Raw genomic sequence first — 72,089 nt, forward strand, 5'->3', positions numbered from 1 at the left:
AAGATTTACTTAATAATCACAGATGTACGTAAAATAAAGGGACCCAGGATGCAGTAATATTTAGTTAATAATTTGTTTTGAAAAACATGCAGTTAGGAATATTTTTGTATTTTGTCTGATGTGTTTAGCAGACAAACATCTGAGTTATATTTCTTGTCTTTTTCCCAGATCTTTTCTTAAAAGAAAAATATGACACCAGAAGCCAAGAGATAGTTTTTACTAACAACAGTTTTGATGAGTTCTTATTAAGGTCATATTGTGTATTGTGGCAAATTTTCCACCTAGTGTAAATTTAGTAACCAGCTACGAGGATATGCAGGATATTAAGTTTGCAGAAATTTATATTGGCTACATTTATTTGTAATAGACAAGTTTTATAGTCATATGCAATTATTCCATTATCTTTTGGACATAGCAAATATGGTTTTTAGCTAAAAATGTCCTTGGAAACATAAATGCCTGCCAATAACATGAAATATTGAATTCAGGCAATGTGAATTAATTAATTAGAAAAAGGTCAAAGGAAATGCAATGGATGTGGAAGCTAATTCTGAAAAACAGCCCTATTACTAGGGCAGGGACTCTGATCCATTTCCCACCTGTGCTTCTCTCTAAGAGGTGTATGAAAAACCCATCTTGCAAAATAGACCAAAATATTAGAGACAGTTGTTCCTATTCCTGACTCTTCAATGGAAGGAAGGTACAGATGTTTACAGGGGTGCCCCACATGACTTGTTCTCACCACAACAAAAGCAATGAATTGGAAACTAGATTTGTTCAGTATAGGTTTCCTCTTTTTTGGCATGCTTTTTAGATTTTTTTTCATTTTGTAAAATCTCAGTTAATTTTTCTTTACTGATATATTCGTGTATACGAGACATGTTTGTACATGATATAAATAGATGCACAAATCCTTAGATACCTGGTTTTTTTTTTTTTTAATAGGTTTAGGTTTGGGTATTGTGTTTCTGGTCTTTTAACTCAAAATTAAGGTTTGAGCTTTAATAGGACTAAATTATTCACCATGCCTTGGCCTGTGCCTTTATTTTAAATACTGCAATTTTACTACTTCATTCTTGTATTTATTATTTTGCTTTTCTTGCTTAACTGTAATTGAAAACATTTATAGGCACTCATCTACAGTTCATTTTATCAAGTTGGATGAATAGGACCGTTCTCTCTTCATCAGATTTCTATCCTTTATTTGACTTCATTGACAAATACCCTGGCGACTATAACCAACGAACTGTTCAGATTCAGTCTTTTCTGCAAGAACTTCAAAGAACTGTGACATTGGTTATGATGTGATTTTGGGGGGTTTCCAGTACCTAAGCATGATTTAGATTTTTAAAATCACTTCTCTCTACATATTTCAAACATATGTTTGCTTTCTACACTTTTTTATTTAGGGTTTAATTCTTTAAAGACTATATTCATATAATCACTATAGTAGATCTCTTCTATTGCAAGTATTGCTCTGATTTTTAAATTACTATAAAATGTAAATCAGCCGAATATGTTGTCTGTTACAGTTTCCCCATGCTTTCAGCGCATGGCTGTGAGATTTTTACATGTGCATAAGTATTTCGCCAATACACATATTGCTGACTTCTTTAGCTATTTATATTACGTTTAAATTAGTAATATCTAATGCAGTGCACACTTTTTTTTGTCTTTTTTACAATGGAATAGTTGGTTGTCTGAAGCATTGGATGCATTTTATATGATAAAAATGGCAAGAAAGATAAGAAAGTGTCAGCAGTGTGCTGGTTCTAAATTAAGAAGATAGAACAAAGAGAAAGACATTAATGTTACGCAAGAAACACATGTAACATCCAAAGAAGCAATGCTGTCCTCACTTATGTTTCTCTTCTCAACCCAGCAATGGAGAGCAGGGCTTGCGAAGCCATGGAGAGCCCGCCTGCCCCTTCCTGCCAGTGGGAGAAAAGTAACCAATGGCAAGAAGAGCCAGGCATGGCCCTGTGGGGCGAAGGCTAATGTCACCTCAGGACCAAGGTGGAAACTTACAGCTGAATCCAGGGTTGCTAAGTAGGGAAGTCAGTTTACACATTTCAGTTTTTATCTGATATTTTTGAGGTACTGCATATTTGTGAAAGTTTAAGTAGAAAGGTTTTGTTTCTATTGCAAGTTCTAAAAGTATTATCTAATACTCTAGCCCAACTAAAATATTACATCATGGGCGTTACAGCCTTCGTCTTTTTCTTTGGTCACCTTAATACCCAGTCCTATGCTGTATCACAAATAGCCTATGTAAGTGACATATAGGAATATTATTTTCCATATGATCTGTTGTATGGTGTATATGCTATGTGTTCATTTCGTGTGCAAGCTGAGTGCAATAGACTTACCCAGAGAAGGTGTTTGTATATTAGACCCCTACCTATTTGAAATTACATGCTTGCCCAACACACTGTGAAATAGTTACCAAAATTTGTACAAATGAAGCACTGTCATTCTTTCTGAGAAGACAAAACGGCTTTCTTTACATGAACATATGAACAAGAGAGATCCTAGGTCTATACGTAGCTAAGGCATCTAAGAGTTTGCTGTTGATAATCTTGCTGACCAAAAGCTGTTGGAGAGTAATACAGATTACACACCATCAAAAATACAGTGCTCATAAAGAAACGGCTTGTAAAGTCAATGAACCTGTGTCCAGAATTTTAGTAGGCTCTCTGTTGGAAGGAGAAAGAATTTCAAGTTAACAGTATCTAACTTTATCATAGTTGATAAGTTAGTAAATTTTAAAAAATGATTTTGTATGTATGACAAAAATCTTTGTAAAATGCGCAAGTGCAATAATTTAAAGAGGTCTTAACTTTGCATTTATAAATTATAAATATTGTACATGTGTGTAATTTTTTCATGTATTCATTTGCAGTCTTTGTATTTAAAAAAACATTTACTGTTACGTTTGTATAATAGAACAGTAATCATTTATTATAATCTAGGCAAGTTGTAAATAAATTCATAATTCAAACAGCCAGTATATATGCATATATGAGTGTTATATTGCAAAATCTTTGTTTTACTTACATGGTTAGAACAACAAGAATTCTTTTGTTGATATGTAATTATACACATAACATATATATATGTATGATACATGAAATATATTTAGAAATGTTCATAATTTTAATGGATATCCTTTGGTGTGAATAATTGAATACAGTTTTTTAAATATCATCTTTCACGTATATCATTTGCTCATTTTTGGGGACGATGACAGACATTTCACAAAAGATCATTTGAAAACACTCCAGGCCTTGTTTGCCTAGAAAGCACCAAGTGTACATTGAATTAATGTGTTTTGTTTGCTTCATTCATTTTCTAGCAGATAGCACAAGACAACATCAAATATTAAATGTTGTATGATGACTTGCTAACTCGAAGTCCATTCTGTAATTTTAAAGGTTCAGATACTGTGTAGGGAGTCCCTGGTGCTGCAGTGATGGCTTCAGATTATGGAGCCAGCAGCACGGAGTGCTGACCCGCAGGCTTCCCAGGGAACTTCCCTGGCCCTCAGAGTCTTTCTAGCAACAATGCAAATGCACACTCACTGAAAACACACCCTTGTGAAAAGAGAAGTGCTGGGCAAAACACAGTGGTGCATGTGTGTTTATGTGTATGTGTTTGGATTCTTTCTGCTATGGGAAGGAACGCATTCAGGGCTGAAACTTCACATACTGTGTACACAGTGATAAGTATACTCATGGTTTTATCTTTAAAACTCTGGATAGGCCAGACGCAATGCCTTATGCCTGTAATGCCAGCACCTTGGGAGGCCGAGGTGGGCTGATCACAAGGTCAAGAGATTGAGACCATCCTGGCCAACATGGTGAAACCCGATCTCTGCTAAAAATACAAAAATTAGCTGGGCGTGGTGGTGCATGCCTGTAGTCCCATCTATTTGGGAGGCTGAGGCAGGAGAATCGCTTGAACCCAGGAGGCAGATGTTGCAGTGAGCTGAGACGGTGCCACTGCACTCCAGCCTGGTGAGAGTGAGATTCTGTCTCAAAAAAAAAAAAAAAAAAAAAACACTTGGTAAAGAAAAATATGTTTTTATTTTGACTATCTCTGCTTGCCATCAGATGAGCAGACAAATGATAAATATGTAAGATCAAAAAGTTAAATTTTATCCCTGGATCCTCCCTAACCTTAAACATATTAGAGGTAAATATGAGAGGTTTTTGTTTGTTTTTTTAAGAGAGCTTAAATATATGAATGTCCACAGCCTTGTGAATTAGAAGGAAAAGGAAATCTCCAGTATCAAACTCTTACTAACGGAATGCCCTCTGTATGCATAGCACTATACATATGGTAGACAAGATTTTTGTAAATATTCATTCCCTGCAAAACAATAAAATGCTGTGCTGAAAAATAAATTTCCTGAGCTAATACATACGTAACATTAGTAATGCAAGCTGCAGATTGGCCCTCTGTAAAGCTGATCCGAATCTGAATCCTCATCATAACTATGCATACCTTTGATTTTTCCATCAACTGTAATGCAACAGTGTGGAGGAGAGTAACATTTCTCCATCACACGTATTTCCTAATGCAAGAAGAATCCCCAGAAGCAACACTTATCACACAAAAGCCCACGATTGATGCCATTCTCATAAGAGAAACTAAGCTTGATGAGACAAACCAAACAGAAGCATGCCCCTACATGTCTGCAGCTTTCTCCTCTCCCATGTCCTTCACCCACTATCAAAGACGCCTTCCACGGCAGAGCTAGATGTTTCCTCGGCAGTGAAGAGCAACAGATTGTGACTAGAAAATCAGGAATTTATTTGAAATAACAACTTCCAAATTCTTAGCTGGCAATTGTATATATTCAGATAGTGTCTAGCTTTTTTTGTGATGTCTATGTCACTAATTAGAACTCTTGCTCAAAAGGATGACCTTGGAGCATGGTAAGTAGTCATTAAAAAGAAAATAGATTCAAACATTTTAACATGCAGAATGACTAAGGTACACAAACATACTCGTATGTATATTCATATATATTAAGAAAACATTTACCTGCTTTGCTTTGCATTATCTAAAAAAAGCCAAATATCAGACCACCATGTTTCCTAAGTCCCCTGCATAACTGGATTATGCCTGTGAAATCAGGAATGTTAGGGGTTGGACTTAGAAGTCGTGGGCACAGCCTCCCATCAGCCAATGCAAAATTCCTTACTTACCATTTCTAATTGATGCTCATTCAACAAGCCATTCCTCAATTGGATAACATTCTACCATGATTGAACCCAGACCACTGGTTGACAGCTGTAGTTGCCAGGAAGTTCTGTCCAAAGTTGGGCTGAAATGTGTTGCTTTATGATTTCTACTCCAACACACTAGTTCTGAGCTTGCAGCCACACAGAGAAGTCTACTTCCTTTGCACCTGACAATCTTCCAGTTAATTGAAGAAGGCTATCATGCCTCCTCCTGCTCAACCTCATCGTTTTTAATTGCTTTAAAATGCAAGTTGGCTAAGGCACCTGTGATATTCTTGACATGCTCCCCTGAGAAAACTGGCAGAAGCCTTCTACTGGGTCCTTCCTTACTACAAAATAACACATTGCTAAAGTGCCTCAGCTGGGACTCGGGTGACCTCCTACCTCCCATGGCCTGTGGCTCAATCCTGGAAAAGTCACACCATTCCTTGAGCATCCCATGTCCTTTAGAGTATGTCACGTACAATTCTCATGGGAGATAGGCGACCTCTTGCCTCCCATGGCCTGTGGCTCAATCCTGGGGAATTCACATTTCTTGAGCTGTGAGGTATACCCCACCCAGGTAGTAATAGAGGTTAACATCTATTAAGCACTTACTATTTGCAGACCCTCTTGAGTTCTACTCATCCCAGCTCAATCTCACAACAGTTCTATGAATTATATATATTAATGTCCCTCTTTTAAAAATCAAAAAAATGAAAGGCTGAGAGGTTCAGTAGCTGGTAAATGAGGATTTAGGGGTATGTACCCCAGCCCACTGAGGCTCTGAGAGTTCATGTGTCAACTCCCTGCTATCCTGAAATGTGTCTTGCTTCAGTGCCTGTTTGTAAAGGTTGCATCTTTACTAAAGTAAGGCACGTAAAACATTGGTTATCAAGCATGGAGTTCCTCATGAGCAATGCTCCTCTTCACTCCTTGCCTGGATGACTGCCAGCACAGGAAGTCAAAGAGAAAGAAACAAACAGCATTCCACTTTTCCTTCTCAAAATACGATTTGCAAATTCACAGTAGATGAAGTTTTGGGAGAAGTTTTCATGAGTATTTACAAGCTAACAATCTGGCTTAAGATATTTTTACGAGCCCCCAGCACTGAGGGTTGCCTGAATTGAGGCAACCTTTCTTTGAGAAAGAAGGCAATTCACAACAGGCTGTCTTAAAGAAGAGGCCCAGCCCTGCTCTCACCCAAAGTGTGAACTGTGGGGACAGAAGAGCAAGGCAGAAAACCCCCAGCACAGGTGCACAGACTCTATCCCAGAGGGCCCTTGTCCCTGTATTTGTTCTACAGCCATTGGTGTGCTGTATTCAGGAGATGCATCTCATGTGCAAAGACACACATAGGTTCAAAATAAAGGGATGGAGAAAGATTTACCAAGAAAATGGAGAATAAAAAAAGCAGGGGTTGCAATCCTAGTCTCTAGTAAAACAGACTTTACACCAATAAAGATCAAAAGAGACAAAGAAGGGCATTACATAATGGTAAAGGGATCAATGCAACAAGAAGAGCTAACTATTCTAAATATATATGCACCCGTTGTAGGAGCACGCAGATATATAAAACAAGTTCGTAATGATTTACAAAGAGAATTAGACTCCCACACAATAATAGTGAGAGACTTTTCACACTCCACTGTCAATATTAGACAGATCAACAAGACAGAAAATTAAGAAGGATATCCAGGACTTGAACTCAGATCTGGACCAAGTGGACCTAGTAGACATCTACAGAACTCTCCACCTCAAATGCACAGAATATACATTCTTCTCAGCACCACATTGCACCTACTCTAAAATTGACCATATAATTGGAAGTAAATCACTCCTCAGCAAATGCAAAAGAATGGAAATCATAACAGTCTCTCAGATCACAGTGCAATCAAACTAGAACTCAGGATTAAGTAACTCACATAAAACTGCACTACATGGAAACTGAAAAACCTGCTCCTGAATGAAATAATGAAGGCAGAAATAAAGATGTTCTTCGAAACCAATGAGAATGAAGACATAATGTGTCGGAATCTCTGGGACACATTTAAAACAGTGTCTAGAGGGAAATTTATAGCAATAAATGTCCACATAAGAAGTGAGGAAACATATAAAATGGACACCCAAACCTCACAATTAAAACAACTAGAGGAGCAAGATCAAACAAATTCAAAAGCTAGCAGAATACAAATAAGATCAGAGTAGAACTGAAGGAGATAGAAACACAATAACTCTTCAAAAAATCAATAAGTCCAGGAGCTGGTTTCTTGAAAAGACCAACAAAATAGACCACTAACCAGACTAATAAAAAAGAAAAGAGAGAAGAATTGAATAGATGCAATAAAAAATGATAAAGGGGATATCACCATCGTTTCCACAGAAAACACAAACTCCATCAGATATTACTACAAACATCTCTATGCACATAAACAAGTAAATCTAGAAGAAATGGATAAATTCCTGGACACTTACACCCTCCCAAGACTAACTCAGGAAGACGTTGAATCCCTGAATACACCAAAAACAAGGTCTGAAGTTGAGACAGCAATTAATAGCCTACCAACCAAAAAAAGTCCAGGTCCACATATGTGTACAGCCAAATTCTACCACAGATACAAAGAGGAGCTGGTACCATTCCTTCTGAAACTATTTCAAACAATATAAAAAAAGGGAATAACCCCTAACTAATTTTATGAGAGCAACATCATCCTGATACCAAAACCTGGCAGAGACGCAACTGAAAAAGAAAATTTCTGGCCAATATCCATGATGAACATTGAGGGAAAATCATTAAAAAAAATACTGGCAAACCAAATCCAACAGCACATCAAAATGCTGATTCATCATGATCAAGTCAGCTTCAACCCAGGGAAGTAAGGATGGTTCAACATATGCAAATCTATAAACGTAATCCATCACATAAACAGAACCAAAGACAAAAACCACATGATTATCTCAATAGATGCAGAGGCGCCTTCAACAAAATTCAACAGCCCTTTATGCTAAAAACTCTCAGTAAACTAGATATCGATGGGATGTATCTAAAAATAATAAAAGCTATTTATGACAAACCAACAGCCAATATCATACTGAATGGGCAAAAACTGGAAGCATTCCCTTTGAAAACTGGCACAAGACGAGGGTGCCCTCTCTCGCGACTCTTATTCAACATAGTATTAGAAGTTCTGGCCAGAACAATCAGGCAAGAACAATAAATAAAGTGTATTCAATTAGGAAAAGAAGAAGTCAAATTGTCTCTATTTGCAGATGACATGATTGTATGTTTAGAAGACCCCATCATCTCAGCCCAAAATCTCCTTAAGCTGATAAGCAACTTAAGCAAAGTCTCAAGATACAAAATCAATGTGCAAAAATCACAAGCATTCCTACACACTAATAACAGACAGAGAGCCAAATCATGGGTGAACTCCCATTCACCATTGCTACAAAGAGAGTAAAATACCTAGGAATACAAATAACAAGGGATGTGAAGGACCTCTTCAAGGAGGACTACAAACCACTGCTCAAGGAAATAAGAGAGCACACAAACAGATAGAAAAACATTTCATGCTCATGGTAAGGAAGAATCAACATCGTGAAAATGGGCATACTGCCCAAAGTAATTTATAGATTCCATGCTATCCCCATCAAGCTACCGTTGACCTTCTTCACAGAACTGGAAGAAAACAGTTTAAACTTCATATGGAACTAGAAAAGAGCATGTGTAGCAAAGACAATCCCAAGAAAAAAAAAAAAAAAAAAAAAGCTGGAGGCATCACACTACCCGACTTCAATCTTTACTACAAGGCTACAATAACCACAACAGCATGGTACCAAAACAGAGATATAGACCAGTGGAACAGAACAGAGGCTTTGGAAGCAATGCCACACATCTACAACCATCTGATCTTTGACAAACCTGACAAAAAAAAGCAAAGGGGAAAGGATTTCTTATTTAATAAATGGTTTTGGGAAAACTGGCTAGCCATATGCAGAAAGATGAAACTGGACCCCTTCCTTACACCTTATACAAAAATTAACTCCAGATGGATTAAAGATTTAAACATAAGATCTAACATCATAAAAATCCCTAGAAGAAAACCCAGGCAAAACCATTCAGGACATAGGCATAGACAAGGCTTCATAACTAAAACATCAAAAGCAATGACAACAAAAGCCAAAATAGACAAATGGGATCTAATTAAACTTAAGAGCTTCTGCACAGCAAAGGAAACTATCATTAGATTGAACTTCCAACCAACAGAATAGGAAAAAATTTTGCAATCTACCCATCTGATAAAGGGCTAATATCCAGAATCTACAAAGAACTTCAACGAATTTACATGAAAAAAACAACCCCATCAAAAAGTGGGCAAAGGATATGAACAGACACTTTTCAAAAGAAGACATTTATGCAGCCAACCAATATATGAAAGAAAGCTCATCATCACTGGTCATCAGAGAAATGTAAATCAAATCCACATCAGGATACCATCTCACACCAGTCAGAATGGTGATCATTAAAAAATCTGGTGACAACAGATGCTGAAGAGGATGTGGAGAAATAGGAACACTTTTACACTGTTGGTGGAAGTGTAAATTAGTTCAACCATTGTGGAAGAATGTGGAGATTCCTCAAAGATCTAGAAATAGAAATACCATTTGACCCAGCAATCCCATTACTGGGTATATACCCAAAGGATTATAAATCATCCTATTATAAAGACACATGCACATGTATGTTCATTGTGGCACTGTTTCCAATAGCAAAGACTTGGAACCAACCCAAATGCCTATAAACGATATACTGGCTAAAGAAAACGTGGCACATATACACCATGGAATACTATGCAGCCATAAAAAAGGATGAGTTCATGTCCTTTGCAGGGACATGGATGAAGCTGGAATCCATTATTCTCAGCAAACTGACATAAGAACAGAAAACCAAACGCCACATATTCTTACTCATAAGTGGGTGTTAAACAGTGAGAATACATGGACACAGGGAGGGGAACATCACACACTGGGTCTGTTGGAGGGGGGGGGGGGCCAGGGGAGGGATAGCAGCAGGTGGGGGAATTGGGGAGGGATAACTTTAGGAGAAATACCTAATGTAGATGACAGGGGGATGGATGCAGCAATCCACCATCGCATGTGTATACCTATGTAACAATCCTTCACAATCTTCAAGTGTACCCAAGAACTTAAAGTATAATAATAATAATAAATGAATAAAAATAAATAAATAAAGTAGTTAATTTTTACACTTGGATTTGAGACCAGTGACTTATTTATTTGCTATGCTGGTGTAGCCAATTCTGCCTCCCATTCTTTCCTCTAGTAGCTAGAGATTTATTTAACTTGGAGCTGGTGACTATTGACTATGCAAGGGGACTGACACAGAATTTACTATAGAGTTAATATGTAAGTATATGCGTCACAGTATTGAGTCACAGTGAGGTGCTATTATTCATGTATGATCAGTGGCTACCTTTTCATCAGTAAATGAATTGCTAATTTTTTTTCTAAGACTTGCTTTTCCTTCAGAAGAAAAGTACTACACCTACCCAATGATTCAATGGCCTATTAACCTTGCATTAGTTCATTTTCATGCTGCTAATAAAAACAAACTCAAGACTGGATAATTTATACAGGAAAAAGGTTTAATGCGTTTACAGCTCCACATGCCTGGGGAGGCCTCACAGTCATGGCAGAAGGCAAGGAGGCGCAAGCCACGTCTTGCATGGATGGCAGCAGGTAAAGAGAGAGCTTGTGCAGTGAACTCCCATTTTTAAAACCATCAGACCTTGTGAGACTCATTCACTATCACAAGAACAGCACAAGAAAGATCCACCGTCATAATTCAATCACCTCCCATGGGGTTCCTTCCATGGCATGTGGGAATTGTGGGAGTTACAACGCAAGATGAGAATTGGAAGGGGATGCAACCAAACCATATCAACCTTCATGGGCCATTTGGATCTAACCAGGTATATTAGCTTTCTCTTACTCTCTCTCTATATATATGTATTGCCTGTGGTCTCAGGAAAGAGAAAGAGAGAGTGGGATTTATTTTAAGGAATTGGCTCACACAATAACAGAGGGTGATGAGTCTCACGATCTGCCCTCTGTGAACTGAAGCCCCAGTAAAGCTGCTGGGAGAAGTTCTAATCTGAGTCCACAGGCCCAACAGCCAGAGAGCCAACGGTGTGATTCTCAGTCCAGGAGCCAGAAAAGAGTGATATCTGAGCTCCAGCAAAGAGCAGATTTTTCTCCCTCTCTTCCTTTTGTTCTATTCAGTCCTCCAACAGACTGGAGGGGCCCAGCACATGGATGGCAACCTGCTTTACTCATTCTATCTGTCAGGGTCTGAGCCTTTGAGACCCCTTTGAAAAAAGATTCATGTGCACAGAGAGGGGACCATCACACACTGGAGTCTGTTGCGTGTGGGATAACATTGGGAGAAATGCCTGATGTAGGTGACTGGGGATGGAGACGGCAAACCACCATGGTGTGTGTGTACCTATGCAACAATCCTGCAAGATCTGCACGTGTACCCCAGAACTTAAAGTACAATGAAAAGAAAAAGATTAATGTGCCGAACTATTATCATCAATATGATGATATTTGGAGGAGGAGCATTAGGGAGGTAATTAAGCATGAGAGTAGAGCTGGTAAGAGCAGGCCAGAGAGCTAGCTCACTCTATTTCTGTGATGTTCCTCACAGGGAGAGTCAGATGACTGCAATCCAGAAGTGGACCCTCACTGACACTGGACCATGATGGCATCCTGACCTCTGGCTTCCAGCCCACGGAGCCGTGAGAAGTGTATTTCTATAATTGATGAGCCACACTGTTTATGGTATTTTTGTTACAGCAGTCCAAGCTGATAAAGACATTACTCATTCAAATATTAATCTCATCCAGAAACACCATCACAGGCACACCCAGAATAGTATTTAACCAAATATCTGGACGCCCTGTATTCTAGTCAAGTTGATGTATGAAAGTCACTATCGCACGAGGGATGCTGCTCTCTTCTACTGGGATACTTACTGTTATTCATAAAATAATTTCCAATTCACAAAGTTTTCCTTGGACACATGGTCTTTAATAACAATGCCTGTTTTGTCTCTGGGGTTTGTTTCATTTTGTTGCTTCTTTTGCATTCCTCCAATGTGCTCAGCAGAAGCCCAGCTGCCCAATTTCCTTGCTTCATCGGAGGTGGCGTTGTGTGCTGCAGCTCTGTTGCCTTGTCTTTTGCCTGCCTATCATTTCCTCAGCTGTGGAGAATACTTAACAAGCCTCACTCTATCCCAGCCACCGGGCATCCAGCCATGCACAACAGGAATTAAAAACTCTGCTGCCAAAGAGTATGTGTTCTTGAGTAGAAAGACAGATGATGGACATGCAATAATTATGGAAAGTGGCAGGTGATGGCAACAGCAATGAAAAAAAAATAGGGCAAGGAAAGGGACAGAGGTTGACGGACAGTGATAGACACCTCTGATGGATGAGATGGCAGTTTAGCAGAAATCTGACCCAAGTGACCATGGGGTCTGCAACTATTTCTTAGCTAGGAAAACAACACTACAAGCAACAAAAGAATAACAAACTTCATTAAAATTAAAATCCTTTGTGAGTTAAAGGAAACCATCAAAAAGTAAAAAGACAGCTCATATCTTCAAATCCTACATCCCATAAAGGACTCATATCCAATATATACAGAGCTCTCACAGCCCAATAATGAAAAGACAAATAACCCCATTAAAAAAATGGACAAAGAGTTTGAATAGACTTTTTTCCAAAGAAGATACGTAAATGGCCAGTAAACTCATGAAAAGGTGTTCAACATTATTAGTTCTCAGAAAAATGCAAATCAAAACCACAATGACATACCAGTTCACACCCACTGGGATGGCTAAAATAAAAAAGACAATAACAAATGATGGTGAAGATGTGAAGTAATCACAACCCTTATACATCGTGGGGTTGCAAAGCGGTGCAGTCACTTTGGAAAACAGTTTTTAACATTTCCCCAAAATATTAAATTTGAGTTTCTACATAACCTAGCTATTCCGCTTTTTGGTATATACACAAGATAAGTAAAAACATATGTCCACACGCCCACACTAAAACCTCTGCAAGGATGTTCATGCAGCGTTACTCATGTAAAAAATCGAAGGGATCTAAGTGACCATCAGCTGAGTAAACGGACTGTCCAAAGTGGCCCAGCCATACAATGGAATATGATTTATAAAACCCTGAATAATGGATACATGCCACGACATGGATGAATGTTGAAAACATTCTGTTCAGTGAAAGACGTCAGTCATGGAAGGCCACATTTATGTAAAATGTCCAGAATAAGAAAATCCATAGAGACAGAAGAGTCAATGAATGCTTCCCAGGGCTGGGAATGGGGTTGGGACTGCACATGTGTAGGGTTTTTCCTGGGGTGATGAGAATGTCCTAAAATTAGATAGTGGTGATGGCTACACATCTCTGTGAATAGATCAGAAACCACAAATTGTACACTTTTAAAAGGTGAATTTTGTGGTATGTTGAACACATTCTCAATGAACCTATGAAGAATAATAATTACTGTAATTGTTTATATTACATTAAAAAAAGAAAATCCATGTCTATAATAATGTTCAAAATAAAAAGAAATAAATTCATTAGGTGGTTTTAGCGGTGACTCCTACACCAATTCCTTGCTTCAAAAGTAGTAACTGTAGAATAAAAGATTTCCCCATTTAGGAGATTATGTACCAAATTGATGAGGGAAAACTGTTTTTCAAAATGACATCTCAACAATATGGAAGAAACGACAGTCATCAGTGTGGAAGAAGTGGCCATTTGCAAACTCCCTTGGCTTAAGGATTCAAGCAAGGAGCATGAATGGAGGTGGCAGGTGCTCGGGGAACTGGGGAGTTTCAAGCGTTCTGGGGTCTCTCTGCAGCATCCCCACTCATTGCGAAGGGGAAAGCTTAGGATCCTGTAATAGGACATAGTGGCCGCCCACCCACTCAGGGGTGAGCTGATCTAATTTTGTATCACTGATAGTGTTACCAGTGCAGGGTGTCCAGGTTCTTGGTGTTTGTACAAAGAATTGGACAAAATGCACAAAGCAGGGAAAGAATGAGGCGACAAAAGCAGAGATTTATTGAAAATGGAAGAACACTCCACAGGGTGGGAGCGGGCCTGAGCATAGGGATGCAAGAGCCTCATTACAGAATTGTTTTGGGTTTAAATACCCTCTAGAGTTTTCCGTTGGTTACCTGGTGTACACCCTATATAAATGAAGAGGATGAAGTAAAGTTACAAAGCCATGCACTTGGTGTACACCCTATGGAGAGGATATTTCCCATCATAGTTGACGTGGGTGAATCAGCCTTATGTTCTCTGCCTCCAGACCTTATTCTCCTGCCTCAACAGTGGGAATCACAGATCATCACCTGTGAAGCCTTAGCAAACTACTCAACCTAATTATAAACAATTGAACCTGGGATCAAACTTCCATTTTATTGATTGATATAGAATCAACCAATATAATTTCAACCACAGCACAGAATGAAATAATCAGACAAATATCAAAGTAGACAGGATATAAGACAACCAGCCTGGTCTTTAAAAAATGTCAATATAATTTTTTTTTAAGTGTGACTGTTTAAGGTGAAAAGAGCAGGACTCTGTGACTATCATGAAAACCAGCGATCAGGGACTGTAGTTGGGTGCATTATGTGTATGCAAAGAAAGAAAATGTGGCCCATATACACCACGGAATACTATGCAGCTATAGAAAAGAATTAGTTCACATCGTTTGCAGGGACATGGATGAAGCTGGAAACCATCATCCTCAGCAAACTAAGACAGGAACAGAAAACCAAACACCGCATGTTCTCACTCACAAGTGGGAGTTGAATAATGAGAACACATGGACATAGGGAGGGAACATCACACACCAGGGCCTGTCGGGGGATGAGGGGCAAGGGGAGGGATAGCATTAGGACAGACACCTAATGCATGAGGTGCTTAAAACCTAGGTGATGGGTTGATGGGTGCAGCAAGCCACCATGGCACCTGTATACCTATGTAACAAACCTGCATGTTCTACACATGTATCCCAGAGCTTAAAGTAAAATTTAAAAATAAATAAATTAAAAGATGTAATAACCAAACATATGTATTCTTATTTGAAAACACAGCTATATAAACGGTCATTTTGTGGAAAATTAGTGAAATGTGACTATTTGCTGGGTATTAGCAGACAGCTGGTCATGACTTGATTTTCTTAAGTAATAATGGTCTGTGGTTTTGAAGGAGAATGTCTTTATTTTAGTAGACATGCTCAGTGCTGAATTATTTAGGGGTAAAGACTCATAACTTTACTACTGTCTCAAATATTTCAGCACGAAAGGGGGACAGAGAGACAGACAAGCAAGTTGGAGTATTCGTTTTGTCACCTAGGTGGCAGGCATATGGTCCCTCGTTCTGCCGTTCTTATTTGGAAGAATAGTGCACGGGGCGTGTTGTGGGCATATGCCGTATCTACAGTACAGGTGGAGAAAAAATGTTAAATTCACTTTCAGATCTCAAATATGGTGACCCTCTTTTTGCTAGGTGGTGGGAGTTTTTATCCCACTTATCTCCAGGATGTCCTTCCATTCCTGGGAGGCTCAGGTTTGTTCCAAGTGTTCAAGGAAGTCCCCTCTGCATTCCTGAGGAGCCACGCCTGGCCTGGGTCCTGATGGCAGGCCCCCCGTGGAGGGTGGGCCAGTGCAGCACCACCGCTGGGGCAGGGGTCCCTGTCCACTGTCCACGCCAGTGTCCTCTTTCAGGGCTGGACTCCCCTCCCTTCCTCCACTTCTCAAAGGTCACTGTCTCTCCTTCTCCCCCAGTGTAAATCCTGAACCGTCTGAATGACATTGTCTCCAAAACAAACACCAAGAACAAGAAAGGAAAGTCATTACAAATGCCTGTTTTCTGCCTCTGTCATAATCACCTCTGGGATCCAGAAACGACAAGGGAAGTCCAGACTGGACAAAGCAAAAATTACAATGGCTTTAAATCATCCTGCGCGACCGCTCCCCAAAACGCCAAATGTCGGTGCCATTGTATTTCAGGGAAAAGTTGATGGAGAGAATAAAGCAAGGTCAGCATGTCGCCAGGCATGCCTCCCAATCAGTCTGTGCCTCTGGGGGACAAAAAAAGGCTTGTGGGTAGATAAATCTGGAGAATGCTAGAAGGAAATAATTGATGGGAACCTTCCAAGTGTTCAGTGTGATCTTTTCAGCACTGCGGGGCAGTCAGGGAAGGCTACTCTGGGTGATGGCACCACATTGAGAAGAGAGCAAATGGGCACAGAGAGATAAAGGAAGCACCCAAAGTCTCCCAGCACCCAGTCTCCCCTGCCAGCCCTGAGGGCAGTTAGTAACCAGGACTCCATGTCCCCTCCTTGACAGTTCACATTTCCTTACTTTAAGAATTTAAACAGTCAGTCATGTTTTTTACTTATTTGGACAACTTCTGGCATTATTTTTATTAAGGTAGCAGTGTTCCCCCAACCTGGGTTCAAAACACAGAAAATCCTTCCATCTGCGGACTGCTGGGAAAATACCTGGGGAAGGACAAGCCATGGCCACCCATCTACGCTGGAAGGGGAAGGTCTCCACTCTCAAGGATGAGGAAAAACCCGCAGCTTCACTTGAAAAATGCTTACAGAAATGGGAAGGAACAGACAGCTCCCGGGGAGGCTTCATCCCCTCCTTTCTAGCCCTTGTATTCAGGAACCAATAGGCCTCCCATTCTTTCTTTTTCAGAAATGTGAGCGACCATTTGTGACCAATGAAGAGATGGTCAATATGAAACAAGGATCAGAAACAGCAAATAATCAGCAACTCCAAATATTTAGAAAAGCAGTTGGTAGGAGTCACGTCTTCTTTCCCCACAGACGCAGGTTTAATTGAAAAATTAGATTCTGCAGCAAAACCATGCTGGGGTCCCGAGTTTGTGCCGCGAGCTTGCGGAGGTCACCCTGTGTTGGCACTGGGTCAACTCAACTACCGGGGAGATTCAAAGGGCTTAATACTGGGGCCTCTGGTTTCTGCAAAGCCAGGCTGGAGAGGGGTGCGTGCCCTGCGTGCAGCATCTCGACATCATCCCCCACGGCCACGTGGGCCTTGCTGTTAGGTGTGCGCTTCTCAGAACCACATTAACCTCGGGATGCCTGGAAAACATCGGGGCCACTGAACCACCCCTTCTGCTTCAGTTTTGCCTCCCTCAGCAACCGTGGATTTCTCTCCTCCTTGTCTATAGCTAGATTTCCCCAGAGCAAGTCACACATACCTTTTATATATTTAGTTTTCAATTTACACATGTATGTATATATGTGTTGAGACAGGGTCTTACTCTGTCACCCAGAGTGCAGTGAAGTGTTGTGATCTCTGCTCACTGCAACCTCCCAGGCTCAAGCCAACTTCCTGCCTCAGCCACCCAAGTAGTTGGGAACCACAGATCCACACCACCACGCCTGGTTAATTTTTTTGTATTTTTGGTAGGGGTTTTGCCATGTTGCCCAGACTGGTTTTGAACTCCTGAGCTCAAATGATCCTCCTGGTTTGGCCTCCCAAAATGCTGGGATTATAGGCGTGAGCCACAGCACCCAGCCCACACACACCATTTAGACATGTACCAGGTCATGAAATCAAATGTCCCTTATTTCTCAGACTTTCATTTTTCACTCCACTGGCCCCATTCCCTCCACATGCTCAAATCACTCTAATTATAAATAAATCAGACCAATGAAACACAAGCAATAGAAAACAAACAATGATTGGAACCCTCTCTCCCATCCCTAGCCAAGGCTCTACCTCCAGTGTCAGGCCACACACAGGTTTTGGAAACGGGGTCAGGTCTGCACCACACTCTGTAGCTTGATGCCAATAATTCTCCCTCTGGCTCTTTGTCAGCTCGTCTGCAAGGTGATGAGGGCCACACTCTAAATCCCCAGAACTGGTGAAGACATGAGGTCACAGGGCAGAGAGAACATCGGGCTGCAGAGGGGACCAGGGGTACTGATCAGCTGACCTTAAAATAGGAAGACAAGCCTGCACTCTCTGGGCTGGTGCAGTGCCATCACAGGGTGCCGTCACAGGGTTCCTTGTACAGAGAACAGGTCAGGCGGGGTGGCTCAAGCCTGTAATCCCAGCACTTTGGGAAGCGGAGGTGGGCAGATCACCTGAGTTCAGGAGTTCAAGACCAGCCCAGACAACATTGTGAAACCCCATGTCTACTAAAAATACAAAAAATAGCAAAGTGTGGTAATGGTGAGTGCCTGTAATTCAAGCTATTTGGGAAGCTGAGGCCAGAGAATCACTTGAACCCGGGAGGCAGAGGTTGCAGTGAGCGGAGACGGCGCCACTACGCTCCAGCCTGGGGGACAGAGTGAGACCCATATCTCAAAAAATTAAAAAAAAAAAAAAAAAAAAAGCAGAGAACAGAGAGGCAGGAGGGTGTCTGTGGTATGAGAAAGCCTTGCCCAGCCTCACTGGCTTTGCAGAAGGGCCCAGGAGCCAGGAACCAGGCGGCCTCTAGATGCTGAGAAAGGCAAGAAAGGGGACTGTCCCCAGGACACTCCAGGAGGAAGCAGCCTGCCCACTGCCTGCTGCCCACCTCTGGCTTTAGCCAGACTTCAGACTTCCAGCAATGCGAGGTAATAAACTGGTGTTTCTTTCAAGCTGCCAAGTCTATGGTCATTTATAATGGCAGCCACAAGAAACAAATATAGGCCTTGCTGGTCGTCTTATGTAAAATAGTAAGACTCAGAGAGAGATCCAAGATGGCTGATCACTCGCAGCTCGGGATTGTAGCTCTCAGTGAAAGCGCAGAGAACAAGAGGATGCCACACTTTCAGACGAATTTTTGTTGCTCATGGGCCAGGAGATTCCCAGTGGAGGAGCCCCACGAGTCGCCAGCGTGACTCTTGTGGCCAGCAAAGCAGTTTTGCCAGCGTGGCGGTTTTGCCAGTGCCTTGGCGTGGCGGTTCTTGGTGCAGAGTCAGAAAAGCACCATCAATCTTAAAGCCGCTGTTTTGGCCGGCGCAGTGGGTTGCTCAGATTCTGGCGCTGCAAATCAACAAGTTGGATGTCCACTCAGAAACCCAATTAGAAAGTCGGTAATTACAAAGACGACAGATGGATAAATTTATAACAAAGGGAAGAAACCCGCCTAAAAAGGCTGAGAATACCCCAAATCAGAACGCCTCTCCTTCTTCAGGGGATCAGAGTTCCTCATCAGCAACGGAACAAGGCCTGATGGAGAACGAGTGTGTTCCATTAACAGAAGCAGCCTTCAAAATGTGGATGATAAGAAACTTCTGGGAATTAAAAGAACTTGTTCTAACCCAATGCAAAGAAACTAAGAACTTTGAAAAAATGTTTCACAAAATGCTAACGAGATTAGACAATTTAGAGAGGAATATAAGTGAATTAATGGAGGTGAAAAACACAACATGAGAACTTTGCAAAGTATGCACAAGTTTTAAACTGAACTGATCAAGGAGAAGAAAGGATATCAGAGTTCGAAGACCAACTTAATGAAATAAAACGAAAAGAAAAGATTAGAGAAAAAAAGGATAAAAAGGAATGAGCAAAGTCTCCAAGAAATATGGGACTATGTGAAAAGACCTAATCCACGTTTGATAGGTGTACCTGAATGTGATGAAGAGAATGAATCCAAGTTGGAAAATATTCTTCAGGATATTATTCAGGAAAACTTTCCCAACCTAACAAGGCAGGACAATATTCAACTCCAGGTAATACAGAGAACACCACAAAGATATTCCTCAAGAAGACCAACCTCAAGGCACATAATCGTCAGATTCACCAGGGTTGAAATGAAGGAGAAAATACTAAGGGCAGCCAGAAAGAAAGGTTGGGCTACACACAAAGGGAAGCCTATCAGACTCACAGCAGATCTCGCAGCAGAAATCCTACAAGCCAGAAGAGAGTGGGGGCCAATATTGAACATCCTTAAAGAAAAGAACTTTCAACCCAGAATTTCATATACCTGAAAACCAGTTATCTTTTACCTTCTGGGCTTTGAGAGGAATCAGGGAGTGCAAGGGTACTTTGACATCGTTTAGATCACAGAAAGTGTTTTACTGTTAAAGGAAAAACGAGCAAGCAAACACTAGTGCTCCCTGTTCAAGAAGATTGGAGGCACAGAAGAGGAGAGGGGTTGGAGGGAGGTTCCACAGCAGGGGCTGTGCCCTGTTGCTCCACAGTGAGGGAGCCAAGGAGGGCTTAGAATGTTTGTGGTTTCCTTGGCGACAGCCCAGCCAGGGCAGCTGGAGGGAAGGAAGCGATGGCCCAGGGGCAGGAGCCTGAATGTAAGTGGCCTGGAGCGGCTCCTGTTGGCTTGTGAGATTTGCTTGATGTTCCTTTGTGGAGGGAGGGGCTTCTGAAGACTGATTTGAAATGTGAAAATCTTTTTCTGGTGGCTGCACGTGGGCTCCAGGGTCACGAGGAATGAAGATTAGATTGGGGTTGTGCTGCCTTCTCAGAGAACCTAAAACCAGCATCCAAAGTACAAAGGTCGGAGGTGAGCGCCATGTGGGTATGTCAGCCATCCAGTGTGGACCTGCACGGTGTGTTGGAGTCTCTGGACACCTGAGGAGGAGGAGGGACGAAGCAGCAGGTTTCAGGCTGTTAGTTCAGAGTGTGATCTTAAAAAGCCACACTTCAGAGCATTTCCCGGCATGCTCCCCTTCCGCACTCCTCTAAATGACCACAAAGCTCAGCGTGTCCACATGCATCAAGTCAGAAGTGCTTTGCCGTCTCTGACTTTATTTAGTCTCCATGGCCCTGAAAGCTGAGGCCATTAATGTGATTTTACAAAGGGGAGTCTGTGGGAAGTCAGCCCAGGTCTTTTAACTTCAAATCCTTGCTTTTCCCACCACCCCCTCTGTGCTGGCACTAAAACAGGATTACTGACTGCTTCGGACAAAATTTGGGCAGAGAGAAAGCTTGCTGGACTGAGCAAAGCAGTCTCGACTTATTTTAAATCAAGAAAAATTTTAAAAGGAAATTTTAAATTCTTGATTTAAAAGAAATTTTATTGTATGATGTCAGAATGCATTTAGTGCTCTATGTGCAGGTGAGTGCACGGGTTGAGAGCATGGGCCTTGGAGGCAGCTGACCATCTGACACCCGTGCCTCAGTTTCCTCACTGTAAAGGAAGCAGGGATGGTGCCTACCTCCCAGGCTGTTGTGCAGATTGAATCAGTATCCCACACATCTGCTGTGACATAGACAGTGGGAATTATTTTGAAAAGTGGTCTTTCAGTCCTTGGGGAGTTGTCTTTTTCTTCTTTGTATACAGAGAGCTGAGGCTCTCACCAGGCGGGACTCGATGGGAAGGTCAGCTCTGCTGCTTTGGAGGGGCTCTGGGGAAGAACCTCTTCCAAGCCCAGTGGACTTGCTGGCTTGACCCTGTCCTTGTGGTGGGGGACTTGCCGGTTGTCAGGAGGGGCCCTGGCTCTAAGGAGCCTCCTTCCGTCGGGCCAGTGACTTCCACCCAGCATTCAGTGAGCCTGGAAGCTTCCTCTCCCTGCAACCTCCCTGACCCCCTTTCTTCCACCTCTCCCTTCTGACTCTTGCCAGGGAAACTTCTCTGCTTTTAGGGGCTCATGTAATTAGATTAGAACCTTGACCATCCAGACTCAGCTCTTTATTTTAAGGCCCATGACCCAAATTAAACCTGTAAAGACCTCTTGCCTTGGTCTGGCATCAGGTTGGATAGCTCTGGGTCCCATCATTCTGCTTCCACATTTCATCCTGAGATAGCGTCCACATGAGGCATGTGCTTCTCTGGCCTCAGGTCCCTCCAGCCCGGGGTCTGTATCTCACTCCCTACGGGATTTCCAGGTTCCTGGGGGCTCACATTCATCCCAACCTCAATCACAGTGTGGGGCAGACAAAAGATGTTTATTTTTGGGTTCAGGAAAGGCCGGATTGCAATCTCAGTGGAGTTTGAAAAGATTCTCCAGTGGGTAGGATGGACACAGGGAATGACGGATGCTCTCTGTGAGTTCTGCAAGGATTCTTGGAGTGGAGCCCAGGACTCCAGGGCAGATCCCCACTGGCCAGGCCTGTCTCCAGCCTCCCTGGCTCCTCTGGCCACACCGGCCACCAGGCAGAGGGCCTGTGGGTCTGGGCCTGCTCCTCTGTTCTCAGAGCTTTTCAGGAATACACTTCCTAGGATGTGCACTGACTTTAGGGTGGGGGCAGAGGAGGCAGAGGGCAGAAACACAGAGGGAATATGAATGTTCTAGAATGAGACCAGGGAGAATTTCTGTGGGATTCTTAGTTTCCCACAGATCAGATAACATGGGACAGTGATTGTAAACTTTTTTTTGGGTGGAGTCTCACTCTGTCCTCTAGGCTAAAGTGCAGCGGTGCTATTTCGCTCACTGCAAGCTCCACTTCCCGGGTTCAAGCAATTCTGGTGCCTGAGCCTCCCAGTAGCTGGGGTTACAGGCGCCCACCAACATGCCTGGCTGATTTTGGTATTTTTAGTAGAGAAGAGGTTCTGCCAGATTGGCCAGGCTGGTCTCAAATTCCTGACTTCAAGTGATCCATCCGCCTCGGCCTCCCAAAGTGCTGGGATTACAGGTGTGAGCCACAGCACCTGGCCTGATTTGTAATAATTTTGAAATTAAAGACCTTTTGGCCAACATGGTGAAACCCTGTCTCTACTAAAAATACAAAAAGTAGCCGGGCGTGGTCGCGGAGTCTGAGGCAGGAGAATTGCTTGAACCCAGGAGGTGGAGGTTGCAGTGAGCAGAGATCGCCTCGCTGCACTTCACTCCAGCCTGGGCAACAGAGCGAGACTCCAGCTCAAAAAAAAAAAAAAGTTTAATACTAACATTTGGCAATATTTATTCCAAACTAGTCTAAAGACCTATTACTACATCTTCCTATTCAATACACATTCAAAAGTTGATTTGGTTTTACTTAAAGCAAATTTGTTTGTAGATCATTTGTAAAATAATCACATTTTCTAATAAATTCTTAAAGCTTCCATTTTTTGTTTGTTTTCTTTCTCAGGTTGAGATGGCAGGATACACACAACCACACACACACACACACACACACACACACACACACACCAACAATGTTTTCAGATAGGAAAATAATTAAAATATTTATTTCCACAATGGGGATTCGTGGCATATATTATAAGAATGTGGCAGACAGAAGTGGAATCTGGAGCAGGTCTTATTACAGTAGAAAGAAAAGGCATTTGAAGTGGGGAAATGATTGTACCAGTTGACTTGCTGGTGGTTTCAAATCCTTCTTGGAAATAAAATAAAGGACAACACAGCAGCAATGAAGTTGCCTCCTTCATCCATCTTCCATGGAGTTAGTTTTTTATGAATTACAATAATTTATGAATTGCTTTTTATGAATGGCAGTAATTGTTGTCTTGGAGAATTTGTTCTACTAAATCCTTCCCTACATGGCTGCTCTGAAGGACTACGTTGATCCACAGGGCGATCCGATTCTCTCTTCTTTTTTTTTTTTTTTTTTCTCAGAGATGGGGTTTCATCATGTTGGCCAGGATGGTCTCGAGGTCTCGATCTCTTGACCTTGTGATCCACCCACCTCGGTCTACCAAAGTGCTGGGATTATAGGTGTAAGCCCCTGCTCCTGGCCCTCAGGGCGATTCTCTGGCATCCCTCTGCTGAGGGCATTGGCTCTAGTATTCGGCCGCCTCGGCTGACTCAGGGAGGATGATTTGCTTCACGCTGAATGGAGCAAGGCTCTCTGAGGAGGGTATGGATGGGCCAGCTGTCCGTTGGCCATCACAGTACAGCGTCCCAGAAAGAAACTCTCCTTCTTGGGTTGGAAACAGCAAATGAAGGGGCAATTCTGGGCTGCTCTTGCTCTATCTGAGGTGTTCAGTAACAAAGGATAACACAGCAACAATGTAGTTGCCTCCTTCTTCCATCTTCCATGGAGTCGGTACAAGATGCCTTTTAGAGCTTGGAGTGTTCATGCCTTGGACGAATTACAGTGATTGTTGTCTTGGAGAATTTGTTCTATTAATCATTTCATAAGTGGTTTCTCTGAAGAACTAAGTCAATCATCACGGGTGATTCTCCAGCATCCCGCTGCTGAGAGTACTGTCTGCACTACAGACCTGCAGCAAAAATGGGTTGAATTTATGGAGTATCTCTTCTGGGCCATGGTCCCCTTTGCCAAAAGTGATTCCATCTGAGTGCCAGTCAACCATTTTGTATGAGCTGATGATTCTGATGTTGTAGAGGAAGCAGCTGTGGTCCAATATGCCCTCGGGGTTGGCTCTGTGGGGAGGGTGCAGGAAGGGATGAGTGGCCCAATGGTCATTGAGGGGTTTATTCAGGGACTCCTGAGATGTTTCAGCATTAACACAGAATACCCCCCAGAACTTTTCTGTATTCCTGGCGTGTGAAGTACATTAAAGAAGACGTCTTTAAGCATCATCATTAAGAATTATAATTAAGATTTTGCACTGTTCTTTCAGAGCTTTTGCTAATATTGTAAGAAATACTCTCCCAGATTAAGATATTCTGTCTTTCTCTTGTTGGCTTTGAGGGCCCTGATTGGCTTGCACATCCTGGGGGCCTGTCCGACTCCCATCTGCAGCAGCACATCACTCCTAGCATGGGTGTCTTTGACTTTTTTTTTTTTAGACGAAGTCTCACTCTATCACCCAAACTGGAGGACAGTGGCCCGATCTCAGCTCATCGCAACCTCCGCCTCCTGGGTTCAATTGATTCTCCTGCCTCAGCCTCCCGATGAGCTGGGATTACAGTCATGTACCACCACGCCCAGCTTATTTTGTGTTTTTAGTAGAGGTGGGGTTTCGCCATGTTGGCCATGTTGATATTGAACTCTTGACCTCAGGTGATCCACTGCCTTGGCTTCCCAAAATGCTGGGATTACAGGTACGAGCCACCACAGCCGTCTTTGACTTTTAAGGACTGGGCCATGTACTCTGTTCATCGGTTTCTCTGTAGATCCTCTGTTTGGGCAGGGGCTAGGCCTCTCAGCCAGTGCACCTGCTGACTTACTGTGAACTAAGAGCATCCCTAAAAGCCTCCTTTTCTTTTCTGACCAGTTTACCTGAAGTGGAAGCACTGCGAGACACCAGGCGTGAAGACCCTGTGCAATCTGAAGAAACTTCTGAACCGCCTTCAGAAAGACCACCAGGAGGACGTCTCCCAGTACATCTCTGGACATCTGAACCCCAACAAACTCTACCGACCTCCCGAGACGGTCTTACAGCACTGGCCCAATGCCAACCGACCCCAGGAGCAGCATGTATCTGGGGTGGAAGAGCCACCTTCAGGACAGGTGGCGAGGATGAAGGAGGCCCTGGCCCGCTTCACCATACACACAGCGCTGGTCCCCAGCGATGCCCAGGACACACCATTGTTCAGGTACCTGAACCCCCAGGCCTCTCTTTCCCACACTTCAGAAGAGGACCTCCTTCCAATGGAGGCTCTTGGAGAAGGGACGGAGGAGATGTACAGAGGTCCATCTGGATGGCGCAGGAGGGAAGAACTCTGGCTGTCTGACATGAAGGCGCTGCAATACCAGCAGGCTGGGCTCAGAGGCACCAGGGACCAGCACCGCTATGTCAGCTCCTACCTGGCTGGGGTCACCAAGGCCGACAGCTACAGGATGTTCCTGCGTTTCCAGAAGGAAGTGCTCGCCAAGCAAGATCTCCTGGAAAATGACTTCACTGGGAGCAAGGTGGCCAAGGGCCATGAGAGAAAGCTGCAGCAGGTGAGTAGAGCAGCCCTGTGGTGCTCTCGGTGCAGTGCTCTTGGTGCAGTGCTGTTGGTGCAGTGCTCTCGGTTCAGTGCTCTCGGGGCAGTGCTCTCGGTGCAGTGCCCTCGGTGCAGTGCTCTCAGTGCAGTGTTCTCAGTGCAGCGTTCTCTGTGCAGTGCTCTTGGTTCAGTGCTCTTGGTGCAGTGCTCTCAGTGCAGTGCCCTTGGTTCAGTGCTCTCGGTGCAGTGCTGTTGGTGCAGTGTTCTCAGTGCAGTGTTCTCTGTGCAGTGCTCTCGGTTCAGTGCTCTTGGTGCAGTGTTCTCTGTGCAGTGCTCTTGGTTCAGTGCTCTTGGTGCAGTGCTTTCCATGCAGTGCTCTCTGTGCAGTGCCCTTGGTTCAGTGCTCTCAGTGCAGTGCTCTCGGTTCAGTGCTTTCCATGCAGTGCTCTCTGTGCAGTGCCCTTGGTTCAGTGCTCTCAGTGCAGTGCTCTCGGTTCAGTGCTTTCCATGCAGTGCTCTTGGTGCAGTGTTCTTGGTGCAGTGCTTTCCATGCAGTGCTGTCTGTGCAGTGCTCTCGGTGCAGGGACAGGCTCATCCTCTGAGGCTTCCCTGCCATGTTCAGGTATAGTGCAGCACTGCCCCAGGTGCCTGAAGCATTAGCACCTTCAGTGGGGACAGACTGGGTAAAATGGAGGAGGAAGCCATCTGGGAACTGGCAAGCTGGGGGAGGCCCATCGCAGACACATTGGAGGCCGTGTGGCTGCAACAGTAAATCAGATGTTCGTGGGTCAGCCGAGGAGCCTGAGAGAGGGCTTGCCTGCCTGACCGTGGAAGAGCAGTGAGGGGAGACAGAGAACAGATGGGCACTGTCATGCCCTGAAGTATGCCCAGGCAGCATATGTCTACAGAAGGTGCTGGTGTGAGGGGAAGATTGAGGATGAGCTGCTGACTCAGAGGAGAACAGCTGATGGGAGGCTGTCTGCTTCCAAATAGGGAGGATACAGAAGGGAGAAGGAAATAGCAGGTCCCGCAGGAAGCAGCCAGACTTCATGGTTGGAAGAGAGAAAGGGCCCTGGGGGACTGGGGAGGCAGAGATTGAACCCCGAGAACAGGGAGCAAGAGAGTGAATAAAGAAGAAGAGTTTTAAAAAATCCCAAATCTTGGGTGACCAGGGAAGCAAAGAAGCTCAGCAGCTGGTGGGAGGGATCAAAACTCCTAGGTATGGCCCCCTGTGCTGCCCTGCCCAGTCACCAGGGTGATGGCCGCTGTGTCCTCCCTGACAACTGAGAAACTCGGTTCTGGAAGAAAAATGAAGCTGTTCTAAAATGGGCTGACTCTGTTTTTCCTCCAGGATCTCCAGAAAATTTGCACGTGCAGCCCTCAGCAGTTCAACAGACTGCATGTCTTTGGAAAAGTCTTTGAAGATATTTGTAAGCGCTCTTTGATATTTGGTGATCTCTTGAAAGAAGTTAAGGTGAGAAACACGTATCTTCAGCATAACAGTTGAGAAGCTTGCATGAGGTTCCATATACATGAATGATCTCAAGCCTCACAGAAATTCTGCTAGCTGTCACGGGCCCCCTTCTACAGATGGGGACCATCATTTGCAGAGACTTGAGGTCATCTGCCTGCAGGCACGTAAATTGTACAGGGGCCATGTGGAATCAACACAGTTAACTCACTTCTTAAGCCCATATTTTCCCACTAAAGGTTCCTGATTATACACAACCTTTTATAAATTATATATGTGACAAACTTTTTATTTTAAATTATTATAATTCAAATAAATTAATAATTAGTTATTTTAACATTACATGTGTAATGTTATATAAGTCCTTATGGAATTACAGGTTTGTTGCAATTTCATGATGAAAGTGACCTTTGGGTGCAGTGGCTCATACCTGTAATCCCAGCACTTTGAGAGGTTGAGGCAGGTGGATCACTTGAGGTCAGCTGTTCAAGATCAGCCTGGCCAACATGGCGAAGCCCCATCTCTACTAAACAACAAAAATTAGCCAGGCATGATGATGCGTGCCTGTAATCCCAGCTACTCAGAGGCTGAAGCAGGAGAATCCCTTGAACCCAGGAAGTGGAGGCTGCAAATTAAAAAAAAAAGAAAGTGACCTTCATATAGAATCTGAGTTGAGATCATGTTGCTTAAAGATTATGCTATTCTTTAATTTTACTAATGACAAGTAATACCTAACAAGGGAGACCTGGTGTCCTGTTCTCCAGTGATGCCTCATCATGGAGGCTCATCCTGGCGGCTGGTAGGACCGGATTCCACAGACCTTCTGCATGGCAGGAGATCATTTGTTGTATGTGTGTCAAGGTGTTTTATGACATTCTGAAGTGATCAATATTTTATATTTTGTTGTATAATATTTTATGATATTCTGGGGTAATTAATACTTAATGCTCAAATATGCTTCAAAGATGGTATGATTTTATACATGTGAACAGGTATACCGTTTAATGCATTGTAGGAACATTGTATATTTTTTTGAAATGATGTAAATGAACATTCTTAACTTCTGTATTATTTATACACATGAAACATTTGCACTGTGGCCTCCCCACGCATGGCCAGTGGACTTTTTGTTTGTTTTGGTACAGGATGAATACGAACTCTACATGTCGACGCTCCTGGAGTCCCAGCCCCCCGCACAGTACGAGGTGATGATCAATTGTGAAGAGTCTGAATGGAGCCTGCTTATTCATGGCTTCATGTTTCACGAGCAGTGGAAAACTTCCTGAACCCCACAAGCCCCATGTGTGCCCCATAATTTAGAATAGCTGATTTTTTTTTATTATAAGTGAGCTTATACTGCCTTAAGAACATTATTGACAAAGAACTTCACTTTGGATTGGCATAGCATTCTTTATACTCCCAAACAAGTGACATAACTATACATGTGTAAACTGGGAATATAAATGGTTCTCTGCCAGTAAGTACCAAAAACCTTTGTTCAGTCCTCACCCTGGCGAAAACACTGAGAATGCATTGTGATGGCTAGTGTGCTGTAAGCTGGCTCAAAACCCCATGATCTCTTCTTTTAATCACCTGGGTGACAGCGTTCCAGGTGTTCTCTCAAGGGCTGAGTTAAACGTGATTGGTCGAATAAGAAAATATACTGCAGGGATAACTTTATCACTTATAAAACCTAAGAAAATCGAACACTGTAGCAAAGATACCTTTGGCATTTTGAATTCAATAAACTTCAACGATTAATTTTACTTCATGAATTAAGAAAGACAGTTGCTTCTTTTGTATATGAAAAAAAAAATCACAGCATTACGAGGAGATGAGTTCTGGTTCGCTCCTTCACCTAAAATCGGACTTGAGCACCATTTTCTTTGTGCCGAGCCTTTCCATAACACAGAAGCAGCCTTTGTCTTTACAAGAATGTAAGCGAAGTTTCCAGTGGGGAATCTACCTTGCTCCTTAGGTTGTGAGGTTGAGTGAGAAAGCGACATACGTCCCTATCTCGGTCAATCGTGAGCATGAAGAAATTCCCAGGCCAGCAGGGCCCTGGATCCATCCTTCTGTGTCTGTGACCCTAGCAGCCCATCCTCTGATGAGGCTGAGATCTCTGCGGCTTCCCATTTGAGCACGGCACTGCTTTACATCTGTGGATGGCAATCACATTGATTTGGCTTCTTATTCCTGTAGAAGAAACGATTGTGGTGCCACTGACAAAGTGCCTCCAGGACTTCACCCAGAGTGTCCTTCCCCCCACATGTCAACAGGGGAGTTCACTACCATCTTTCCATTTCTTAGAAAAATTAACTCTTAACATACTGATAAACGTATTTTACTGGGAACGTCACCAACTGGCCATCTGTCCCCCAACGGCCATCCCTCCCTTCAATCCTCCCGGTTTACCTATTTTAACTAGAATGTATATGTTAACCCAGGGCACCCTGAAAATGCATTAATGACAAATAAAAAAGGGAGTCCTCCCCTCCTCTGCGTGTGCTTGTCTCACCTCACGTGCCTGGTCCTGCCTAGGCTCTTCTGGCTCAACTCGAGGGGCTGGAGCAGAGGTCAGTGAAGACGGCAGACGTGGATCTCGCCAGGGAGGAGCTGAGGTTGCTCGTGAGAGCCATAAAAGCAGCCCTGGAGCGCAACGACAGGTGAGGCGTGAGTGGCGGGTCTGGATCTATGTTTAGATTATTCTGTAATAAGATCTTAAAGCGATGTGGCAAGCCTACCGTTACATTGTTTCCTGGTCTGGCCACTTGCACAGGCCATCATATATGTGACTAGGATATTCTGCTAAGTGTGGTATTTCCATGGGGAGAGCTTGGGGAAGTTTCTGAAGGAATTTCCTGTCTTTTTTCGGTGGTCCCCTGAAGACTTACCAATAGGGGAGAGGGCTACAGATCTAAGATACCTTTGAATGGTCTTATTGGCTTTTAACTTAAAAGCTCTTCTGATATAACCTCCCTGTATTTTTTTCCAGGATCAAATCACAATTGGATAGGGCATACTGTTTGTATGACTTTTAAAATAAGATTAAAGGAAACCTGCAACATCTACAATATCTTCAAGAGAGTAAAACAAGAAACAAAACCAAAAAACAAAATTTTCCATCAGTGTAACTAGAAGACAGAGAGCTTTGTATTTTGCTCCGGTTTGGTCTTTTTTCTTTTTTTTCTTTTTTTTTTTTTTTTTTTTTTATGCCTTGCTCTGTCACCCAGGCTGGAGTGCAGGGGGGTGATCTAATTCTTTGCAACCTCCATCTCCCAGGTTCAAATGAATCACCGGCCTCAGCACTCCGAATACCTGGGATTACAGGTGTGTGCCACCATGGCCAGCTAATTTTTGTATTTTTAGTGCAGATGGGGTTTCAACATGTTGGTCAGGCTGCTCTTGAACTTCTGACCTCAAGTGATCCACTCATCTCAGCCTCACAAAGTGCTGGGATTACAGGCATGAACTACCGCACTGCCCTCCAATTTGGTCTTGAGGTCTCCATCACAAGGGTGGCTATGAACTCTAGTCCTGCTCTGACGGGGCTTCGGGGGGCTGGTGGAGGATGCCCTTCATGGGATGTGTTTTCATCTGGCCCTCAGGCTTAATGCCTAAGCGTCCAACCTGTGACCAGATGTCTCTCTCACAAGAAACCCGACTACACCGGCAGAAGACCTTATGGCCGTTGTCTGGTGTGTGTCTAGTTTATTCCTACAAAGAAAGCCAGACTCTGGGAGAGCCCTAGCTGGAAAAGGTGAGGTTCATGTGTCCCTGTCAGGTGAGGGACAGAGGAGGCCACAGAACAAAGCACATGAAATGGCGATTTGTTACTTACAGATCCCAGAGAAAAGGGGGCAGCATACGTCGCAGGGGTGGTAGGAAGGGGAAACCGCCTGAAACATGCTGGCTCCACCGGCAGGTAGGGGAGCAAGACAGAGTGTGAACCGATGGACCAAGGCCTTTGTTCGGGTCCAGAGCATGACCCGAGCGGCTTTTCCACGGGGAGTTCTGACAGTGGGTTTAGGGCAAGAAGGCACAAGTGCTGTGGGGTCGCGCTGTGGCTAGAAGTGGTTGCTGGGTCACTGCAGCACATGCTCATGGCCCGTGCAGGGTGTGGGGTGGGGGGTCAGTGGGTTGAGGAAAGTAGGTTGTATTTGGATGGCTCATAGCGGGTGGTCACTGGGAGGTGGTTGTTTATGGCAGATATCTGGGCTGACCATTTTGAGGCACTGGGGGAAGGAGAAGGCTTAGAAACTGTGTCAAGCAAGGGTGACTGAGCCCTGCTTCTGGAGTGAGAAAATTAAACTTCTATTCAAAGTGAATTCCAAGGCAAAAAATAAAAAAGGAATTCATTGCAAATGCATCCAAAGTTTGAAAATGACTGAAAATAGAAAAGAAAACATTTAGTGGCAGTGAACCAGTTTTCCATGTCCCTGCTGCAAAGCTTTGTTCGTGAGAGCACTGAGGTTTTGGGAAAAGTTCATGAAAGAGAGAACAGTGGAGCTAGAAGGAGGCCTAAAACTGCTCTAAAACCACTTCCAGAGAGAGAATCCAATCCGTGTAAGCGAGGCAGCCACACAGCTGTCCTGCGGGGCTGACGGCAGCACTGACCGTGATGGCTGGGGTGGGGTGGGGCGGGGTGGGGTTACCTGGAACAGTGTGGAAGTGAGAAAACACCTTTGAAATAGTAATGACACAGGTGAGAAAGGAGTTAAAGGAAACGTAGAGGCATCCTTTAGAAATGTCCAATGAAGGCAAAAGGGAGCAAGAAAGGAAAATGAGAATCCTGTAAAAAGAGAAAAATCGAGGTGCACACAGCCCTTCCACACACGGCCCTTCTCCCTTCTAAACAAGAAAGCTACCCAGGACTATTGAAACAAATCAAAAGAACACCAAAAAACAACAAATCAATGATAAAATAGCATAATTTGCTACACTGATGGAAAAGTATCCATTTGAATTAGCAATCTCACATGCTACTCCCAGTCACTAGTCCAGACTGCGAAAATGCAGAGATGTAAACAATCTTTGCCTATACAAACTACTCTAAGAATAGAACAGAAAATGAGAATCCAAATGATTTACCTGATGAAAGTCCCTGCCATGCCAAGGAATAATAATAATAAAGTTGAAGAAGAAAGCTGTAGCACAACACTCCAAGCTAAATTAGATGTTCCCAAAAGAGTATTTAAGGATATGAAAACAATCTTGAGTCATAAATTTAAAAACTAAGCAGAGGAATCAGCAACAAAAAAGAAGAAATGAAACAAGATAACAATTGAGGAAAAATATTTGAAAAAGTAAAAATTATATCATAGGTCAAGACTAAATTCTGAAGTGCCCAAGGAAGAATAGTTTTGAATGAAAATATAATAAGGAGCATTGAGAAAAAGTGGGAAAATATTTAAAAGGCTGTAAATAAGATAAAGAAATAAAAAGAGTCAGAGAAAGTAGATGAAATAGAAGATAAGCAAATAATGTCCAATTCACATGTAATTAAAGTCCCCAAAGAAGAAAAACAAAGCAATAGAACAAAAACATAAGTAATATTTAAAACTACAATGGGTAAAAATTTTCTGGAAACAAAACTTTTTAAATATACATATTGAAAAGTCTTTTATCATTATTGTTAATCCATCGAATTCTCAGTTTATTAATTTTTTTTCTTTGAGACAGGGTCTTGCTCTGTTGCCCAGGCTGGAGTGTCCTGGCATGACCATGGCTCACTGCAGCTGCAACCTCTCAGTCTCAAGGGATCCTTCCACTTCAGTCTCCCAACTAGCTGGGACCACAGGCAGCATATTTGACTAATTTTTGTATTTTTTTTAGAGATAGGGTTTCACCAGGTTGCCCAAGCTGGTCTCCATCTCCTGGGCTCAAAGGATCCACCTGCCTTGGCCCTTCAAAATGCTGGGATTACAGGCATGAGTCACCATGCCTGGCTCCAGTTCCTTAAAATTGAGGATCATAATACCACCATATTTCTCTCTTAATCTTTGATGAAGTGAACTAATATGTGTAAAAACCTTAAACTGTTAGGCCCTTTGTAGATATTTGGCATTAACTTATTTGCATGTTGATGTCTTAAATCAAATCACAGTGTTGTCCTCAATAGATGTAATACCTATTAGACTCCTTTTTGTCTTCTCCTTAAATCTATAAAACATAAGATAGTTGATTTAGGTTATTCTGAACCAAGAAGAGGAAATAAAGAAGTTTTTTCCTTTTTTAAAAAGTTTCTTGTATTTTATTTTTAATTCAAACATTGTGAAATTTGTACATTGTATCTGTTGCCCAGAATGATAATACACAGCAAAGATGCAGTGTATTCCAGCATCAGAGAGCTCTTTCCATAGCCCTTGACATGTTGTTTGCCTTTCAGTGTAAAAAGCTAGGTTTGCTTTTTGTTTGTTTGTTTTTTGCCTTCTTCCTCCTTAGCAATTCCATGAACAAAAAATACAAATAAACTCTACAGGAAATCATTTACTTTAAATTAACTAACTCTTTAATGGCTTATGCAATCTTGGTAAGAAAGTAGTATTTTGTTTGTTTAATTTGACTGATTTAGGCTGTCATTTAATAAATATCTTCAGAGTACCTGTTGTGTTAGAACGTAAGCAGACTTATTTTAATTTCCCAGCTATAAAAGATTTGAGGTGTAACATAGACAAAAGAAAAAAGATTAAAGGGGACCTAATAGTTCCCTATTTTTTATCATCACATTATAGACTCAGGAGTGAACTGGCGATAGAGCGGGCGTTGCTGCAGTCTGCAAAGAAATGATCAGGCGAGTGTCTGTGATGTCCTGCTCATGGGTGTTTTGCTGTGACCTTCATTACTTCAGCTGCTGCAGCCTTGGCTGCCTGTCTGTCAGCTGAGCCATTCTGGAGCTCCTTCTGAGTTTTGTGGCGATAATTCAACGTGTTCACCCACATCACCCAAGAGCACTGGGCCTGGCATGTGGTGGTCACTGCCTGTTATACATCTTTTTATTATTGTGAGGAAGAATATGCATTTCATGGGGAATTAATTATGTTTTATGAATATTTATGTATGAAATGGGTATTAAAATTACTTTAAATGTATACAATTGGAATGCAATTAAATGATAAAAGTAAGTTTAATTATCTTGCTTATTAACCTCCACTATTTTCCAACTGTGAAGTGAAATGCCATTTTCCCTCTGAGTTTGTTAAACTCCCTCATACTCTGTTTTTAGATATTTTTTCTCAGTGTCTTGTAGGATATGCTCACAGCCCCAGTCTGTTTTAAGTTCTTAGTAGAGCTTGGCCTCAAAGGTCCTTGCGAGGATGCTTTTACTACCTTTTCCTGCTTCCGCCTGTTTCCTCTTTTCTACCTATCAGCAGCACGGATGGTGTTAACCGTGCTGATGTCCTCGGACAGGTTTCCTGTGGCCTGATTTGCATCCTCTTGCCACGCCCGCTCTCTGTTCCAGGCTGACTCGGCTTCTTCCATCCTCCCCTTCTCAGGGCTCAAAGGTCTCCTGTTTTCCACCTTCTTCCACCATGTCGTTCGTTCTTTGTAGGGTCCCTCTCACAGGCAGGCCATGGAATAGGACCCACGCTTGGTTTCTGTTTTCTTGCTTTCTCTTAAAACAGGCCCACAATTTAAAAATAAAACAAAAAAACAAAAAAAAAGCAGAAACTTAAGGGCTTTACTGCTAGCCACTAATAAGAAAAATGGCAACAATGAATAAAAATAAGATGCAGTGACTAACTTTCTAGAACTCTAGTAACCTTTCTTCATGTTTGATCCTAGCCCACTATTCCCATCATTCTGACTGCAGTGGAACAAACCTGGTGACCCTGGTTCTTCCTGTTTTATCTTTTCTCAAAGCCTTCTGTCTCAGAAGCCTGCTCTTCTAATCATACACATTTGCTGTGGAATGTCCCCATTTTCATACCTATTTCTTGAAGGCTTTTAGAAAAAGGGTGAGTGTGGAGGTCACTCGCCTGGCTTGACACTGCTTTTGGCCTCTTTGACTTCAGCTGATGGTTTTAAGCTGAAACCTTCAGTTTAGATTAAGGTGGGGACCAAACACTCTATGTTGTAGTTTCTCTCAGTTTGTGTAGAAGCTTAACTATGACCATTTCTATCCCCTTAGCTAGCTCATCATGTGTCTACTTAACTAATTCCCCCAAATTTCCAAATTTAATATCAAAGTTTTTCCTTCTCCCAAATTTGGCAAAGTTGAATGACAGCAGTGACCTCCATCTTGTTTCCTGTCTACAAGTAAGGGTTATCAATATTTCTGACTGCTTTGTGCCCATCAAAAAGTAGTAATTGCTTTTTCTCAAAAAAATTAAGTCTCACCACTCCAATCAGCATATAACTGTGCTGATTGATGACAAATTGGCCTTGGCGGTGGATCACTTGACGAAACCATTTCCTTTCTGTCTTCTTTAAATGTTGATATTCTTTGGAGTCCAGCATCTCTTTGGAAGATTTGGCATTTTTTAAAATTCCAAATCTATTTTTTCTGCTAAAAATCCTTCTTCTATTTTGTTGTTGTTGTTGTTGTTTGAGATCTGTATATCCAAGTACCTACTAGACATGGTCTCTTGTGTATTTCATAGGTATCTCAACATGTCCGAGATTAAACTAATTGTCTCCTTCTCTAACTTGGCATCTCTCTGGCTATTTCAGTGGATGGCATCTCCAAATACATAAATATGCGAGTCATAAAACATGTGCTAGGCAACTTTCATTGTCCTACCCCTCAACCTCTCCCTACACAGCTTGGAATAAGTGGCCAAGTTGGGATTGAAACAAGTTCTTTCTTACCTCCATGCTTCATTGAACTCATTGTTTTCTTTCTAGCTACAACTAAGTGAAAACCTATGGCTTATTTTTGACATTGCCTTCTTCTCTACATTGCCACATCTAGTTAATTAGTAAGGTCTATTTTTTCTTTTTTATTTACTAAATAGTTTTTGGATTTTCTCACTTCTCTTCATGCGGGGACTGCTATCCTGATATGGTTTGTCTCTGTGTCCCCACCCAAATCTCATCTTTAATTGTAGCTCCCATAATTCTCAGGTGTTGTGGGAGGGACCCACTAGGAGATAATTGAATCATGAGGGCTGTTTCCCCCATACTGTTCTGGTGGTACTGAAAAATCTCACAAGATCTGATGGTCTTATCAGGAGTTTCCGCCATTGCTACTTCTTTGTCAAAGTCATCCTTGAGCCTTCCTCATGCTGTGTCCAATGTCCTTGCTTTGTCATACCATTGCACCTTCTACTCTGCCACCATATCATCACTTTCTTGTGGTTTCTTGTTGGTTTACGCTGTTAATCACACACTCTGGAAAAGGCTAATTCATCATTGTACCTTTCTGCCTAGTTCAGTGCATGTGTTCAACAAATACTTATTGATTAGCTGAATGAATTAAAGGAGGAATACCCTCATTCTTAGGTCAGATTGTTTTTATTGACACACTTCAAGTTTGAATTATATGACATTTTATGGTTATATATACCATAGTATAGATAATATTGTTAATAATACATAAATGCTATTAATAATAACTGAGATATTATGATAGTAATATTTTGTTTTAAAAATATTTCCAGAATCATCTAAGAAACATATAATTGATGAGAACCAACTTACTCTTATTGAGAAGGTTGAAAAGAAGAGGCGTGAAATACTAAATAAGTGGGATGAGATACAAGCTCTGGAAAAAGAAATTAAAACAACTTTGGTTCATACTGGAGTTTCAGATATCACTGAGAATCAGATTAAAAGCATAGAGGTATGCAACTTATTTATTTAAATATTTACATTGTTCTTTTGCTTGAAGATCTTGACAAACACTTGAAGTAATGTGATTTGGTAATAGGGTAATAAAATCATAACATTTGGCTCAAGTATACTTTTTATTTTAAAATGTAGCAAATAATCACAACAATTAAGAGAGCTATCTAAAACAAGAAAAAAGGAACGTGATAAAAATTCTATAGATTTCTGTTAATAGCCAAAATCTGTTTTTCTTGGGTGACGTGGACATACAGTGTGGAATAATAGACATTGAAGACCCCAGAATGTGGGACTATGGAAGGAGGGTTGAGGGATGAAATGCTACCTACTGGGTATACTGTGCACTATTCGGGTGGTGGTGCACTAAAGCCCACCATTGCACATATATACATGTAATGCAACTGCACTTGTACCCCTAAATCCATAAAAGCTAAAAAATTAAAGACATAATTTAAAGTTGTGTAGAATCTAACTCAATGTAACCTCTAGTTATAGAGTATATAAGAAATACATGATTTTATTGCCTTGTGGTTCTATAATTAACTATATTCCAGCACTACTTTTGTTCTTTTTAGCAGAATTATACTGCATATAGAAAGGCATTAATGGTCCAAATTTTTTTATTAAAAATTCTTTCTCTTTTAAAATAATATGTTCAGATTTTCTTTTTTGGAGGGGGGCATGCTGTGTGCCAATAAAACTTTATTTACAGAAACAGGTGGCCGACTAGATTAGTTTGTTGACCCCTGTTTTAGAAGAAAATTATTTAAAGATAGAGGAAACCCTATGGTTTATTGTTACAGAAATGAAATATTACTGGAGAAAATAATTTTACTGTTCTAGCCTTATTTTAAAAGGCTAAGGTTTTACTTTTTTGATTTTGTATTTTTGTCTATTTTAAGTTTCAGGGTACATGTACAGGATGTGCAGGTTTGTTATACAGGTAAATGTGTGCCATGGTTATTTGCTGCACCTGTCAACCCATCACCTAGTATTAAGTCCAGCATGCATTAGCTGTTTTTCCTGATGCTTTCCTTCCCTCTGCCTCCCTGACAGGCCCCAGTGTGTGCTGTTCCCCTCCCTGTGTCCATATGTTCTCATTGTCTAGCTCCCACTTATAAGTGAGAACATGTGATGTTTGTTTTTCTGTTCCTGCATTAGTTAGCTGAGGATAATGGCTTCCAGTTCCATCTGTGACCCTGAAAAGGACATGCTCTCGTTCCTTTTTATGGCTGCATAGTATTCCATGGTGTATACGTAACACATTTTAAAAATCCAGTTTATCACTGATGGGCATTTGGGTTCATTCCATGTCTTTGCTATTGGGAATAGTGCTGCAATGAATATATATGTATACATGTATATTTATAATAGCATGATTTATATTCCTTTCCGTTTATGCCCAGCAATGGGACTGCTGGGTCAAATGGTATTTTGAGTTCTGAATCTTTGAGGAATTGCCACACTGTTTTCCACAATGGTTGAACTAACTTACATTCCTACCAACAGTGTAAAAGCATTCCTATTTCTCCACAACTTTGCCAGTATCTGTTGTTTTTTGACTTTTTAATAATTGCCATTCTGACTGGTGTGAAATGGTATGCCACTGTGGTTTTGATTTGCATTTCTCTGATGATCTGTGATGCTGAGCTTTTTTTCATATGGTTGTTGGGCATATGTATGTCTTCTTTTGAGAAGTGTCTGTTCATGTCCTTTGCCCATTTTTTAATGGGGCTGTTTGTGTTTTTTTGTAAATTTGTTAAGTCCTTTATAGATTCTTAATATTAGACATTAGTCAGATATAGCTAGTGCTCGACTTATGACCACGATTGATTCCGACAGACCAGTTGTAACATGATTTGGTCATAAGTTGAGTAGGCTATATGTACAGTACTGTGAAATGATGTTATAAAAATTTTTAAGTCATATTTTGTCATAATTTTCTTTCATTATTGTTATATATCATAATTTTCTTTGTTCATTTTATGCCATTTTTATCATCTCTACACCATTTTGTTTCTTATTTTTACATTTGTCAGGTTTAAGTAAAACACTGCATTACCAGTACAACTGGTTTAATGTTTGCAAAACATACAAAAATACAAAATACAGGTGCATACAAAAATACAAAATACAGGTGTAAAAAATACCATAGGAAACATTTTCCCAATGCAAAACATATCAAAATATATAAACATGTACGAAACATTTTATTGGCCACTGGTGCTTGGCTGCGGATTGTTGATGTCGTCATCTGAGGCAGCAGTTGGGGTTACCGGAGTTGGTTTCTTCATAATGTGGTGAGCTTTGTCTGAATTGTATGTTTCTTTTTTTCTTCATGAATTTCATGATACGGATTAAACACATTGTGCGCCATCCATTCAATCCTTGCAAATCGTTCGATGTTTGGGTCCATTGCTTTGAAATGTATAGAAGTTTATTCAGTAAAGATAAACCGTCTGATAATGTCTTAGTGGTGAACTTTCTTTCTGGCTCCTCCTCTTCTTTCTCTGCTTCTCTTCGTTCTTCTTCCACCACTCTTTCTTCTTCCAGTTTGATTAGCTCTTCATTTGTAAGTTCTCTGGATTCTTTGTTTAGCAACTCTTCGACATCTTCCATTTCACACTCCAAAGAAAGATCTTTAGCGAGTTTTACTATTTTTACCTAAATCGTTTCAAGTTCATGTTCACTGTCAAATCTGTCAAAATCATTAACATAGCACTTAACACAATTTTTCCAGATGTCATTCATGCACTTTGTCATCACAGCCTCCCAGGTGGTAGCGATATTCTTGATACACATCAAAATGTTGTAGTGTTTCCAAAAATCATGCAATGTTAGTTCTGAGTCAGCATCTATAGTGGATATTGCTTGAACGAAGGTGGTTCGGAGACAGTTGGCCTTTAATGTAGCAATCAAACCTTGGTCCATAGGCTGGATGAGTGGAGTCGTGTTTGGTGGAAGAAAAACAAATTTTACATCTGGATGGAGATCGCCTAGATGTGGTAGGTGTCCAGGCGCATTATCGAGTAGCAATAAAATCTTGAAAGGAATATCTTTCTCCAAACAATATTCTCAAACTTGAGGAATAAAGCAGTTCATAAACCAGTCTTCAGACAGTCCTTGTGTCATCCATGCTTTACGTTGAGAACGGAAGTAGACGGGCAGTGTGTGCTTGTTAACATTCTTGAACGCACGCAGGTTGTCTGAGTGATAAATTAAGAATGGCTTCAGCTTAAACCCTGAGATGTTCCCATCAAGCAGCAGAGTTAGCGTATCCTTAATTGCTTTAAATCCCGGCATACTTTTGGCCTCTTTGTGAATATAAGTGCGTGCTGGCATCCGTTTCCAAAATAATCCAGTTTCATCAACATTGAAAATCTGTTCTACTAGATATCCTTCATCTGTAATTAATTCATCCAGACTATCAACAAACTTACGTGCTCCTTCCGAATCCGCACTCGCTGCTTCTCCAGTCACTCGAACACTATGCATTTGGAATCTTTTCTTGAATCTCTGGAACCAGCCAGTGCTTGCTACAAATTCTTGACTGTAATCTTCTCCAGCACACTCCTTCAGAGTCTGAAATAGACTTCTCGCCTTCATCTGCACAGTAAAAAGACTTAATGGTGTCTGTTTTTGAATTTGATGTTCCATCCAAATATATAGCAATTTCTCCATTTTGTGGATGGGCCTGCTTCGTTGCTTTGTTATAACTGTTGATCGCATGGGTGCAGAACCTTTCACAGCTTCACGAATTCTTTCATCTCTCAAAATTGTCGACACAGTCGAGTGGGATAACTTTGTATCACATGTGATCACACTCACTTTCTTTCCTCCTTTGTACTGCTTAATTACCTTCATTTTCGTGTCGAGATCAATGGCCTTTCTTTCCTTCTTGGCAGGCTGAGGTGTAGGCAAAGACAATTTCCTCTTGGTAGACATCTTGGGAGGGGTTTGATGAAAAATATCCAAGACACAAAACACAAATTGCTGTACCGAGTCTGGGATAACAGTTGAAATGGTGCACGCGTAATTGGTGGTGCTGCCGGAAGCTGGTCCGCACTGTCGTATGCTCAGCTGGGTAACGTTTGCGCTGCCAGATGCGGAGCAGTCGTGGCTAGCGATTGTGGTCGTAAAGCCGAATGGTCGTAAGTTGCATAGGTCGTAAGTCGATCAATACCTGTAGATAGATTGCAAAAATTTTCTCCCATTCTGTGGGTGGTCTGTTAGTTTCTTTTGTGACGATAGTTTCTTTTGCTATGCAGAAGCTGTTTAGTTTAATTAGATCCCATTGCTTTTGTTGCAATTGCTTTTGATGTTTTCATTATGAAATCTTTGCCCATGCCTGTAGCCTGAAAGTTATTGCCTAGATTTTCTTCTAGGGTCTTATAGTTTTGTGTTTTACATTTAAGTATTTAACCTATCTTGAGTTAATTTTTGTATAAGGTGTAAGGGAGGGGTACAGTTTCAATTTTCTGCATATGGATAGCTAGTTCTCCCAGCACCAGATTCCCTATTAAATAGGGAATCCTTTCCCCATTACTTGTTTTTGTCAGGTTTGTCAAATATCAGGTGGTTGCAGGTGTACAGTCTTATTTCTGAGTTCTCTGTTCTGTTCCATTTGTCTATATGTCTGTTTTTGTACCAGTTCCATGCTGTTTAGGTTACTGTAGGCTTGTATTGTTTTGGTACTGTAGTTTGAAGTCAGGCAGCATGATGCCTCCAGCTTTCTTCTTTTTGCTTAGGATTGTGTTGGCTATAGGGGATCTTTTTTTTTCCCATATAAAATTTAAAATAGTTTTTTTTTTCTAATTATGTGAAGAATGTTAATGGTAGTTTATTGGGAATATCATTAAACATATAAACTACTTTGGGAAACATTGCCATTTTCATGATATTGATTCTTCCTATGCATGTGCATGGAATGTTTTGCCATTTGTTTGTGTCCTCTCTGATTTCCTTGAGTAGTGGTTTGTAGTTCCCCTTGAAGAAGTCCTTCACTTCTCTTGTTGGCTGTATTCCTAGATATTTTGTTCTCTTTGTGGCAATTGTGAATGGGGGTTCATTCATGATTTGGCTCCCTGTTGTGTGTCATTGGTGTACAGAGCTGCTTAGAATTTTTGCACATTGATTTTGTATTCTGAGACTTTGCTGAAGTTGCTTATCAGCTTAAGAAGCTTTGGGGCTGAGATGATGGGGTTTTCTAGATATAGGATCATGTAATCTGCAAACAGAGATGATTTGACTTTCTCTCTTCCTATTTAAATACGCTTTATTTCTTTATCTTGCCTGATTGCCTTGACCAGAACATCCAATGGTACGTTAAATAGGAGTGGTGAAAGAGGGTATCCTTGTCTTGTGCATGCTGGTTTTGGTATCAGGATGATGTGGGCTTCATTAAATGAGTTAAGGAGTCCCTCCTTTTTGTTTGGAATGGTTTTAGAAGAAATTGTGCCAGTTCCTCTTTGTACCTCTGGTAAAATTTAGCTGTAAATCCACTTGGTCCTGGGATTTTTTTTTTTAATTGGTAGACTATTTATTACTGCTTTAATTTCAGAACTCATTATTGGTCTATTCAGGGATTCAAAATCTTCCTGGTTCAGTCTTGGGAGGGCGTGTGTGTCCAGAAATTATACATTTGTTCTAGATTTTCTAGTTTATTTGCATAGAGGTGTTTTAGCATTCTCTCATGGTTGTTTGCATTTCTGTAGGGCCAGTGGTGATATTCCATTTATCATTTTTTGTTTTGTCTATTTGATTCTTTTCTCTTTTCTTCTTCATTAATCTATCTAGCAGTCTATTTATTTTATTAATTTTTTCAAAAATCCAGCTCCTGGATTCGTTGATTTTTTTGAGGGTTTTTTTGTGTCTCTATTTCCTTCCCTTCTGCCCTGATCTTGGTTATTTCTTTTCTTTTGCCTGCTTTGGGGTTTGTTTGAACTTGGTTTTTTAGTTGTGATATTATGATGTTGACTTGAGATCTTTCTAACTTTCTGATGTGGGCACTTAGTGCTATACATTTCCCTCTTAACACTGCTTTAGCTGCATCCCAGAGATATTGGTCTTTTTGATGTCTCTTTGTTCTTATTAGTTGCAAATAATTTCTTGATTTCTGCCTTAATTTTTTTATTTACTCAAGAGTCATTCAGGAGCAGTTGTTCAATTTCCATTTAGTTGTGTGGTTTTGAGTGAGTTTCTTAATCTTGAGTTCTAATTTGATTGCATGTGGTCTAGGCTATTTCTTATGATTTCAGTTCTGTTAAATTTGCTGAGGAATGTTTTACTTCCAATTATGTGATTTATTTTAGACTAAGTGCCATGTGACATTGAGTAGAATGCATATTCTGTTGTTTGAGGATGGAGAGTTCTGTAGATATCTATCAGGTCCACTTGATCCAGAGCTGATTTCAAGTCCTGAATATCTTTGTTAATTTTCTGTCTCAATGATCTGTTTTATATTGACAGCAGGGTGTTAAAGTCTCACACTGTTATTAGAGACTTTGTAGGTCTCTAAGAAGCTGTTTTATGAATCTGGGTGCTCCTATATTGAGTGCAAGTATCTTTAGGATAGTTAGCTCTTCTTGTTGAATTGAACCCTTGACCATTATGTAATGCCCTTCTTTTTATTTTTTGATCTTTGTTGGTTTAAAATCTGTTTTTCAGGAAGGAAGATTGCAACCACTGATTTTTTCTGCTTTCCATATTCTTGGTAAATTATTCTCCACCCCTTTATTTTGAGCTGATGTGTGTCTTTGTATATAAGGTGGGTCGCTTGTATACAGCACACTGATGAGTCTTGACTCTTCATCCAGCTTGTCATTCTGTGTCTTTTGATTGGGGCATTTAGCCCATTTACATTTAAGGTTAATATTATGTGCGAATTTAATCCTGTCATTTTGGTGCTAGCTGGTGATTTTGCAGACTTGCTAATGTAGTTTCTTTATAGTGCTATTGGTCTGTGTACTTTAGTGTGCTTTTGTAGTGGCTGGTAATTGATTTCTTTTCCATATTTAGTGCTTCTTTCAGGAGCTCTTGTAAGGCAGGCCTGGTGGTGACAAATTCCCTCATTATTTTCTTGTCTAAAAAGGATTTTATTTCTCCTCTGCTTATAAAGCTTAGTTTGGTTGGATATGAAAATCTGGGTTGCAGATTATTTTCCTTAAGAATGTTAAGTGTTGACCCCCAATCTCTCTGGCTTGTAAGGTTTCCGCTGAGAGGTATGCTGTTAGTCTGATGGGTTTCCCTTGTAGGTTACCTGGCTTTTCTCTCTGGCTGCCCTTAACATTTTTTCCCTTCATTTTGACCTTTGAGAATCTGATGATTATGTGTATTGGGATCTTCTCATGGAGTGTTTTACTGGGGTTCACTGGATTTCCTGTATGTGAATGTTTGGTCAGCCTTGCTAGGTTGGGGAATTCTCCTGGATGAAATACTCAAGTGTGTTTTCAAACTTGCTTCCATTCTCCTTGTCTCTTTCAAGTATGCCACTTAGCAGTAGATTCAGTATCTTTTTAAAAATTTATTTATTTAACTTTAGGTGCACACTATATCTGGCATTTCTCCCCATGTTATCCCTCCCCACCCTCTGCTGTCTCTCCCCTACCCCCGACAACTGCCCCAGTGTGTGATGCTCCTTTCTCTGAGTCCACGTGTTCTCATTGTTCAGCACCAACCTATGAGTGAGAACATGTGGTGTTTGGTTTTCTGCCTGAGAATGATGGTTTCCACATTCATCCAAGTCCCTACAAAGGACATGAACTCATCATTTTTTAATGGCTGTGTTGTATTCCATATTTATTTATTCCATATTATATGTACCATATTTTCTTTGTCCAGTCTATCAATGATGGGCATTTGGGTTGGTTCCAGGTCTTTGCTGTTGTACACAGGGCTGCAATGAACATATGTGTGCATGTGTCTTTATAGTAGAATGATTTGTAGTTCTTTGGATATATACCCAGTAATGGGATTGCTGGGTCAAATGGAATTTCTATATCTAGGTCCTTGAGAAATTGCCACACTGTCTTCCACAGTGGTTGAACTAATTAGATTCAGTATTTTTATATAATCCCATAGTTCTCAGAAGTTTTGTTTATTCCTTTCATTCTTTTTTCTCTGAAATTATTTCCTCCACTTGATCTATTTGGCTATTGATACTGGCGGTTGCATTATGAAGATCTTGAGTTGTGTTTTTCAACTCCATCAGGTCATTTATGTTCCTGTCTAAACTGGTTATTCTGGCTAACAGCTCCTGTAATGTTTTATCATTCTTTGCTTCTTTGCATTGGATTAGAACATACTCCTTTAGCTCAGTGAATTTTGTTATTACCAACCTTCTGAAGTCTACATCTGTCAGTTCATCCATCTCAGCCTCAGCCTCAGCCCAAGTCTTTGTCCTTGTTGAGAGGTGTTGAGATCATTTTGAGGAGAAGAGGAATTCTGGCTTTTTGAGTTTTAAGGATTTTTGCATTGACTCTTTCTCATCTTCATGCACTTATCTATCTTTGATCTTTGAGGCTGATGACCTTTGGATGGGGTTTTGTTGATGTCTTATTTATTGATGTTGTTGTTGCTGTTGCTTTCTGTTTGTTTGCTTTTTTAACAAGCCTCTCTTTCATAGGGCTGCTGAAGTTGGCTGGGGGTCCACTTCAGACCCTATTCACCTGGGTCCCTCCAGCACCTGGAGGTGTCACCAATGGAGTCTGCAAAACAGCAAAGTTTGCTACCTGTTCCTTCCTCTGGGAGCTTTGTCCCATAGGGGCACCAGCCTAATTACAACAGGAATGCACTTGTATAAGGTGTCTAGCGATCCCTGTTGGAAAGTATCAGCCAGTTAGGAGGCATGTGATTAGGGATCTGCTTAAGAGAGCACTCTAGCTGCCCCTTGGTGGAGCAGATGCACTGTGCCGGGGGGAATCCCCTTTATCCAGACTGACTGGCCTCTTCAGAGCCAGCAGACAGGAAAGACTAAGTCTGCTGAACCAGAGACCACAGCAATCCCTCACCCCAGGGGCTCCATCCCAGCGAGATCAGAGTTCTGTTCATAAACACCTGGCTGGAGTTGCTGAAATTTCCACAGGGAGGCCCCACTTGGTGAGGAGGAATAGATCCAGATTCCAACTAAAGAAGCAGTCTGGCCACAGTCTGCCAAAGCCACTGTGCTGTGCTGTGCTGTGCTGTGCTGTGCTGTGCTGTGCTGTGCTGTGGGGAATTCCTCCCTGTCCAAACTGCCCAGTCTGACACTGGCCGGGGAAAACAGCAGGCTGGAGATGGAGTGATGCCTGCCCCCCTTCCCCACAGGAACTTCGTTGTCTGAGGCAGCAGACAGCCACAGTGATAGTGACTGCCCCTCCCTGTAGGGAACTTGGCAACCTGAGTGGTTCTGTTCTTGGAACCCAAGACCCTGGTGATGTGGACTCATGAGATCTTCTCATCTGCAGGTTGCACATACCTGTGGACAAAGCATGGTTTCCTGGACAGGATAGCACAATCACTCACCACCTTCCTTGGCTGGGGGTGGAAATTCCCCTTCCCCCTTGCAGCTCCCAGGTGTGCCACCTCTTCACCCTGCTTTTTCTTGCTCTCTGTGGGTCGTGCCAAACACCTAGTCAGTCCCAATGAGAGAAACTGGACACCTCAGCTGTGTAGGTGTCATTTACCATTTTCATTCTTCTCAGTGGGAGCTGCTGACAGCAGCTGCTTCTAGTCAGCCATCTTGGCCCATTCCTGAAGACTTTCTTCTGTTTTTTTTTTTGTTGTTTAGGATTTGTTCTCTTTTATTTCTTAATAAATAAATAAATGCTCTCAGAACAACCATCAATTTATAATTGTATTTTTAAAAAATAATGAGCTCTAACTTTAAATATTAAAGCATGATATAATGTCAAAATCATGTAAACTTTTCTTTCATAATTAAAACCTTGTTAGATAAATCTAAGGAATAGAAAGCTCCCTATGAAGATTCCATGTCACTAATTTATATTAATTTACTTCTTATATATATTTGGCTTCTTAATTCAAATACTGGAAAATACAACAGAATTGCCATTGTTATTCTGTTATGTAATTGGTATCTGGTTCTAGATTTGAAATAGGCAATTTTCAACCAGGAATAAAAAAAAAAAAAAAACACAGAGAGATAAATGTTTTGAGGATTCACAATGCATCAGACAGTTTTATGAACATTAAAAAAAATACAATTTCATTTAATTTGCAGCAACCCTAACAGATAGATGGTAGTATTAATGGTTTTTTTGAAGTATGGAAATGGGGTGCAAATATGTTAAGTAAGTTGATTGAGGTCACAGTTAACAAGCAGTAGACTTAATATTGAAACTCAGCCTTGGTTCTTATTAATACCCCATTAAGCCTAACTGTTACAATTGCTAATCCTTCTCAACGCATCTAATATCTGAAAGAGCAAGTCTTTATACCCTCTGCCCATCATTATTTTGTTCAGAATTATCTTGAATATTCTCATTAACACTATTGGCTAATTTTTGAAGTTTTGATAATAATACTTTTGGTATTTTGATTGTGCTTACAATGAATTCATAAATGCATTTGGGAGGAAGTGACAGCTTTACAATATTAATACTCCTATCTGGGATTATTTTGTGCTTATTTAATTTATTTTTATACCTTGGTGCAAAATAATTATGTTTGTTCTTAAGAGTTTCTGGGATGTATTACTATTATAACTAGTAATTTAAAAAATTCCCATTACAGTTTGCACTCACTTATTGCTGATATACATGTGATTTATTGATATTTGTATGTTTATATTTTTCCAATCACCTTAACAAGTTCTATCATTAGTTTTGAAAAGTAATTAACTCCTCTGGAATTTCCTCTTCTAACATTTTCTGATATTTTGAAACATTAATTTCCACCTCTTCTGTTTTTTTATCCAGAGGACCAGGATGTTTCCTTCTCATTAACTGTCCTTCATTTTATGCTTTGTTTCTTCATCTGTTTTCAAGTAGCGTGCTATTGAGTATTCTTGAAATTGTAGCATTATTCACATAATCTTGTTATATAGAGAAAAGTAGTCAACAAATATTTTTAACCAAGTCTATTGCTTTTCAAACCACTTCTTCTCCAGCAAGAAGTTATAAAATTTGAAACAGAAAATACGATTTTAAAGAAGAAAATAAAAGTAAGTTTTTTTTGTGAATTGATGTTTATCAATAAAAATATTTCCTCTAGTGCCTGCTTGTCCTGTGTAATAAGCATGACCCAATGACAATAATTCTTTGCAGGTTATTGAAAGCAACGTGAAGCAGACCATGGGAAGGATCAGTGAAGAGGGGCAGGAGTAAGTATTGACATCATGATAAAAGAACTAGAGTAGTATCATGCTGTTCTCAAGATCAGTTATTCAAAACTAGATTAGGCTAGACAGGCCTTTGAAGGGTTCACACTCAGGAATGCTTACATTAAGGACACATGTTGCATCTTTTTTCCGTGCTTTGGAATGCTCACTCTAAGATTTAGACCTCAGTCTGTACTCTTTAGTAATATAGAAATCAATTTATTAAATTTGGAGGTGAAGGTGAATTCTCATGGCCAGGAGTCAGGAAAGTAGGGAGGCATGGCTTTATTTTCTCCAATTATATGGCTTTTAGTGATGATACATTTTGAAAAGCCCTATACATACATTACTCTGAAAATTTTAGTTTAAGAGTAAGTGGCTGATTTGTATCATTTGTTTATAACTAAACTTATAATATTGGTATAAACTTATTATTTATATTACAAGCTTATACTTCACACAGTTACTTTTCTCTGAGTTGGTACTATAGCTTGAATCTCAGAATTTGGTATTAAGAGCAATGAAAAACCATATGTTGATTTAAAGAGGGAAAGGCTTTTTTTTTTTTTTTTTATCAGAGGGAAAGACTTTTAGGTGTAGGTGGCTTGGGCTCAATGACATCATTAAGGAACTAGGGCACCTCACCTGTCTTCTCTGCTTTCCTTTGAGTGTGTCTGCTGCCTCCTTAGAGTCTCAATATGGCTGTCTTCAGGCATTAACCAGTCCACATTCCATGGATTAAGAAAGGGAAAGGTGAAGGACAGAAGGCAAAGAGCTTCTCAATTTGAGGCTTTCCAGTTTATTCAGGATGGACAATTCTCTCCAGGTGCTCCCACCACATCTCATTGGCCAGCACCATGGGTCAAGGCCACTCTAAGCTGTAAGAGAGGCCAGAACATGGAGCACCCCACTCTCTAGCTTATGGGGCAGAAAAAGCCATGGGAGAAAGAGATTGGATAGAGTGTTGAGTGAGCCGTATAGGTGGATGGAGGTTTTGCGGTTTCTTATATCATGTAGGATGTTCTTAAAAAGAGGGAATAGAGTTACAGATACAAAACTGGGGAAGCACCTCCCACGGCCTTGGCAATGAGAGTGAATGGACCTAAAGTCTATCATTACGCTCATGGTACACCTACCTTCCCTGTCATACCATATGCTACAGGAGAATACATCTATTTATTTAGAGGATCTGTTACATTCAAGGCCAAAACTCCATACAAATATGTTTTTAAAAAGTAAATGATTACGAAATCTCATCTTGTCTGTTTTTGGGTAAGTGTATCTAAAATAGATGTTTATTTTGAAATTTTCTTTCATGCTTAATATATATTTTTTCTAACCTATGGTATTCATTTCTTTTGTATTTTAAGTGGCCTTTGGAAATTTATCAAGGAATTTGTAAAATTAGAAGAAATAGAAGATACCTCTCAAGCGACTGAATAAATAGCCAACGAAAATTCTTAACTTCCATGTATTTAGCATGGTTGTTTGCAGATATATATACACATTCATAAAGATACATTTCATTTCTTCAGCTTTAATCTCTAGTAAAATTAATGTTGTATATGTATCCTACTCAGAATACTGAAATAAGCACATGTATACATATGATTAGTTTCTACTGTTGCATATATATTTATAGCAATACTAGTTCTTAACATATGTTTTACTTTCATTTAATAATGTTCCACTGTGGAAAGTATTTTTGATTATTTGCTAATAAAGATTTCAGCATGGCTTGAACACAGCTTAAATTTGTTTATTTGTCAACACGAGTTTATATTCTATGCATTTAATAAAATTTGGTAGTTATTTAATTAATTTTAATTTCATTTAATAGTCTTTACTGATCGGAAATGATACAGTGCCCCACAAACATTATGCTAGCATTGCACTTCGTACTGCACGTATCTCAGCTGATTGTGATCCTGATGACGACGTTGTGGCTTGGGATTTTTATTTATCCCCACTTTGCCTCTGATCTAATCTAAACATTGCCTATATAGGGTGTTTTATTTTTTTTGAGACAGTCTCACTCTGTCTCCCAGGCTGGAGTGCAGTGGCACAATCTTGGCTCATTGCAACCTCTGCCTCCTGGGTTCAAGTGATTCTCCTGCCTCAGCCTCCTGAGTAGCTGAGATCACTGGTGCGTGAAACCGCAGCTGGCTAATTTTTGTATTTTTAGTAGAGACAGGTTTCACCATGTTGGCCAGTCTGGTCTCAAACTCCTAAACTCAAGTGATCCTCCCACCTCAGCCTCCCAAAGTGCTGGGATTACAGGGGTGAGCCATCATGCCTGGCCTATAGGGTGATTCTGAAGATCAAATGTAAGTGGTAAAGTACATATATGAGAGATTGGATCCTAATTTGGAGTAGTAGAGTTAGAGGTGAGAGAGACAGAGAAAGAGACAGAGACAGAGAGAGAGAGAGAGAGAGAGAGATTGTCTTTCTACAGATCAGGAGGTCACTGTCAGGGAGGTGTGCTCCTCAGATTCTCTTTAAGGTCCATCAGTTCTTCCTGAAGCATGACTCACTCTGCTTTTAGATATAAAATTTTGGCAGCTACTTAAAATGTTTCCCATACATAGAAATCAGCTGGACTTTATTAGCATACATTGAGTTCTCTGTGTTCCAGTTGCTTTCTATTCGTTATTCATGTCCACTGGGTACCATCTCTCTCATTATACAGGGGAGAGAACCGAAATATGAAGTGCTGAATTGATTTGCTTCAACTGCTTCATAAACGATGGAGCCGTGGTGAGGGTCATGGGGCTGGAAATTTATTTTTGTTGATTGGCTATTATTCTGGCTAAAGTCACAGAAGCAGAGTTTTCCAAGAGATCTGAAGAACGTTATAGAAAAGCTTTATTAAGATCAAAGACTTGGGGTAGGTGCTTTGATATGTGCATTCTTGGAACTCATAAATGTTCACACTGAAAACAGATGAGTAATCCTACCATTCATTCATTTATTTATATACATTCATTATATCAACATTCAAGTATATTTCAGTTGCCAGTAGTTGGGAGCATAAAAATTAGGAAGACATGGTTCCAATCCTTGGGGAGCTTAAAGTTTGTTGTACAGACCTGTGAGAATAACAAAAGCAAAAAAGGAAGTGATAAAGCAAAATGCATGCAGAATGCAGACAGGCAATCTCTTACCTGCTGCTGGAAGAAATGAGAATTGATAAGGATATTTTGGAAAGTAATTTGACAACCAGCTGTGTGGATCCCTAAGTCTGTGCATGTGTTCCCAATATAGCCCAGCCCTTCTTGCACTTAAGCAGGATGATGTAGCTTGTTTGGGTCAATGTAGGTGCATTGTGATAACGCGTTACAAGAAAGAGGGTGAGCTTATACAGACAGGTCAGCTTCTTTGTAAAAGGAAGTAAAAAAACACAGAAAGCCAGAAATTTGGATCTCTCAGCGTGAAAAAAACTACTTTTAGCCCACAGATTTAAGGGTTGAGATTTTTAAACACCCGTGATCTGATTAAATGTCTGAATGAATAGATTACAGGTGGGGCCTTTCCACCAGCGCTCTGCAGCCTAGGGAGGGGGTCTTGGACCTAAGAGTGAGAGATGAGAAATGGGAATGGAAAGCGAAGAAAGGGATCTGAGAGCTTTGCTAAGTGAGCTGTGGACACATGGAACTGACTGTGAGCAAACGGACTGGGAGCCTACTGAGTTTTTGACGGAGTTCTACTGCCAAGGAAATCAAGGTAAGAAAAGCCCATTACTGTCCTTAACCTAAAACAATCCTTCGTCACCGACCTTCCATGAGGATGAGGAGGAAGGAAGTTGAGGAATCTGTATGTCTCCTGGGGGGAGTGGGGTGTGTTCCCCAAGGCCCATTTCGCTTTCGGACGTATTCCAGGTGGAGACAGGAGAAGCCCAGCCCAGAGACTCGGACAATGGAGAGGGTGCTGCGTCCAGAGTCACATCAGGGCTTAACCAAGGAGCACTGACTGCTTGTTGGTAGAGGACCCCAACAGTGTTTCTCTGCAGGGCTTTAGAAATTTTACAGACCAAGAACTACTTTGTTGTGGTGATGGGGATGGTGGTGGTAGAGACAGAGGTTATGGTGATGGTGGTGGTATGTGTTTCTAGGTGTGGTGTGTGTTTCTGTGTGTGGTGTGTGTGTGTCTTATGGTGCTGGTGGAGATTACAAGTAGGGAGAGCAGGAGTTGAAAGTAGAGATATCAGGTGGAGGAGAGAAGGAGTTAGTGGTACTGATTGTAAGTGGAGAGGAGCAGAAGTGAAAGGTAAAGATAGAAGCTGGAAGGCGTCCAGGCCGAGGTGGCTCACGCCTCTAATTCCAACACTTTGGGAGGCCAAGGGGGGCAGATCACTTGAGGTAAGGAGTTCGAGACCAGCCTGGCCAATATGGTGAAACCCTGTCTCTACTAAAAATACAAAAATTAGCAGGGCATGGTGGCAGGTGCCTGTAATCACAGCTACTCAGGAGGCTGGGGCAGGAGAATTGCTTGAACCCAAGAGGCAGAGGTTGCAGTGAGCCAAGATTGTACCATTACACTTCAGCCTGGGTGACAGAGTGAAACTGTCTCAAAAAAAAAAAAAAAAAAAAAAGAAGCTGGAAGGCAGAAGTTGGATGAGATAGAGACAGTAGTTGGGGGAGTAGGAGTTGAAAGTGGAGAAGGAGTGGAAGGCAGAGAGAGAGCAGGACTCACTGCTGGCTTGGATCTGAAGCGTGAGAGCATAAAATCAAGGGTGCCTTGGGGCTTTGTGTCTGAGCACTGAACTGGAGCTGACTTTGGGAAGTGCTGATTTTAGGAGATGGTGGAGAGCATGGGTGGGAGGGAATCATGAGCATTTAGTTAATTTGTAAAGACCCTTATTGTTGCTTTAAAATTAAGTTGTATTTCACCATTTTAATTCAATATCTTTACTTATTACCAATACTGATTGTCTTAAAATATTGTCTTAAAATATGAAGCCATGCCCAATTAATTCAAATCACACTTTAAATGTACTCTACCAGGGAAATAATCCATAATTCACTTAAAAATAAGATACTAGTAATGTTAATACTAGCAGTTTAGTGTTGATCTCTTTGAAGTTCATACTTTAAAATAATGTTCTGTTTTATGTATGCCATGAGACTCAGCATCTAATGCCATTTATATTCTCATAAAAGGATCAGTTTATTAAAACTACAGGTGAACTTCTCTCAAACTACTAAAAGTGTTTCAGTGTCATAGAAATGGAAATACTATGTTCAATTTATTTAAATTTTTCTTCAAAACTGAACATCTTAAAATATGTTAGCTATTTTTTTCTTTCTTCATTGAATTTTCAGGCATATAGCAGATACTGTACTAAATCACTGTTTTTAATTGACTGCCCATACGTGTCATGCCCATTTGTTTTATGGGTTTTTCATTTTAATTCTATGCAGCTTGGGAGATTTACATTGTGTCGAATTCAGCAAATACAAATAATTAAATTAGATGTGGAATAAGAGCAATTTAGACAATTGGATTGAAGTTTCCTAAGCAATCATAAATCTGCTTACCTGTGAGTATTATATCAGATGTGCAGTATTAGTTGCTATTGTATTTCTTTAATCAAAACAGCAAGAAAGAAGAAATTTGTTCTGTTTGTGATTTTAAAAGAAAGCTACATTTTTTTTTCCTAACGTTCATGCTTCATGCCTGCTCGGTGGTGCTATGATGTATTTATGGATATGAGAATTTTCACTCTAATAGATCAGGATAGTTGCCCAGCTTAGCTGGCTGGAGTACAACCAACGATGTCTGTGATTCTGGCCAACCAGCTGGTGAGTGGGTGTCAGCATTCATCAGGAGGAACAGGAGAGTAACATGTTCCTAGGTCTCAGAACTATTGAACCTCTTGAAAGCATCTGACTGACCCTTATGTCAGAAGAATCATGTCTTCATTTTACAGAGGAGAACATTTTGGCACATCCACGGGTGGCTGAAGGCCCAGGAATCAGAGGTAGCCCAGCAAGGTGGACCCAGGTCCTTACTACAACTGGACACAAATCACATGTGTTCCCTGTGAGGGTCATGGGTGAAGGGGTTCATGGACAAAAGATGTCAGCGGAGGCCAGTGATGCGAAAGAGAGGTCTTTTCACCTCTCCTTCACTGTAGGGACACCTCCATGGCCCCACGTCAACTGTGCAGCCTCGATCTCCCACACTGACCTTGATTCTTACTTTGTGGAAGGCAAGTACTGAGGCCATCTGAGAGGAGTTTTCTTTCTTATGTGCCTTCTCTTCCACTCTCAATAATCCGTCCCCATATTCACATGGGCTTCCTGCCTTCCACTTTCCACGTAACATGATCATAATCTCGCAGTGCCATGCTCACCGCTCTAAAGACACTGACAAGGTGTTGTTATTATTCCAATTCCACACTAGGAAACCGAGGTCCAGGGAGGTGAAGAACTTGCCTCAGGTCGTGGAACTTGGAGAGGCTGAGCCAGGCACTCTAGTTACACTCAGCTGCTCTTAAGGACATCCTGTGTGGCCTCTGGAGCCCTGAGCCTCCTATCAAGGCAAATCTCTTCCCTCCATTGTTTACACTGAGGTTTGCTCTTGAGGTTGTATATTCTGTGGGTTTGAACAAATGTGTAATGTCATGCATCTATCACATTCGCATCAAACGAGAGTTTCACTGCCCTAGAAATCCTCTTTGCTGCACCTACTCACCCCTTCCTTTCTGGCAACCCCCAATAACTATTGTTCTTTTTACTGTTTCACCTGTTTGAGAATGTCATATTTGGAATCATACAACATGTGGCCTTTTCAGATTGTTTTTTTTTCACTTAATAATATGCCCTTACTTTTCCTCCATGTCTTTTTATAGCATAATATCTCATTTCTTTTTACCACTGAATACTATTTCATTGTGGCGATTCATTCTGGATTGCCACAGTTAATTTTTCCATCCATCCACATACTAAAGGACATCTTAGTTGCTTCCAAGATTTGACAATAATGAATAAAGTTGATGTAAACATTTTATGCAGGTTTTTGTGAGAACATAGGCTTTTAATTCCTTTGGGTAAATGACAAGAACTATGATTGCTGGATCATATGGTAGGAGTGTGTTTGTAAGAAAATGCCAGTCTTCCAAAGTGGCCGTGCCATTTCTCATTACTATTACCAGTGAATGAGTATTCCTGTTGCCTCATTTCCTTATCAGCATTTGATGTTGTCTGTTTTTTTGTTTACTTGTTTTTGTTGTTTTGTTTTCTTATTTTTTACATTTTGGTCATTGAAATAGATATTTAGTGGTATTTCATTGTTCTTTTAATTTGTAATTTTGTAAGAACATATAATGTTGAGTATCATTTCATATGCTTATTTGCCATCTGTGTCTTCTTTGGCGAGACATCTGTTCAGATAATTGACCATTTTAAAATTGGGTTGTTCATTTCCTTATTGTTAAATTTTAAGAGATCTTTGTATAATTTGCATTACAGTCATTTATCAGATATATCTTTTGCCAATATTTTCTCTCAGTCTGTGGCTTAGCTCCTCATTCTCTTAATAGTTCTTCACTTGTAACATAAAATTAAGCCATTTGAAAATCTTTGAAAATGGATTGAGCAAATAACACAATTTCCATCTATTTCCCCACTGCTGTAGTTTAGAAATAAGGAAGTTGTGTTCTCCTGGATGGAGAAAGGTAAAACTTCAGAATATATACATTATTTTCTGAGAGCATATAGTTTGAGACTGTAAAAGTAATACCAACTCCTCTGAGACATTTTGGAAAATACTCAACAATGAAAAAGTGTTGAAAAAATGTCCATAATTCTGCATACCCAAAAGATGTCTGTATTCATATTTTGACATGTTTACTTATTTCTGCCAGTTTTTTTTTCTTTCTAGTATGTTAGTACACTATTTTACAAAAATAAGATATCTGGCCTTACTGTTTAATATGTTCCCATGTCAACTTTTCTCAATAAGAAGCAATTGCTTAGACTCTTGGATATTCCTTTCATCAGAATGAAAATACAGCTATTTATACCATTACACATGTATTTATTCTAGAATATATGCATACATTTTATATATATATATATATATATTTTGCATATGTTATATATGTGTGTGTGTTTACAGAAAAACGTGTTTGAGCAGACCACATTTTAAACTTCTTTTTCAATTCTATACATTTGTGGATTCTAAATCAAAGCCCTAATTTTACAGATTAAGATCAGAAAAGCAATCAGATTAAAGGATTTGTCCAAGGTTCCACAACAAGTCAAGGGAATAATTAGAAATGAAAATTAATATCTAACATTTCAGATCATTTGTTTAGCACATTTCGTATCTCTAAGAAGTAGCATCAAATATTAACTCATTTTCCTCCCTCCCTCCCCTCCTTTTTTTCCTTTTTTCTTCCTTCCTTCTTTCCTTCCTTCCTTCCTTCTTTCCTTTCTTCCTTTTTTTCCTCCTTCCCTTCCTTCCTCCTTCTCTCCCTCTGTCTTTCCCTTCCTCCCTTCCTTCCTTTTCTCCTTCTCCTTCTCCAGATGGCGTCTCACTCCATTGCGCAGGCTAGAGTACATCGACACTATCATATCTCACTGCAGCTTCAAATTCCTGTGCTCAAGTGATTCTCTCCCCTCAATAAGTCCTCCTCTTTCAGAGCATCTGCTAGAATGTGTGCATAGATAGATACAGGGAAACCTTGACCCAAATCCTGTAGGTCTCTCTCCTGTCACTGTGTTGTGGGAAACAGAATGAGAACAAAAATGGCCAGGCATGGTGGCTCACTCCTGTAATCCCAGCACTTTGGGAGGCTGAGGCGGCCAGATCACCTGTGATCAGGAGTGAGACCAGACTAGCCAATTGGTGAAACCCCTTCTCTACAAAAATTAGCCAGGTGTGGTGGCTCATGTCTGTAATCCCAGCTACTCGGGACACTGAGGCAGGAGAATTGCTTGAACTCAGGAGGTGGAGGTTGCAGTGCACTAAGACTGTGCCATTGCACTTCAGCCTGGGCAACCGAGCAAGACTCCATCTCAAAAAAAAAAAAAAAAAAAAAGAACAAAAGGAATAAGCAGTTGGAGTTTTGGAGTTTAGAAAATGTTCTAGAGATAAGAAAAAAATACTATTGGGGGGTTTCCAAGTTGGGCAAATAGAGGCAGCTCCAGAATGCAGTTCCCAGCAAGAGAGACACAGAAGCCGAGTGGTCTCCACAGTTCTAAATGAGGTACCAGGTTCATTTTGTAGGTCTGGTTGGACAGTGGGTATAAACAAAAGAGGGCAAGTTGAGGCAGGGCAGGACAGTGCCCCACCCAGGAAGTGTGTGCAACTGACCAGATGATTGGGGGCTCTCCCCCTCCAGAACTTCAGGTTCAGGTACTGTACTTCACCCAAGCCGTCCACAATTCACAGAACAGGAGACCTTCGCCAGGCTGAAAATTCCCTGTGAGCTGTCTGAACATGGCTGAGCAGCAACTCCAGTGGTGCCAGGGTTGTTGGCACAGATCTAAGCGGAAGCACTGGCTGACACCAAGAAAGTCCTTGGAAAGGAGCTACCCAACCCCCAGAAAGAAAGGGGACTGAAAGCAGGGAATCAGGTAATGCGGCTGTAAGGATCCTGTCCCCACAAACCCCAGCAGGCTGAAGCCTTCTCACTTGAGTGTATCACAGCCAACACATCAGTTAGAGCGCAACCAGGAATGCTCCAGCTTGGTGGGGAGAAGGACAACCACCATTGCAGAGGCAGGCCTAATCTTCTTGAGTAAACAAAAGATGCAGGAAATCTACACAGCAGCTCCACTCAATCCAGGGTAGCCCAGCAGCGCCTCTGCAGGCAAACTAAGGAAAGCTGCCTCCCCAAGCAGCTACATGTAATCAAAGCTAGATAAATCCAAGAAAATAGAAAGAAACCACCACAAAAAGGATGAAACCAGCAAAGATTGGAAGGCCTCACACCTCACCAAGGGAACACAACTCCTCATCAGCAAGGGAACAAAACAGGATGGAGAATGAATTTGATGAATTAACAGAAGCAGGCTTCAGATGGTAGGTAAAAACAAACTTCTTTGAGCTAAAGGAACATGTTCTAACCCAATGAAAAGAAACTGAAAACCTTGAAAAAAGGTTGGACAAAATGCTAACTAGAATAACAAGCTTAGAGAAGAACATAAATACCTTGATGAAGCCGAAAAACACAGCACAAGAACTTCATGAAGCATACACAAGTTTCAATAGCTAAACTGACCTAGAAGAAGAAAGGATAACAGAGATTGAAGGTCAACTCAATGAAATAAAATGAGAAGGCAAGAAAAGAGTGACAAGAAATGAACAAAGCCTTCGAGAAATATGGGATTATGTGAAAAGACCTAGAAAATAGATCAGTGTACTGAAGATGATGGGTAGAATGAATACAAGCTGGAAAACACTCTTCAGGATATTATCCAGGAGAACTTCCCCAACCTAGCAAGGCAGGCCAATATTCAAATACAGGATATACAGAGAACACCATAAAAATACTCCTCAAGAAGAACAAACCCAAGACACATAATCGTCAGCTTCACCAGGTTGATATGAAGGAATAGATGCTAAGGGCAGCCAGAAAGAAAGGTCAGGTCACCCACAAAGGGAAGCCCATCAGACTCACAGTGGATCTCTTGGCAGAAAACCTACAGGCCAGAAGAGAGTGGGGGCCAATATTCAACAATCTTAAAGAGAAGAACTTTCAACCCAGAATTTCATATCCAGCTAAACTAAGCTTCATAAGTGAAGAGAAATAAAATCCTTTACAGACAAGCAATTGCTGAGAGATTTCATTGCCACCAGACATGCCTTACTAGAGCTCCTGAAGGAAGCACTAAACATGGAAAGTAACAACCAGTACCACCACTGCAAAAAAGAACCAAATGATAAAGACGAATGACACAATGAAGAAACTCTGTGAATCAAAGGGCATAACATCCAACCAGTAACAAAATGGCAGGATCAAATTCACATATAACAATATTAACATTAAATACAAATGAACAAAATGCCCCAATCAAAAGACACAGACTAGCAAACTGGATAAAAAGTCAAGAATCATCTGTGTGCTGTATTCAGGAGACCCATCTCATGTGCAAAGACAAAAATAGATCAAAATAAAGGGATGGAAGAAGATTTAGCAGGCAAACAGAGAGCAAAAAAAAGCAGGGGTTGCAATCCTAGTCTCTGATAAAACGGACTTTAAACCAACAAAGACCAAAAGAGATGAAGAAGGGCATTACATAATGGCAAAAGGATCAATACAACAAGAAGAGCTAACTATCCTAAATATATATGCACTCAGATACATAAAGCAAGTTCTTAAAGATCTACAAAGAGACTTAGACTTCTGCACAATAATAGTGGGAGACTTTAACACTTCACTGTCAATATTAGACAGATCCATGAGAAAGAAAATTCGATAAGAATATCCAGGACTTAAATGAAGATCTGGACCAAGCAAACCAGTAGACATCTACAGAACTCTCCATCCCAAATCCACAGAATATACATTCTTCTCAGTACCACATCACACTTACTCTAAGATTGACCATATAATTGGAAGTAAATCACTTATCAGGAAATGCAAAAGAACGGAAATCATAATAAAGAGTCTCTCAGACCACAGCACAATCAAATTAGAACTCAGGATTAAGGAACTAACTCAAAACCATACAACTTCATGGAAACTGAACAATTGGCTCCTGAATGTCGACTGGATAAATAATGAAATGAAGGCAGAAATAAAGATGATCTTTGAAGTGAATGAGAACAAAGACGCAATGTACCAGAATTTCTGGGACACATTTAAAGCAGTGACTAGTGGGAAATTTATAGCAATAAATGCCCACATGAGAAACAAGGAAAGATCTAAAATTGACACCCTATCATCAAAATTGAAAGAGCGAGAGAACCAAGATCAAAAAAACTCAAAAGCTAGCAGAAGACAAGAAATAATTAAGATCAGAGCAGAACTGAAGGAGATAGAGACACAAAAGACCCTTCAAAAAGTCAATAAATCCAGGAGCTGGTTTTTTGAAAAGATCAACAAAATAGACAGACTGCCAGGCAGACCAATATAAAAGAAAAGAGAGAAGAATCAAATAGAGGCAATAAAAAATGATAAAGGGGATATCACCACTGATTCCACAGGAATACAAACTACCATCAGAGATTCTACAAACAACTCTATGCACACAAACCAGTAAATCTGGAAGAAATGGATAAATTCCTGGACACTTGCACTCTCCCAAGAGTAAACCAGGAAGAAGTTGAAACGCTGAAAAGACCAATAATAATAAGGGCTGAAGTTAAGGCAGCAATTAATAGCCTACCAACCAAAAAAAGTCCAGGTCCACATATGTTTACAGCCGAATTGTACCAGATTTACAAACAGGAGCTGGTACCATTCCTTCTGAAACTATTCCAAACAATACAAAATGAAGGAATCATCCCTAACTCATTTTATGAGAGCAACATCATCCTGATACCGAAACCCGGCAGAGACACAACTAGAAAAGAAAACTTCAGCCAATTTCCATGATGAACATTGATGGAAAAATCTTCAATAAAATACTAGCAAACCAAATGCAACAGCACATCAAAATGCTTATTCATCACGATCAAGTAGGCTTCATCCTGAAGATGCAAGACTGCTTCAAAATATGCAAGTCTATAAATGTAATCCATCATGTAAACAGAACCAAAGACAAAAAACACATGATTTTCTCAACAGATGCAGAGAAGGCCTTTGACAAAACTCAAAAGCCCTTTATGCTAAAAATCCTCAATAAACTAGGTATTGATGGAACGTATTACAAAATAATAAAAGGTATTTATGACAAACCCACAGCCAATATCATACTCAACGGGCAAAAACTAGAAGTATTCCCTTTCAAATCTGGCACTAGACAAGAATTCCTGCTCTCACCACTCCTATTCAATATAGTATTGGAAGTTCTAGCCAGAGCAATCAGGCAAGAAAAAGAAAAAAGGGTGTTGAATTAGGAAAGGAGGAAGTCAAATTGTCTCTATTTGCAGAGGACATGATTGTATATTTAGAAGACCCCATTGTCTCAGCCCCAAATCTCCTGAATCTGATAAGCAACATCAGCAAAGTCTAAGGATACAAAATCAATGTGCAGAAATCACAAATATTCCTATACACCGATAACAGACAGAGAACAAAATCAAGAGTGAAATCCCATTCACAATTGCTACAAAGAGAATAAAATACCCAGGAATGCAACTAACAAAGTATGTAAAGGACCTCTTCAAGGAGAACTACAAACCACTGCTCAAGGAAATAAGAGAGGACACAAACAGGTAGGAAAACATTCCATGCTCATGGATAGGAAGAATCAATATCGTGAAAATGGCCATACTGCTCAAGGTAATTTATAGATTCAATGCTATCCCCATCAAGCTACCATTGACCTTCTTCACGGAACTAGAAAAAGCCACTGTAAACTTCATATGGAACCAAAAGAGAGCCTATATAGGGAAGACAATTATAAGCAAAAAGAACAAAGCTGGGGGCATCATGCTGCCTGACTTCAAACTATACCAGAAGGCTAAAGTAATCAAAACAGCATGGTACTGGCACCAAAACAGATATATAGACCAATGGAACAGAACAGAGGCCTTGAAGGCAATGCCACACATCTACAACTATCTGATCTTTGACAAACTTAACAAAAACAAGCAATGGGGAAATAATTCCTTGTTTAATAAATGGTGTTGGGAAAACTGGCTAGCAATGCGCATAAAGCGGAAACTGGACCGCTTCCAGGAATCTTACGCTAAAATTAACTCCAGCTGGATTAAAGATTTAAACATAAGACCTAACATCATAAAAACCCTGGAGGAAAACCTAGGCAAAACCATTTAGGACATAAGCATAGGCAATGACTTCATGACTAAAACACCAAAAGCAATGGCAACAAAAGCCAAAATAGACAAACGGGATCTAATTAAAGTTCAGAGCTTCTGTACAGCAAAAAAAATAAATCATTAGTGCAAACTGGAAACTAACAGAATGGGGAAAAATTTGCAATCTACCCTTCTGACAAAGGGCTAATATCCAGAATCTATGAAGGACTAAAACAGATTTACAAGAAAACAAAACCCCATTTAAAAGTAGGCAAAGGATATGAACAGACATTTTTCAAAAGAAGACATATATGAGGCCAACAAACATATGAAAAATGCTCATCACCACTAGCCATCAGAGAAATGCAAATCAAAACCACATTGAGACACCATCTCATACCAGTTAGAATGATGATCATTAAAAAATCTGGAGACAACAGATGCTGGAGAAGATGTGGAGGAATAGGAACATTTTTACACTGTTGGTGAGAGTGTAAATTAGTCCAACCACTGTGGAAGACAGTGTGACAATTTCTCAAGGATCTAAAAATAGAAATTCCATTTGACCCAGCAATCCCATTATTGGGTATATACCCAAAAGATTATAAATCATTCTATTGTAAAGACACATGCACACGTATGTTCATTGCAGCACTGTTTACAGTAGCACAGACCTGGAGCTAACCCAAATGCCTATCAATGATAGACTGGACAAAGAAAATGTGACACATATACACCATGGAATACTATGCAGCCATAAAAAATGATGAGTTCATGTCCTTTGTAGGAACATGGATGAACCTGGAAACCATCATTCTCAGCAAACTGACACAAGAACAGAAAATTAAACACTGCATGTTCTCACTCACAGGCAGATGTTGAACAATGAGAACATGTGGACACAGGGAGGGGAGCATCACACACTGGGGTCAGTTGCGGGGGACTAGGGGAGGAAAAGTGGAGGAGTGGGGATGGATAACATGGGGAGAAATGCCAAATATAGATGATAGGGGGATGGAGGCAGCAAAACACCTTGCCACGTATGTACTCATGCAACAACTCTGCATGATCTGCACATGTACCCCAGAACCGAAAGGACAATTAAAAAAGAAATACTATCATACTGGTCTTTAAGTAGATAAAAAAAGAAAAAGAAAATATTCAAGGATAAAGCATTAACAGCGGAATGGAAGCATAATAACATCAAAAAGTTTTAGTTGATGTTTAACATTGCATAGAATCTAAAAATATTTCTCAGCAATTAATGTTTTATCTCAAAGGATGATTTACCAAGTCAAATATATCCAATATGTATTTTTTAAGAGAATTAGGAATATAATATATAAATATATTCTCATTCGAAATTGTAATAAAACATATACAATCATCGGAAGGAGTGAAATAACAATAGCTTTAATCAAACACCATAATCTTTTCTGTGAGATATTTTTATAAACTCGATTTGAACATAGAGTTAGTGAGAACAAGTTAAACTTATTTGCAAGTATGGCTTTATCTTTCATATCCTGAAGAAATACTATCTTAACTTGGATTTAGTCTCATAATCTTGGCTCTTGGGTCCACTTATAAATGTAAAACTAAACTCTAATAAGATAAATTATTTTTCAGGAGTAAGCTGTAAAATATTCAGTCTCCATTTATTATTGTTGTAGAGACCTGACCCAAAATTAGTACATTGTCATCAAAGTTTGCTTAGCTGTGGCTCTCAGTTCAGCCCTCTCGTTATTATGTTTAAATAAATACATTTTATATTCAAATGTGTATAAATCTCTTACATCTGATTCATTCAAAGTATATATTATTCAAAGGTATGTTCAGGGGTACAACCTCAAGAATCATTTTGATTTGGTACGGACACGCCATTGAACCTGGATTTTCTTCTTGCAAAACTGAACCGGAGAACTTTAGTTCATTTTCCCAGATTGTACTGCTAGTGTGTGTTGTAGATTACTGCTTGCATCTTTCTTACCAGGAATAGCAAGAGGCAGGCTGCCCTGAATAGCTTTCCCACGTTCTGATGATGCAGGACTGTGGGCAGCTAGGAAGAACCATCCGGTGGAAGCACACTACCAGCAGAGGGGAGGAATGACAGCCCTCACTGCTAAAGAAACCCTCGCAGATCTGCTCTCAAAGGCCCACCACTGAACAAACACACTGCCCGATGCCTTCTGGTTGCTAAGCAGCAGCTCCTCCCTGATCTCAGAGGCTATTCCTTATTTGCAAGGGGCTCAAAAGCACATTAGTCCGGCTGCTAAGCCCATTTATGTGAATATGAATTCCATGTCTTCCTTGCCCCACTGATTGTACTCTATCCTTTATCTTCAATCCTTCTTCTCCCCAAGGTCTTTTCCCTTAAGTTACTGTTACAGGGATGCCCAAGTTTTCTTCTTACAAACCTAGAGGAAGGAAAACCACAAGCTTCCCTGGTTTTATCCTCCTAGAGTACTGGCTGCCTACCCAGCATGTGTTACTCACTTCTGCCTGCCTAAAGGAATCTGTGTTGTTAACTTATTTTATATTTATTTATTTATTTCAGCAAATCCCCACCTGTCCTTTCTCATAGCCTCATAACATAGCAGACCTGACTTTCTCTCTAGCTTTAAGAGTAGAGCTCACATTAGTCCTAGTTAGTGATTCTCTATTTTATCTGCACATTAGATTGACCTGGTAGAAATTTCTAAAAAATATGGCTGCCTGGGCCTCAACTCAGACCAATTAAATCAAGAGTTTAGTGGAACCTAGATACTAGTAGCTTTTTTTTTTTTTTTTCATTTAGATGAAGTCTCACTCTGTTGCCCAGGATGGAGTGCAGTGGTGCCACCTCCGCTCACTGCAACCTCTGTCTCTTAGGTTCAAGCAATTCTCCTGCCTCAGCCTCCCAAGCAGCTGAGACCACAGGTGAGTGCTGGCATTACTGGCTAATTTTTTTTTTTTTTGTATTTTTAACAGAGATGGGGTTTTACCATGTTGGCTAGGCTGGTCTCGAACTCCTGACTTCAGGTGATCCACCCACTTCAGCCTCCCAAAGTGCTGGGATTACAGGCCTGAGCCACCATGCCTGGCCAATACTAGTGATTTTTACAAGTTTCCCTAGTTATTCTAATTAACTAAGCTGGCTGTGTTGACCTCATTTGTCCCAGCATTTGGTCAGGTTGCAGGTTTAAGCTGCGCATGGGTATTCCCCAGCACCTCTTATTGGTCTAAGAATGAGAATAGGAACTAAATTGGCTAAATTGAACCAAAGGGAAGGCTTTCATTGTACAGCTGGGGGTGGGGTGCCCTCAAATGACAGGGAGTCCTCCAGATGATGGAGAGGCAGGCTGCCCTAGTGGCTGCTCACCACTATCAGGCAACTATGAAGAAGGACGTCTAAAAGCTGATGTAGCCATGCCCAGATGGGCACGAGGAGGAGACTAGCCCATAGACTGAGACAAGACCCTTGCCATGTCCTCCCCAAGTCACCTGCCGCTGGTCTTCTCACTGTGCAAGAAGATGTTTTCCCATCCCTTAAGCTCTGTTGAGTCGGGGCATCCACTGCCTGGAGCTTAAAGCATCCTGCAGCACCTTCTTCCCCTCATTGCTTCCTTCTCACTAGCAACCTTCCCCTAAGGAATGTTTGGTGTCATTGGCGTTCCCCTTCCTCACTTCCAACCTTGGGTGCTACCATTGGCCTCGGTCTGCAGCACTGGACGGACTCACTTTTGGTAAAATGGTTTATCATTTCCTTTTGGTTCCCCTGTGAATCCTGTCTCAATCTTTTTGTCACAGCCCCCAGCATCCTGGCCATATAGACAACCACAGGTTCTGTCATTGATCTTACAGGGGAGGGTTATTTAGCCTACAACAGCCTTCCTTTCTCTCTTATTGCTTGCTACGTTAAATAAGCTTTGTCTTTAAGATTCAGCTCAGATGTCCACATCCTCTGGGAAACTCCTTTATCCTCCCAGACCTACCATGGAGTTTCTCCTGTGTGCGCAGCATCACAGATGACATATATGTTTGTGATCTATATCATATATATATATAAAATGTCTGTGTCCCTGACTCCTGGATGGACAGGAGGGGAACCACTTGAGGAAGAGGCCACAGCAGCCATATCTGTACCTTCAGTATCATCACAATACTTTATGCATTGGTGACTATTATGGTTTGAATTGTGTCCCCTCAAAAGATGAAGTCTTGACTTCTAGTACCTTAGAGGATGACCTCATTTTTTTGAAATAGAGTCTTTGTAGATGATAGGTGAAGATGAGCTCATTAGGGTGACCCTAATCCAGTACGACTGGTGTCTTTATATAAGGAACCCACATGCCATGTGTCTATGGAAGTGATGCTGCCACACTAGAGCTCCTGAAGCTAGGAGCCTGACCCCTTCCCAGCACCCTCAGCGGGAGTGTGGCCCCACCTGCACCTTCATGTTGTTCTCCTGGCCTCCAGAACTGTAAGGGCACAAATTTCTTAGTCACTCAGTCTGCGTTTTGTTATGGTGAGGAATCCATTCTGGAGGAAAGAATGGGGAAACCAAGCCTTAACCACAGGGATGCCGCTCTAACACCAGCTCCAGTTACACCCACAGTGTGGGCAGGCACATTTAGGGCGGGGTGTCGTATTAGGGTTCTCCAGAGCATGAGAGCCAATAAGAAATGTTTACATACATGTCTCTAGCAGTATCTGTATCTATATTTATATCGATTTAGAAAGAGATTTATTAGAAGGAGTTGGATCACACAAGTATGGACACTGAGAAGTCCCAGGATCTGTTACATGTAAGCTGGAGACTCAGGAAAGCCAGGGCTGTAGTTCAAAGGCCTGAGAGCCAGATAGCCCATGGTGTAGATTCAAGGCAGAGTCTGTGGGCCTAAGATCCAGGAGCACCGAGCGCCAGAAAGAACAGATGTCCCAGCTCAAGCTGCCAGGAGGAAAGGTCTCGCCCTTTTGCTGCCACGTCGTCCTGCTCAGGCCAGTGGTGCATGGCTGAAGGCCCACCCACAGTTGGAGGCCATCTGCTTTCCCCCGTTCACCAACTCAAAGCCAGTCTCTCCCAGGGAACCTTCCCAGACACACCTGGAAAAGTTAAGCCAGGAATCTATCTGGGCATACTTCGGCCCACTTAAGTGGACATACAGAATTAACCATTATGGGCATGCTCCGAGATTCCAATATAGCCCATCCTTCCTCAAAAATAAATGTTGGATGTGACTTTTTACATGACTTCAGATGCTTCATTTTTACTTAAGAAAACTATCTCTGAATCAGCTGTTAAAGATAGGGAGTCATTCTAAGAAATGTGTCATTAGGTGATTTCATGGGAATGTGAACATCATAGCATGTACTTATACACACCTAGATGGTAGAGCCTACCCCCCAGCTAGCCTGTGGCTCCTAGGCTATAAGCCTGTGTGGTATGTGACTGTGCTGAATGCTGTAGACCATTGTAATGCAGTGATAAGGACTTGTATGTCTAAATACATCTCAACATAGAAAGGGTCAAGTAGAAATATAGCATTATATTATTATGATTTTTTTTGAGGCAGAGTCGCACTCTTATGCTCAGGCTGGAGTGCAGTGGTGCAATCTCTGCTCATTGTAACCTCCGCCTACCAGATTCAAGCATTTCTCCTGCCTCAGCCTCGTGAATAGCTGGGATTACAGGTGCCTACCACCACACTCAGCTAATTTTTGTATTTTTAGTAGAGACAGGGTTTCATCATGTTGGTTAGGCTGGTCTCGAACTCTCGACCTCATAATCTGCCCACCTCAGCCTCCCAAAGTGCTGGGATTACAGGCATGAACCACTGCGCCCAACCACAGCATTATATTCTTATGTGGTCCATTATTGACCAAGATGTCATTATGTACTGCATGATCGTGTCCATTTATATAGACTTCTTATTGTCTTCTCTTTTAACAAACCTTGGACTTTTCTGAAATGCTTGTGCCCTTTTAAGCAATTGCATATTTAAAATCTGTTTCTAGGTAATTATTTGCTTCACTGTCTTTTCCATTTCAAATCCTCTTGGTTCACTGCAGGTAATTCAGGTTTTCCCTCCGCTCCTGATAATGCTTTGCTACATCTTTTCCTGTGCTTTCAACACATACTGGACTTCGAATTTTTGGCGGCAATGATAAAATTGTGCTGAAAGTTTCTTCAGTAGCAAAGTGAAATGGATCTCTTATTGATATCTTTCAATATCAAGGATTTTGCACACATATAAAATTGGTTTACACTCTTACATAATGGATGAACATGTATCATCTAATTGCTTCAGAAATGTAAATATTAGCTATTCTTTCTTAGACACCACTACTGACATTTCTAGTGAGCCTGTTTGACCACCGTATTTCCTTTATTGGTGTGCAAGACTTTGAAACAACTTTTTATCTTGTCTTCATTTAACTCGTGCGCTTTCAAGTATCTTTGGCATGGGAAACTCCATGACTTTGGGAGCTAAGGTGACTCTCGTTGGCACAATATGCAGAGTACAAGGAAGAACCCCAGGTGTTTGATGGAAACTTCCCATCTGTGAAGCGAAAGTGGATACATGTGACCTCCCACCCCAGCTGTGTGTTTGGCTGGACTGTGGGCCTCGGAAGGAAACTGAGCAGGGTGGGACTTTACTTCTGTTCTGGTGCCTCAAGGCTTCAAGTTTCCCTCTTTCAACACTGGAAATGATGGTAACAACACCTCAACATAAGGAATTGAAGATCAAGCCTGATGAGACACTTCTTTTGAAGACACCAATAACTGTAGCGATCTCCTGGGACACCTCAAGAGACAGTTTAAGACATCCCTGAATGACCATGTCACGCAGAGCAGTAGTCGAGGCGATTATCAACCAATGCCTGTCTTCCACTGGCTGGGGAGGTGAGGATGTGCCCCTGGGGGTGCGTCATCACCCCCTTCCCCTTGCATGAGCTAGCAAGCCTCTGTGGCCAGGAAAAGCTCTCAAGCAGAGAGGCATAGGACAGGGGGAGAGTGTGGAAACTGCCCACCAAGATGCAGGTGGCATCCAGTGTCAGAGGAGGGACCTGGGTAGGTGCTGGTCATATCTGCCCCCACAGTGAAGAGGGAGAGCCCATCAGAAGTAGGAGAGGATGGGATAGACATGCCATGTGCCCTCTGAACTGTGGGAGTTAGTAGCTGAACCCACTGGGCTGAGTTCACATGGCTAGACCCTGCCTTAGATGTCTGAGTCCTGGCCAGACAGAAAATTCTGTTGCTTGCTTAGTCCAGTTCAGATAGATTTCTGTTCCTCACACCCAAGAGTCTGATCAGGAAGAATGTGGTTAAGATTTCATGCACTCAAACATTTATTTGTAAAACTGGACTGAGTGCTGACTGTGTGCAGGCCAGTGCCGGGGAAACAAACACTGATAAAATACAGGAATCATCTGGAGTTGCCTACACTGCGTAGAGCTGTTCAAACTCAAGACTGCTATTAATCCTACAAAAAAGATGAGATTTTAAAATACAAAGAAATTATTTGACATGTACTAGAAATTCAGATGCATATATTAGCTTCCTTGAAAAGGAGCACACCTAGAACAGAGTGTATTTATGGCTCAACAGAGAGCACAGTGCCACTGATTCCTGCCTGGTTCAGATTGGTCTCTGGATGCAGGCCCTGGGCCACAGGCTCTGAGCCACCTTCTGTCACCCTATATGGAAGGTTCTTAGAAGCATGTTTTTACCTGCCTGTTATCAAGCTTGACTTTCTGCATCTGGGTGAATTGACCCTGACATTAGCCAAGAGGAATATTCTGATTTTGAAATTTTTATCCCTTCTTTCACCATACTCTCAGAAATGACTAAATTTCACCAAGAAAGGTAATATTTCTTTTGGACTTTTGTTCACCTTTCTCTAGAAACATTGTTCTAAATATTTAACCTACAACATGTTTGCTGCAGTTTAAATAAATTTTAATTTCTTAATTGTTAATTTTCTTTTGAGATGGATCTCATCGTATCCTGCAGGCTGGAGCGCAGAGGCACAATCATGTTTCACTGCAGCCTCAAACTCCCAGGCTCAAGTTTTTCTCCCACCTCAGCCTCCTGAGTAGCTGGGACTATGCCCGACTAATTTTTAGATTTTTCATTATAGAGACAGAGTCTCGCCATGTTGCCCAGGATGAGTTTCTGTTTTAAATTGTCTCCCTGGATGGAGACCCCTGAGAAGTAGCAATTCTGAAAGGTTTCCCACCCTGGAGCACCCCCCCCCCATCTTTACACATTTAACTGAAACAGAAGCCCAGAATTGGAAACAAAGTGATATCTGCTTGACTAAGGATGCAGTAATACAAATCCCACACTGCTGTCAGGGTGGATTGCTTCCGTGAGAGGTGTGTTGCTGGCTGGGATTTAGAGAATTCTGTTGCTGACTCAGGCTGGGTGCCACCCTGCTCTCCAGCCTGCCAGCCACGGCCAGGTGTTGCTTATTGACTGATTCCATGTGCCCACATCTCTCTACTATGAGAAAATGTTAATACTTTGTAAACTATATAAAATATGTTAATTAGGGATTGAGATCCAAGATGGCTGATCCCTAGCAGCTCAGGATTGTAGCTCCCAGTGAAAGTGCAGAGAACGAGAGGACGCCACAGTTTCAGATGAATTTTTGTTGCTCACACACCAGGAGATTTCCAGCAGAGGAGCCCCACGGGTCACCAGCGCAACTCGTGGCTGGCGAGGCGGTTTTGCCGCTGCCTTGGTGTGGCGGTTCTTGGTGCAGAGTCAGAAAAGCACCATCAATCATACCGCCGCTGTTTTGGCCGGCGCAGTGGGCTGCTCAGATTTTAGCGCTGGGAATCAACAAGTTGGATGTCCACTCAGAAACCCAATTATAAAGACGGTAATTATAAAGACCACAGATGGATAAATCTATAAAGAAGGGAAGAAAACAGCCTAAAAAGGCTGAGAACACCCAAAATCAGAATGCCTCTCCCTCTACAGGGTATCACAGTTCCCCATCAGCAACGGAACAAGGCCTGATGGGAGAACGAGTGTGTTCCATTAACAAAAGCAGGCTTCAAAAGGTGGATGATAAGAAACTTCTGTGAATTAAAAGAACTTGTTCTAACCCAGTGCAAAGAAACTAAGTACTTTGAAAAAAGGTTTGACGAAATGTTAACAAGAATACACAATTTAGAGAGGAATGTAAGTGAATTAATGGAGCTGAAAAACACAACATGAGAACTTTGCGAACTATGCACAAGTTTTAACAGCCGAATCGATCAAGCAGAAGAAAAGATATCAAAAGTCGAAGACAAACTTAATGAAATAAAATGAGAAAACAAGATTAGAGAAAAAAGGATAAAAAGGAACAAGCGAAGTCTCCAAGAAATATGGGACTATGTGAAAAGACCTAATCTATGCTTGATAGGTGTACCTGAATGTGACGAAGAGAATCAATCCAAGCTGGAAAATACGCTTCAGGATATTATTCAGGAAAACTTTCCCAACCTAGCAAGGCAGGACAATATTCAACTCCAGGTAATACAGAGAACACCACAAAGATATTCCTCAAGAAGACCAACCTCAAGGCACATAATCGCCAGATTC

At 41.1% G+C, this 72,089-nt stretch overlaps 2 protein-coding genes across 7 annotated transcripts in view; both read left to right on the plus strand.

Moving 5' to 3' along the window:
* Window positions 1-3,010, plus strand: part of PDE10A (phosphodiesterase 10A) — a 685,830-nt gene extending 682,820 nt beyond the window's left edge. For 5 of the 6 annotated variants that reach the window (XM_032253236.1, XM_032253239.1, XM_032253237.1 and 2 more), the window contains one exon: window positions 1-1,215. This exon is cut by the window's left edge and continues 2,579 nt beyond it. The gene's annotated coding sequence lies outside the window, so the exon portion shown is untranslated. The other variant, XM_032253234.1, reaches the window with a different exon arrangement.
* A 17,555-nt stretch (window positions 3,011-20,565) lies between these two features.
* CUNH6orf118 (chromosome unknown C6orf118 homolog) lies at window positions 20,566-50,449 on the plus strand. The gene is given in 10 exon segments (XM_032253118.1): window positions 20,566-20,624; window positions 25,400-26,070; window positions 27,406-27,528; window positions 28,671-28,730; window positions 30,067-30,191; window positions 34,260-34,318; window positions 37,128-37,309; window positions 48,422-48,475; window positions 48,579-48,634; window positions 50,002-50,449. Coding segments are annotated over 10 exon segments (1,428 nt in total). The 5' UTR covers window positions 20,566-20,599; the 3' UTR covers window positions 50,075-50,449.
* The last annotated feature ends 21,640 nt before the right edge of the window (window positions 50,450-72,089 follow it).

This window comes from Sapajus apella, unplaced genomic scaffold, assembly GCF_009761245.1.
Source record: "Sapajus apella isolate SASKATOON/1434 unplaced genomic scaffold, GSC_monkey_1.0 scaffold82, whole genome shotgun sequence".
In the NCBI taxonomy this organism is placed as follows: domain Eukaryota; kingdom Metazoa; phylum Chordata; class Mammalia; order Primates; family Cebidae; genus Sapajus; species Sapajus apella.